General features: G+C 53.9%; 2 protein-coding genes across 5 annotated transcripts in view; both read right to left on the reverse strand.

Moving 5' to 3' along the window:
* PWWP2B (PWWP domain containing 2B) overlaps positions 1–3,104 on the reverse strand; it is a 25,392-nt gene extending 22,288 nt beyond the window's left edge. For all 4 annotated transcript variants that reach the window (XR_003611816.2, XM_028119996.2, XM_028119997.2 and 1 more), the window contains exon 1: positions 2,973–3,104. Coding sequence is in view for 3 of the 4 variants with exons in the window: in XM_028119996.2 (XP_027975797.2) it covers positions 2,973–3,097 (125 nt within the window). In the remaining variant the exon portion in view is untranslated. The remainder of the gene's footprint in view (positions 1–2,972) is intronic.
* A 6,578-nt stretch (positions 3,105–9,682) lies between these two features.
* LRRC27 (leucine rich repeat containing 27) lies at positions 9,683–51,533 on the reverse strand. Its single transcript, XM_088020107.1, is given in 10 exon segments — positions 9,683–9,826; positions 15,225–15,360; positions 24,217–24,329; positions 31,266–31,362; positions 33,954–34,100; positions 35,087–35,456; positions 38,348–38,482; positions 43,954–44,012; positions 48,294–48,424; positions 51,327–51,533. Coding segments are annotated over 10 exon segments (1,539 nt in total).
* Positions 51,534–60,948: the final 9,415 nt, after the last annotated feature.

Consider the following 60,948-nt stretch of genomic DNA (forward strand, 5'->3'; position numbering starts at 1 on the left):
CTGGATGACTCACAACTGGGGAAGTTTGAAAAACACCAGCTCAGAGATGAAGGCCGGGGGCCTCGGGGTTTGTCAGACCTGATGGGCAGCTGGTCCTCGCTCCTGCTGTCCATGAGATCTTCCTTCACCACTCCGGGCTTCTGCTGTCCTTGGGCCATGCCTCAGACAGGGCCACCCCACTTGGGGGTCCTCAACCAGAGGTGCACCCCCAAACCACCCACAAAACAATGCCCACACCCACCCTGCACCCCAGTCTGAGCCTGTGGGGTCAAGGCAGGCCTGGGCCATCGGTATCCTTACTACACCAGAAAGAATCACGGCCTTGTAGGGAGACGGGAAGGATCGTGGCGAGCGGGGTGCCTGGCACTCAGCCCAGGTACCCAGTGGGGAGTCGATGAACGCAGGAGGATGCATGAGGGTGGGCACCAAGCAGCTGAGGGTATTCCCTCAGATCACAAAGCAGCTTGGCAGCAGGTTCAAGACTCGGGGGGGGAGGAGCCTGGCACCCTGGCCTGGCAGTGCCACATACTTGCTGAGACCTTGGAGGCCTCGGGGAGCTCTTCTCCTCTGCAAACATTTGGGGAAGGGAACCCATCTCCCAGGGTGCCAAGGGAGGGGATACCGCCTCCCAAAGACCCAGTGAGTCACCCTGCTTGCTGGGCCCTGCTCCAGGAGAGAGAATGGGACCTGCGCGAAGGGCCCCTCCCCTGGGACGGCTCTGTCCCTGCAGGAGACGTGGGCAATGATTTACCCCCACACGGGGCTTCCCGTCCTCCAGGTCTGCGCACCAGCTCTGGAAGCCGCTGCTAAATGACAGTTCCCGGCACGTGCCTGGCGGCACACCATGGGCACACCAACAGCTGCAGCCGGGCTGCCCTAAACACAGTCTGCACAACCCCACTGTGCTGGGACCCGAAAGCTCCCAATCGGGGCTCCCAGCTGCTGGGCCCGGCTAGGCAGGGCCCACACCCAGAATGGGGACCCCACCGAGGGACCAGCCCCACCACTGTCACAGATGAAGGGAGGCAGGCACGGAGGAGAAACTGGCCTTGGGAAGGCTATGGACCCTGCAGCTCAAGACCAGACACCCACTGCCCAGAACACCCAGGCCAGATTATAAGCTGCCAGTGGACCCCACCTGATGAACGGGCTGTAAACAGGAGCGCTGAACTCTTAACACTGTGGGCCCAGAACAGAAGACAGGGTGAAGGCAGAGCGGTAGGCAAAGGGGGGGGGTGAGGGTGGGCCGGGGCAGGTTTGGGACCGAGCCGTGGCGGGTTGGAGGTGCTGGGAGTGCAGCAGGAGCCCGTGAGGAGCAGAGCTGCACCCACCGAGGCCCGGGTTCTGTGGGTGGCTCCGGTTACAGCTCAACGTGGCCCTGGCAGGGCTAACGCCCACGAGTCTACGGCTGCCAGTTCCCATGCTGGGGAGCCCAGCCTGACCGGCTCCCTTCCACGAGGGGAGTGCTGATCTCCAAGCCAGGTTAGCCCCAGCCTGGGCGGGGGGGGGGGGGGGGGGGCAGGGGGTGGAGGCAGACAGAAAGGGAGGCCAGGCTGCCTCCTCCACAGACATTCCCCCCACAAGTCAGAGGGGCCCACAGCCTCCCCTGTCCTGAGTTGGGGAGCCCAGAAAACGGAGGAGGGATCCTATGCTGCAATGCCCCTCACCAAGGAGGAAAGGCCGGGCCAGGCACAGCCCTGCACAGACCCAGGAGCAGGAGCAGGCCCCAGGGGGCCATCCCGCCAGAGGGAGGAAGTAGTGGCCTTCAGTGGCAGGATACCTTGGCCACCGCAGGGCACAGGCTTGGCAGCTTCCAGGTGGCTTTGCTGCAGCACCCCCCCAACCCCAGCCCCACCCCTTGGTCCCGCCAAGCACCCTCCGTGGTCTCCAGGGCGGAGTGGGGCGACAGTCACCCGGGAGGCCATATGTTAAATCACATGACTTGTGCATAAATGGTTTCTGGCCCATCTAATGGAGAGAGAATAGCAGCAGGTTAACTGTTGAAGAGTGATGGTCTTCCTACCACGTCCAGGCGACTGCCACAAAATCTGGGCCCCACGGAGGGAAAAAGTTGGGCCTCTGCAAGGGGAGCCATTTATTGCTTGCAGCCTCCAGATAAGGCCCAGCAGGAGCACTAAGACATCAGTGCCTGATTAATGCCTAATCATTTATCTGTGAGACAGCTCACGACCATGTGACACTGTATCCAGGAGACTCTTCCTGCTGCTGGGTCCCTGCAGCGGGCGCACAGGTGCGTCTCAGGGTGATGTGCCCCCAGGCCTGCCCAGGGACCCCCTTCCACCCGAGAAAGCAGGGCACCCGCCACCACCCCCCTGCCCAGCACCTCCACCTGTCTGTTTTCACTCCTACACTGCCAGGGTCTCCCCCACCCACCACCACCAAACACTGCTTTTGAATCCCATGGCTGGACACAACTGCTTGCCAGCAACCCAGAGCCCCGAGGGGCTCCTAGGAGCCTGGGGGGGCCCCAGGACATTAGGCAGGGCACCCCCACTCGTGAGTGACTGGCAGGGCAAGTCCAGCGCTCATCTGAACCCACTCCCCCGCCACCCCCCAACCGATGACAATTCTGAAAACAGCCGAATTCAACAGTGCGTCTGAACAAAGAAAAGTGCGTTAATTATGGCAGACGTGCGGAGTTCGGGGAGCCGGCGGCACGCGGCGGCGGCGCGGGGACACGGGCTGTGCGCCCAGCGCCCGGCTCCCCTCGGCGCCCACCGCCGCTCCCGCCCGGCAAGTCGCGACGACTTTGAGAGCCACTTTGGCCCCCCGAGTGGCGGCCGCACTCGCGCGCCCCGGAGCCCGGACTCAGGAAACCGAAAGCGGGCGCCGGCGCCGCGCCGCCCCCGCCCTGGAGCCGGTCCGCGCCCTGGGCCCGCCGGCGCGGTGGGGGTGGGGGCGTCCCGGGAGATTCGTGGCGCCCCGGGGCCCGCGCCCCCACCCCCGCTCACTTTTTCGTGCAGTCCAGCAGGATCCCGGCGAAGCTGCGCTCGCCGCAGCTCACGGTGACCAGCAGCGCGCCGTTGACGACCTGCTCCACCCGCACCGGCAGCCGGCAGCCGGCCCGCGGCTCCATGCTCCCGCGCCGCGTCCCGGCCCGCGCGCCCCCGCCCCCGCCCCGCCGCCGCCGCCGGGTCAGCCCGCGCGTGACGCCGCCCGCCGGCCGCCTGACGTCACAAAGCTCCGCTCGGGGCGGCCACCGCGAGCGGGCCGGGACGGCGGGAGGGGCGCGCGGGGCACCCCCGCCCGCGAACGCGGGCCAGAACAGGGCGCCTCGGAGCCGGCGCGGAAGCGCATTGCGGACCCCCGGGACGGGGCAGGGCTGCGCCCTCCCCTGGGCCCCGCGGCTGCGAGCGCCCGCCGAGAGGACCTGCGGGCCTGAGCTCAGGACCCCTGCTCCAGGGCCACCCCCCCACCCCCACCCTCACTCCCAGCCCTGCCCGGCCCCCTCCTCCTCGCGCCCCCGCGCCCCCCGCCTCCGGTCAGGCGCCCGGTGGCCCCCCGGCACTGTAGGGAGGAAGTCCCGGCGACGCGAGCAGGAAGCCGGTCGGGCCGGGCCGCGGAGACGCGGGCGCCTAGGGGACACCGGCGGGCGCCCCGCGGCGGCCCACTCTAACCCTCGCCGCGGAGGGGGCACTTGGCGACCCTCTTGTGCTCGGTGCATCACCGGGTGACCAGAGGGCGCACGTCTGGCTCAGGGCTGCCTGTGCGCCTGGGGGTGGCCCGCGACGGCGTTGGGGAGGGGGATCCGTCTGCAGGTCTCGGTCGCGCGCCCCCGGGTCGCTGGGGAAACTGCGGGCTGCGTGCGACCCCGCCGCGCCCAGAGGGGCAGGGGCCCCACGGGGCGTTCACAGCGGAAAGGACTGCCTTTCCCGAGCGAGAGCGGGGCTCCCCCATGCGCGCACCTGTCCGGCTGGGGGGCATGGGAGGTGCAGGCAGCGAGCAGACGTGGGCCCCACCTGGGACCCCTCCCCGGGCCCTGTGCTCCCGCGCGCCTCCAGCCCACCAAGACTCTCGACTATCCCGAGCCTTTGCGCATCCCGCACCTGGCTCGGGACCCCGTAACCGGCAGAGCCCCCAGGGCCGGCCTGTTGCGGTGACCTTGCCCCGGGCCCAGCACCGCCCAGCCCAGCTCGGCCGAGCTCGGCCGGCTGGTCCCCTGAGCCGGGCTTGCTGCGCCTGGCTGGGCACAGGAGATTGGCGGGTCATTGGGTTGTCCTGACGACTCGGACGCCGCCAGGCCCCGCCCCTCCATCTCCCCCCTCCCGCCTGGAGCCCAGCCTGCGCACGGCCCCGCCCAGCTCGGACCTGCGCTGTGGCCGCCACCCCTGGCGCCGCCGGGGGCTGTCGGGGCCCGCAGTGGCGCCGCTCCTACTCGCCCTCCGGCTGCGGCCGCGGCGTGGGGAGCAGGCAGAGGGGAGCCCGGGCGGAGTCAGGGGGCCCGCCAGGAGCAGGCAGTGCCTCCCAGCCCCCAGTTTGACAGGGCTGAGGATCAAGGCCCAGGGAGCCCTAGAGGAGGCCTGGGAGCCCAGGGAGCACCTGTTCTGTGTGTGCTTGGGGGTTCCAGCAGACACCAGCCGTCCTTTGGGAAGTGAGGGACTCCACTGGCAGGCCTCAGGCACCTCAACATGGCTGCCCATTCTGGGTCAGGAGGCTCCCTCCCTGTCACTGTGGGGCCCCCACAGGGAGCCTCTGCACCCATAGGACTTTGCAGGCTTCCCCACTCCAGAGCTAGGTAGGGCTGGCTTGGGGGCAGAAATGCCAGGCCATCCTTGGTGGCAGGTGCCAAGCATGCCCCATATGCCTTCTGGGCACTGGGGACACCACCGTGAACCAGGTTCCTGGGGTTTGAGTCGGCTCCAGGACTGCTGGGGACATCCAGGTGTGAGCATGTCCCTGTGTGCCCAGGGAGCTCTGTGCGGACAGGAGGCCTCTGGAAAAGGTGCCCTGGAGGGGATGCTTGAGTGAGCAGGCATTCCCCCGGGGGAGGAGGGCCTCACGGGGCAGCTTGGGCAGAGTTGCTGGGTGCTGGGGTGCACACAGAAGGGGACCTTCTGAAGAGCATGCCGTATGGTGGGGAGGTGGGGGCTTCTGGGGTCAGTCCCAGGCATTCGCAGGATCAGCAGTCTGGGGGGAAGCCGGGCAGGACAGGGAGTGTTTGCTGGGGCAGGGAGGGCCCACAGAGGCCGTGGAGGGTGTGCAGACCCACGCTGCACAGCTGAGTCGGGGAGAACAGGGGAGAAACCCCCCCACCCCCATCTTCTCTCAGCCTCTGCCCCTGCTGGGCTATGTGCTGGGCACTAAGTGGAGTTGGAAGCCATTTTCAGAAACCCACTCTGCACAAGGCAGAACAAAGGGATGTGCAGACAGGACTTTGATCTGGAATTTAAAGGGTGACTGTTTGGGGGTCCTGCTCCCCGCAGACCAGCCAACTCACCTGCTACCCACCACAGAGCCTCTGATGAAAATGCAGATATCCTTAGGAAGGTGGAATCAGCCCAGGGGCCCTGTGTGCTGACCCCATGTGCTGACTCCTTCCTGACCCAGTGCTCTCTCCTCTAAGTGTCCCCTTCAAAGGCCAACGCTACACATGCAGGTTCTAGACAGAACGGCCCCAGGCAGCGGGGGCTGAGAGCGGCTGCCTACTGCGAGCTGCCCACAGGCTGCCTAGCAGGGCTGTGGAAGGGCTACGGAGTGACCCCCAGCTAAAGGAAAACAGGGCTGGGGCTTCCTCCCTAGGTCTCTGGACTTGGTCCCTAAAGCCTTTGCTTTCTGCTGCGGGCACTGGGGCCTCCACCAGGTCTACCCAGTGCCCAGCCCTTGGCCTGGCCTGCCCAGGGCACCAGCAGAGTCACCAAGGGCTGGCAAGCCTGGACAGAAGGGCAGGGTGGTGGCATGAAGGGGGACAGGAGACTGTCTAGCACCCTCACTGGGCTGAGCTGAGTGACCATGAGCTGGTGGGAGGGGTGCTCCAGGCAGGGGGCTAACCTCTGTGTCTCCTTCCCCCGGGGTGCTGATCTTCAGGGGTCCTCCGGGATCTGCCCCTGCTCCCTGCTGGCATCATGCACACCACCAGCCCCGACCCTCCTCCTGCAGGCCCCAGGCCGGTGTCCCCCCTCCTAGCCCCTTCCCCCACAGGACAGCCCGCTGAGCGTTCCCCAGCACAGTCCCTCAGTCTCGCCAGCTATAGGGCTTGCTCACGCCTTTGTCATTCTGTCTTTTCTCAGTGCCACTCAGGGTTTGCATGAGCCCTGCCTCATGGGTTATGAGGATGATTGTCCCAACTCACGAGGAAGCTGGTCACCCGCCTGGCTGGGAGCAGAACCGGCCGGGACTCCGCTGGAGGGGCTAGGGAGCAGTAAAAAGGGTGGACTGGGGCCAGGTTGCTGGAATCCTGCCCTGTGACCTTGGGGAGGCCGCCTACCTCCCCCCTGCCTCAGCGTCCTCATCTGTAAAGTGGGAATAACCGCAGCACCACCACATGGCCTCAAAGTGGAGAGTACAAAGTCTAATACTTGGAGTACTTAGCATAGCACTGGCCTCCAGTAAGGCCTCTGGAAGACTTAGTTGTCACCAACACCATCACCACGGTCCCCTCCGTCACCACCATCACCTCAGCTGCCGGAACCCAGATGCAGATGTTGAAACACATGGGGGAACATTCTGGAGGCGCAGCATGAAGAGTGAGCTGAGTTCTGCGGGTGTCTCCTGGGGGTGTCCTGACGGCTGGGTCACCCCCGTTGCTGAGTCTTCTCGGCAATGACCAGCGCATGACCAGCAATGAGAGGCCCATAGAAATTCAACTTGCCTGAGGCCCCAGGCAGCCTCCTGGGTTTTCATTCTCCTGACACCTCATTAACCTCATTAGACATCTTCTGTGTTGTGGTTCTTGTCAAACCTCACACCAGAAAGCGGGGCTTCTGTTTGCTAAAACATCATGATATTTCACAGCTGAACTAGTTGTAAGTTACCCAACCTGGGGGTGATTTGGAGAAAAACCTCTCAGAGCTCACAGGGGATGTTCTCACAGCCCACCTCGCCGAGGGCTCTGTCATGCCTCCCGCTCTCAGCCCCCAGGCCTCCTGAGCCCCCCCCCCAGGACAGGCGCCCCCCTCGCCCACTTCTAGAGGGTCAGGTGAGCAGGCGGTATCACAGGGAGAGGCCTGTGTTGGTCCTTCGGAGCCAGGTCCAGGGAACAGCACTCCCGGGCACACACCAAGCCTTGCTGTGGTGACCGCAGAAAGCCTCAGGCAAGCCCAGGTGGTTCTGTCCTACCTGCCCACTCCCCTGCCTGGGAGTGCACATGGTCCTCCTGCCCCATATAGCAACACAGGGATGGGGCCCCACCGGGAGGGTAGGATGGGGCGTGGCACCATTTCTTCCCACCCAGGAATGCTGGGAGGTAGGGGCTCTGCTTCCCATGAGCCTCTGGCTCCTCAAGTACATGGTAGCTGTTTTCAGCCCCATAACATGCCTTTCTGTGCACTGGGAAATATGCAGCCCCAAGCCCGTGAGAACCTCCTGGCATCCTGCCCCATGGGGATGGTGCAAACGGCCAGCCTCTGTCCAGACACCCAAGAGGGCAGACACCAGGAGCCCCAGTGGCCGGCACACCCCACGACCTGCCCCAACCCAGTCCAGCAGCACTGCCAGCCCCCCGACATGGCCACGACCTCCATTCAACCCGGCGCGGGGGCCCCACCCTGCCCCCACCCTGCCCCCCTGCCCTGCAGGAGCCCAGGTCTGGTCCTGCTCCTCTCAACAGGCAAGGTGTCCCCCCGCCCGATGACCACCTGGGGTACCTGAACGCACCTCTGCCCATAAGGCCTGGGGCCACGTCCTGGCCACACTGCCACACTGCGGGTTGCTTCTGAGACATGGGTGGGGAGGCAGGAGTGTTCGTCCTGGGCTAGATGGTGGCCGGTGTGGGGGATTCCGAAGGGCACCAGCTCCTGGCGGCACGGGTGGCCAGTGGGAAGAGAAGGGGTCGCAGCCACGGGCCGGGCCTGACCCTCCTTTCAGGCCTGGGTCTCTGAGGAATCCAAGGTGCCTGGTCAAGGTGGGCGGAGACGCCCCAGACATCAGCCTGTGGGGTGGCCCTGTCCTGGCCCTGGGCGCAGGGCATCTGCCCTCCTGGGTGGGTGTGGGCCTCCGGAGAGCCCAGAACCAGGTCGTGGCTAACACGAGGCGCCACCTGCAGGAAAACTTGGGTCATGGCACCAAGGCCTGCAGGGTACTCGGTGCCGGGCCAGGGCTCTGCTCCCAGAGCAGGTCCTGGGTGGGGACACCTGGCCGTGGCCCCACAGCCCACACCATCCCACCTCCTAGCATAGTCTCTGCCCCCACCCCGGCTTCCTGGCTCCTCCTCCAGGTCCTCCTCCCTCCCCCTTCCCAGGGCTGCTGGGCAGAGAAGGAGGTCCTAGGACAGACAGTCCAGGCCACTGGGCACAGAGGGGCTCACTCAGAAACCAAGGAAGGAGGACATGACCACGCGGCAGAGGGGAGCATGAGGGGGTCAGTCAGGGGCCAGGGAGGGCACCCCCACCCCAGACACTCCAAATCTACAAGGTAACCAACCACAAGGCCCAATCAGGAGCAGGGCCAAGCTAGGATGGGCCTCTACAACTGACCCCCCAGCTAGCCTGAGCACCTGCAAAGTAGTAGGAGTCTGGGTTATTCATCCCCGGGCAAGCTTGCGGTAAGTAAGGGACACCACATCATGGCAGAATGTTATTCCAACAGCCGATTCTTAGGAGAAGAGATAAAGAAACCACTGGCTAAGCTAAGGGAGGGGAAGAATGGGGGTGGGGAGTGTCCCCGGGAAGGCGGCCGCTGCCCCACGCTCCCTCCCCTCCAGGCCAGTCTACCCGCCTCCCCTGCATCGGGCAGGGGCCAAGCTCTGGAGGTGGTGTGGGGTCCCCGGGTGAGAGATCAGGTGGTGCCCGTCCTCACAAGGGCAGCGGGAATAGCACGCCAGGGTCTGGTGGGGGGGGGGTCACCGGACCCCAATGTAGGCCTGGTCTAACTGCCTCCCTCCCACCCAGAGGCCAGGGAGCTGAGGTCAAATCAAGGACATTTTCAAGGTTAAGGCCTGGAATTTATTTAACACTCAGTCAGACGGTCCTGCAGAGAGTAAGTCGGGCAGGGTCTGACTGGCCTGGGTGAGGGTGGGCTGCGAAGGGCGGCCGGGGGCAGAGGTGTGTCAGCAGGAAGCGTGAGGCCAAGGGAGAAGAGCAGTGCCGGGTGCAGGGAGGGGACTCACAGACTTCTGACCCCTCCCAACTGAAACGCGTGAGTCAGTGGACACGAGGGTCCCATGGGTGACCAGGGCGGCAGGGGTGGGGGAGACAGGGGCTGACACCGAAACATGTTGTCAGCCGGATCTGCAGAGACGTGGGCACGGGGGTGAAAACCGCGTGGCTTGTTTACCGTATCCTCTCCTTTAGTCCAGCTTAAACCCTGTACAGCCTCTGAAGGAGCCACGCAGCCGAGGCCGTGAACAACCGCCCAGGGGTGGCGTCGGACCCGCCCCCTCCCCCCCAGACGCTTGGAAGGGGGCACCTGGCAGGCTCACAAGCTGCTAAACCAACTTCTCGGGTCTGAAGATTCTCGGTCAGCACAAGTGATACTCGCTCCTTAGCATCTGTCATCTCTCCTCCTACTACTTCACGTTAAACAGTGTATCCCAAGGCCGAGATGCAGGTGCGTGGAGTGGCAGGTGTCCAGCGAGAGCGGTCAACTGGCGGCTTCTCATCCAGGTCGGTCCCAGCCTCAGTTTCCTCTCTTCGCCCTGTAGCTTTCTAGCCTTCTGGGAGAAAGGGAGGGGGTAAAAGTTATCCAGGCCGGCAGGGCCCGCAGCAAAAGCATGCCTCCGGTGCAGACACACGGACCCATGCAGGGGCGGGCAGCACTCTGTCCCCCCCGGCCGGAGCCCGCCGTCCTCGAGGGGCCTACTCACCGCGGGATGCTCTGCAGTGGGGCCGGCTGAGCGCGCCCTCTGGCCCGTGGAGGACGGCGGCCTCTTAGGTCGGCCCAGGGACCACCCCTCTCGGAGCCCCACCAGGGCCCCGCCTGTGACCTCTGCCTACAGCTGTCTGAGAGAACGCCAGGTGATGGACGGATGAAGGCTCTCCTGCTCACGTCCCTGCCCACGGTCACACCTGAGACTCACACCCGCCCTGGGAGGGCAGGGCCACAATTGCCACCCTCCCACCACAGACACAGCACCAGGACCAGGGGTCCCTAATAGAGTTCCTCGCCAGTCTGCTGGGCCCGGGAAGTGGGACAGAGCGGCCAGCATCAAGGAGCAGGCTCTTTCCTGCCTCTGCCCCGAGAGAGGTTGGCCAGTGGGAACTTGGCAGTGCTGGGCCCACCCCATCCCCAAGAAGGGCCCGTCCTTTGTGCTCCCCCCTGTTCCTCAGTTCTACCTCCCTGGGGCATGACCTGGACCCCGCCTCCAGCCCAGGCACCTGAGTCCCCTCATACAGCCCCATCACAACAAGGGGCGAAATGAACGTCCAGCTTTATGTCGCTCGGACTCGGTAAATAGTACATCTGACCGTCGCACAACGTCCAGACCTGCCCGGTCTGAATTCCGCGTGAAACTGTTCACCCCCCAACTCTACTAACAGCCTGCTGTGGGCCAGAGCCGCAGTCGACTAGCACATGCTGTGTGTATTCTTCCAGTAAAGTCAGCACGAGAGGACACGGTCGCTTCGGAAATCACATTTACAGCGCCGTCCCAGGGACGATGCGCCCCGCGGAGGGCACACCTGTGTTGCTCATGGGTGGACTGTACTTGCTGCCAATCCAGCAAGTGTCCACCGGTGACATCTTTCCCGTAGAAACCTGTGTTCTTCGTGGGTTAAGAACTGCTCCTTCGAAAGTCTTCCTTTGTCTTCGACATACTTGTCACGGATTCCTCAATGTCCTCTCCGCTTGGTCAGACGCTCAGCCTCCTCTGTCTGCCCAGGAGACACCCTGCAGGCTCCTGGCTGCACTCCAGCCTGGCGGCCTGCACAGCGGGCTGTCTGGGGGCGCCCGGGCACTCTCTTGGGTCAGCGTCCCTTTTTCCAGAACATTTACTCCTCTTTCCTGCTCTGCTGTCTTGTTTTGGAGAAATGCGTTCTGTGGTCGCTTCCCAAGAAAAGCTGCGTGGAAAGTGCCTGAGACCCCACCCGTGAAGGCACCCCATCCCCCGTCCTCTGCAGGCACCTGGCACCTGGCCTGATGGTCAGAGCACAGCACTCCCCCCCGATGGCAGACCACTCTGCCCCTTGGTGAGGAGTCCACTCCGTTCCTCTCTCCTGCCCTTCCCGTGTGCCCTATTCCCTCCCAGCAATCTCAGGTTTCAGTTTCAAATTAGACTTTTCAGAAGACGAAGAGGCTTTATTCCTGTAGAGCTGTCTTCATCCCCCACCAGCTGGGACATTTGTCACAATCCAGGAGTGACACGGACCCACTGTCATCACCCAGGGTCCGTAGTGCCCACCAGGGCTCACTCTTGTGTTGTGCATTGTACCGGTTTAGACAGACGGACAGTGACAGGTGTCCATCACTGTGTGGTCACAGTGGTTCTGCTGCCTGAGCATCCTCCCTGCTCCGCCTGTCCTCCCTCCTGGCAACCGCTGATCCTCCCCCGTCTGTAGAGTTCTGCCTTTTCCAAACTGTCATACAGTTGTCACCTCAGACCGGCTCTCTCACTTAGTAATATGCATTTGAGGTTCCCTCGGGTCTTTTCATGGCGTGAGAGCTCATTCCTTTTTGGACCCAATGATATTCCATGGGATCCATAAACAGTTTGCTTATCCACTCACCTACTGAAGGACATCTCAATTGCTCCTGGGTTTGCTAACTATGAGTGAAGCTGCTATGAACATTCATGAGCAGGTTTTTGCGTGGACCTAAGTTTTCAACTCTTTCAGGTAAATGCCAAGGAGCACAATTGCTGAATCTCAAGGTAAGAGTACATTCAATTTTGTAATAAATCACCAAACTGTCTTCCGAAGTGCCTGCACTATTCTGCACCCGCCAGCAGTGAACGTGAGTTCTTGCTGCTCCATATCCTCACCAGCATCCGGTGTGGTCAGTGGCTAGGATTATAGCCACTCTAATACATGTGAGTAGTATCTCTGTTTTAATTTGCAATTCCCTCCTGACATGCAATATTGAGCATCTTTTCCTATGCTTAACATCTCTATATCTTTTTTGGTGAGGTGTCTGTTCAGATCCATGGTTCATGTTTTAACTGGGTTGTTTGTTTTCTTTGTATATTTTGGATAGCAGTCCTTTATCAGATGTGTGTTTTGCAGATATTTTCTCCAAGTCTCTAGCTTGTCTTATTCTTTTCACAGCATCTTTCACAGAGAAAAAATTTTAAATTTTAATGAAGTCAGGTTATCAATTTTTTCTGTCATACCTTTGGTGTTATATCTAAAACTCCCTGCCAACCCAAGGTCAGCTACACTTTCTCCTATTTTATTTCCTAGAAGTTTTGCAGTTTCACGTTTCACATTTAGGTCTGTGATGCATCTTGAGTTAACTTCTGTGAAGGTGTGAGGTCTGGCTCTAGATTCTTTATTTTGCAAGTGTTCCAGCACCATCTCTTGAAGAGACCACCTTTGCTCCGCTGTGTCGCCGTTGATCCTTCATCAAGCATCCATTGACTGTACTTACGTGGGTCCATTTCTCCGATCCGTTGACCCGTTTGTCTACTTTTTCACCAACACCACACCGTCTTGACTACCGTAGATTTACAGGGAGTCTCTAGGTCGGGTAACGCCAGTCCCCCAACCTTGTTCTTCGCCTTCAGTGTTTGTGGCGATTCTGGGCCTGTGTCTCCTCTCCATCTAAACGTTAGCATCGGGTTGTCGATACCCACAACATAACTTGCTGGGATTTTGATTGGGATTGTGTTGAATCTCTAGTCTTCCCATCCATGAACATGGGATTCCTCTCATCCATTTAGTTCTTCTTTGATTTCACTCATCAGAGTTTTGTTTTTCTCATATGGATCCTGTACATATTTTGTTAGATTTGTACCCAGCACCATTTTTTTGGTGCTAATGTAAATGATATGCTCTTAAATTCAAATCCCACTTATCTGCTGATATATTGGTAAGCAATTGGCTTTTATATATTAACCTTGGATCCTATAACCTTGCCATGACCACTTTTTAGTTGTAGGAGTTTTTTTGTCAATTCTTTTGGATTTTCTTTTTTTTAAAAAAAAGATTTTATTTATTTATTTCACAGAGAGAGACAGCGAGAGAGGGAACACAAGCAGGGGGAGTGGGAGAGGGAGAAGCAGGCCTCCCGCGTAGCAGGGAGCCCGATGCGGGGCTCGATCCCAGGGCCCCGGATCATGACCTGAGCCGAAGGCAGATGCTAACAACTGAGCCACCCAGGCGCCCCTCTTTTGGATTTTCTACATAGACAATTATGTCAACTGAAAACAAAGACAGTTTTAGCTCCAGCTTCTTAACCTGTATATCTTTTCCCTTTCTTGTCTTGTTGCAAAAGCTAGGACTTCCAGTATGATGCTGGAGAGGAATGTTCAGAAGGGTTGTCCCTGCCTTGTTCCTGATCTTCAGGAGAAAGGGTGGTTTCTAGTTTCTCACCATGAAGTATGATGTTCACTGTAGCTCTTGTACATGTTCTTTATCAAGTTGAGGAAGTTCCACTCTATTCTTAGTTTGCTAAAAGCTGTTATCACAAATAGGTGTTGGATTCTGTCAAATGTTTTTTCTGCATCCACTGACATGATCATGTTATTTTTCCTCTTTAGCATTATATAAATTGATCTTCAAATGCTGAATCACCCTTGCACACCTGGGATAGATTCCACTTGGTCATGGTGTATAATTCTTTTTATATATTAAGTTTGATTTGCTAATATTTTATTGAAGATTTTTGCATCGATTTTCAGGAGAGATATTGGTCTGTTGTTTTCCTCCCATGTAACACCTTTGTTCTGATTTAGAGTAATGTTGGCCTCATAGAATGAATTACGATTTTTTCCCTCTGCCTATGTTTTCTGGAAGAGATTATAGAGAGTGGGTATAATTTCTTCCTTAAATGTTTGATAGAATTCACCAGTGAACCCAGTGGAAAAGTATTATTGATTCAATTTCTTTAATTGATATCAATCTATTCCGATCATCTATTCCTTCTTGTATGAGCTTTGGCAGATGGTGTCTTTCAGGGAACTGGTCCATCTCATGTTAGGTTTGTGAGCGCAGAGTTATTCCTAACACCAAACAGACTTTTCACTCCCCTGCAATGTGAAGCTTGAGACACAGATGTTTAGAAGTCGTGGTAGGGTTTGGGGTGTTTAAGGAGGTGGTTACAGCTGTAGACAACAGATTTGGGAAGAATAAAGCTCACCTGAAGGCAGGTACAGTTCTCTGGGCTGGGAAGGAAAAGATCCTGAGAAGAGGGGAGAATCGGATGGGGGGGTCCCCACGACATGGCCCAGGCCCTCCACTTGCACTCCCACCCTCCCCGTCCTGCCCGAGGTCCACGGAGAGAGGTGACAATGAGCCCTCCGACGGGCAGTGCTGAGCTGCTGCATCGGGGTGAGACTTGCAGACCAGAGCCCAGGCGGCAGGGGAGAGCAAGCATGTTCTCCTGCACCGTGAGCAGCAAGGGCACAGAAACATCAGGGTCAGCCGACACAGACTCTCTGAGCTCGGTCATTCTAGGGAGGACCGCGGGTTCCCTCCACCAGCTGGGTGGGTAACTATGGGTCCTTCAGGGTGGAAAGCTGCCTTCCTTGACCCCGGCATCACTCTCATGACCCTGGTCATTTCTGCACAAGCAGCAGGTGCGTACCAGGACCTGCGAACGGACGGACGCATGTGAAAAGGCCAGCCTCCCTGCCACACAGACACCGGAGGGTCAGCCCGCGCCCGGCTGTGGCCAGGCCCTCTCACGGCCCCACCAGGCTCTGCTGGGCACAAAGCGTGGGTGAGGACCCCACAGACACGTCCCTATCTGTCCCCCCGATCAAATGGTGGTATAACACATCTGTGGGCTCACGTGCCACGAAAACACTTTCCTGTCCTCTAACCATGATCCTGGGCATGCCCTCACCGTGAGGCCCGGTAAACGCTCCCCATCATGGGAGAGAACATGCGCGTGGCAAGTTCCCTTTGATTTTCCCCAGAACACTTTATTTTTACACACAGCCGACAAATACTTACAATCTCCAAATCCTGCACAGCCTGCCTGATTTCCTCGAGTGGCTCCATCCCCTGAAACCCTTTTCTGTGTTTGTGTACTTTCTGAATGTGCTGTTTTAGGTTTTCTTCTAGATGCCCTGCTCGGAAGGCACTGAGGAAACAAAGGGTAAAGGAAAGGATTTTACACATTGAGTCGAGTCTCAGAAACTCCTCTTCCAACAGGGGAGAGAGAATTTTCCTTTTTCCTCCAGGCCACACTAGAGTCCCGTGGCTCAGGGGCTGTCACGACATGGTGACAACGCAGTGATGGTGGGGCCATGAGAGGCCACGAGAGGCCACCGGCTCTCCCTCCAGGCAGCAGCTCAGACAGGCCCAGATGGTTAGAAGATGTGAGAACACACTATGTTTTAAACTTCAAATCCAGGTAAGAAATGACACATTGAGGACAATGCACAGAAAGCCACATGATGGGGAAGGTCTTTTTTTTTTTCAGGAAGCCAGCCCTGTGGCCCCACTTTCTTTTTAATTTTTATATTGTTATGTTAATCACCATACATTACATCATTAGTTTTTGATGTAGTGTTCCATGATTCATTGTTTGTGCCTAACACCCAGTGCTCCACGCAGAACGTGCCCTCTTTAATACCCATCACCAGGCTAACCCATCCCCCCACCCCCTCCCCTCTAGAACCCTCAGTTTGTTTTTCAGAGTCCATCATCTCTCATGGTGCGTCTCCCCCTCCGACTTACTCCCCTTCATTTTTCCCCTCCTGCTATCTTTTTTTTTTAACATATATTGCATGATTTGTTTCAGAAGTACAGATCTGTGATTCAACAGTCTTGCACAATTCACAGCACTCACCATAGCACATACACTCCCCAATGTCTATCACCCAGCCACCCCATCCCTCCCACCCCCCACCACTCCAGCAACACTCAGTTTGTTTCCTGAGATTAAGAATTCCTCATATCAGTGAGGTCATATGATACATGTCTTTCTCTGATTGACTTATTTCACTCAGCATAACACCCTCCAGTTCCATCCACGTCATTGCAAAAGGCAAGATCGCATTCCTTTTGATGGCTGCATAATATTCCATTGTGTATATATACCACCTCTTCTCTATCCATTCATCTGTCGATGGACATCTTGGCTCTTTCCACAGTTTGGCTATTGTGGACATTGCTGCTATAAACATTGGGGTGCACGTACCCCTTCGGATGCCTACATTTGTATCTTTGGGGTAAATACCCAATACTGCAATTGCTGGATCGTATGGTAGCTCTATTTTCAACTGTTTGAGGAACCTCCATACTGTTTTCCAGAGTGGCTGCACCAGCTTGCATTCCCACCAACAGTGTAGGAGGGTTCCCCTTTATCCACATCCCCGCCAACATCTGTCGTTCCCTGACTTGTTAATTTTAGCCATTCTGATGGGTGTGAGGTGGTATCTCACTGAGGTTTTGATTTGGATTTCCCTGATGCCGAGCGATGTGGAGCACTTTTTCATGTGTCTGTTGGCCATTTGGATGTCTTCTTTGGAAAAATGTCTGTTCATGTCTTCTGCCCATTTCTTGATTGGATTATTTGTTCTTTGGGTGTTGAGTTTGATAAGTTCTTTATAGATTTTGGATACTAGCCCTTTATCTGATATGTCATTTGCAAATATTTTCTCCCATTCTGTCGGTTGTCTTCTGATTTTGTGGACTGTTTCTTTTCCTGTGCAAAAGCTTTTTATCTTGATGAAATCCCAATAGTTCATTGTTGCCCTTGCTTCCCTTGCCTTTGGCGATGTTTCTAGGAAGAATTGCTGTGGCTGAGGTCGAAGAGGTTGCTGCCTGTGTTCTCCTTTAGGATTTGGATGGACTCCTGTCTCACATTTAGGTCTTTCAACCATTTGGAGTCTATTTTTGTGTAAGGAAATGGTCCAGTTTCATTCTTCTGCATGGGGCTGTCCAATTTTCCTAACACCATTTGTTGAAGAGACTGTCTTTTTTCCATTGCACATTCTTTCCTGCTTTGTCAAAGATGAGTTGACCATAGAGTTGAGGGTCCATTTCTGGGCTCTTGATTCTGTTCCATTGATCTATGTGTCTGTCTTTGTGCCAGTACCATACTGTCTTGATGATGACAGCTTTGTAATAGAGCTGGAAGTCCAGAATTGTGATGCCGCCAGCTTTGGTTTTCTTTTTCAATATTCCTCTGGCTATTCGGGGTCTCTTCTGGTTCCATACAAATTTTAGGATTATTTGTTCCATTTCTTTGAAAAAAGTGGATGGTATTTTGATGGGGATTGCATTGAATGTGTAGATTGCTCTAGGTAGCATTGATATCTTCATAGTGTTTGTTCTTCCAATCCATGAGCATGGAACGTTTTTCCATTTCTTTGTGTCTTCCTCAATTTCTTTCATGAGGATTTTATAGTTTTCTGAGTACAGATCCCTTGCCTCTCTGGTTAAATTTATTCCTAGGTATCTTATGGTTTTGGGTGCAATTGTAAATGGGATCGACTCCTTGATTTGTCTCTCTTCTGTCTTGTGCTTGGTGTATAGGAATGGCACTGATTTCTGTGCATTGATTTTATATCCTGCTACTTGACTGAATTTCTGTATGAGTTCTAGCAGTTTTGGGGTGGAGTCTTTTGGGTTTTTCACAGACAGTATCATATCGTCTGCAAAGAGTGAGAGTTTGACTTCCTCCTTGCTGATTTGGATGCATTTGATTTCTTTTTGTTGTCTGATTGCTGTGGCTAGGACTTCTAATACTATGTTGAATAGCAGTGGTGACAGTGGACATCCCTACCGCATTCCTGACCTTAGGGGAAAAGCTCTCAGCTTTTGCCCATTGAGAATGATATTCGCTGTAGGTTTTTCATAGATGGCTTTTATGATATTGAGGTATGTACCCTCTATCCGTATACTCTGAAGAATTTTGATCAAGAAAGGATGCTGTACACTATCCTTCTGGGTATTTACCCCAAAGATACAAATGTAGGGATCCGAAGGGGTACGTGCACCCCAATGTTTATAGCAGCAATGTCCACAATAGTTAAACTGTGGAAAGAGCCAAGATGTCCATCGACAGATGAATGGATAAAGAAGAGGTGGTATATATACACAATGGAATATTATGCGGCCATCAAAAAGAATGAGATCTTGCCATTTGCAACGACGTGGATGGAACTGGAGGGTGTTATGCTGAGTGAAATAACTTAATCAGAGAAAGACATGTATCATATGACCTCACTGATATGAGGAATTCTTAATGTCAGGAAACAAACTGAGTGTTGCTGGAGAGTGGTGGGGGGTGGGAGGGATGGGGTGGCTGGGTGTTAGACATTGGGGAGGGTATGTGCTACGGTGAGCACTGTGAATTGTGCAAGACTGTTGAATCACAGATCTGTACTTCTGAAACAAATAATGCAATATGTGTTAAGAAAAAATAAAAAGAGGAAGATAGCAGGAGGGGAAGAATGAAGGGGAGTAAGTCGGAGGGGGAGACGAACCATGAGAGATGATGGACTCTGAAAAACAAACTGAGGGTTCTAGAGGGGAGGGGGTGGGGGGATGGGTTAGCCTGGTGATGGGTATTAAAGAGGGCACGTTCTGCGTGGAGCACTGGGTGTTATGCACAAAGAATGAATCATGGAACACTACATCAAGAACTAATGATGTAATGTATGGTGATTAACATAACAATAAAAACTTAAAAGAAAAAGAAAGGATGCTGTACTTTGTCAAATGCTTTTTTGCGTCTATTGAGAGGATCATATGATTCTTGTTCTTTCTTTTCTTAATGTATTGTATCACGTTGATTGATTTGCAGAAGTTGAACCAACCTTGCAGCCCAGGGATAAATCCCACTTGGTCATGGTGAATAATCCTTTTAATGTACTGTTGGATCCTATTGGCTAGTATTTTGGTGAGAATTTTTGCATCCATGTTCATCAAGGATATTGGTCTATAATTCTCCTTTTTGATGGGGTCTTTGTCTGGTTTTGGGATCAAGGTAATGGTGGCCTCATGAAATGAGTTTGGAAGTTTTCCTTCCATTTCTATTTTTTGGAACAGTTTCAGGAGAATAGGTATTAATTCTTCTTTAAATGTCTGATAGAATTCCCCTGGGAAGCCATCTGGCCCTGGGCTTTTGTTTGTTGGGAGATTTTTGATGACTGCTTCAATTTCCTTAGTGGTTATAGGTCTGTTCAGGTTTTCTATTTCTTCCTGGTTCAATTTTGATAGTTGATACATCTCTGGGAATGCACCCATTTCTTCCTGTTTATCTAATTTGCTGGCATAGAGTTGCTCATAATATGTTCTTATCATTGTTTGTATTTCTTTGGTGTTGGTTGTGATCTCTCCTCTTTCATTCATGATTTTGTTGATTTGGGTCATTTCTCTTTTCTTTTGGATAAGTCTGGCCAGGGGTTTATCAATCTTGTTAATTCTTTCAAAGAACCAGCTCCTAGTTTCGTTGATCTGTTCTACGGTTCTTTTGGTTTCTATTTCATTGATTTCTGCTCTGATCTTTATTATTTCTCTTCTCCTGCTGGGTTTAGGCTTTATTTGCTGTTTTTTCTCTGGCTCCTTTAGGTGTAGGGTTAGATTGTGTATTTGAGACCTTTCTTGTTTCTTGAGAAAGGCTTGTATTGCTATATACTTTCCTCTCAGGACTGCCTTTACTGTATCCCAAAGATTTTGAACAGTTGTGTTTTCATTTTCATTGGTTTCCATGAATTTTTTAAATTCTCCTTTAATTTCCTGGTTGACCCATTCGTTCTTTAGTAGGATGCTCTTTAGCCTCCATGTATTTGAGTTCTTTCTTACTTTCTTCTTGTGATTGAGTTCTAGGTTCAAAGCATTGTGGTCTGAAAATATGCAGGGAATAATCCCAAACTTTTGGTACCGGTTGAGACCTGATTTGTGACCTAGGATGTGATCAATTCTGGAGAATGTTCCATGGGCACTAGAGAAGAATGTGTATTCCGTTGCTTTGGGATGGAATGTTCTGAATATGTCTGTGAAGTCCATTTGGTCCAGTATGTCATTTAAAGTCTTTATTTCCTTGTTGATCTTTAGCTTAGATCATCTGTCCATTTCAGTCAGGGGGGTGTTATAAAGTCCCCCACTATTATTGTATTGTTGTCAGTGTGTTTCTTTGCTTTTGTTATTAATTGCCTTATATAATTGGCTGCTCCCATGTTAGGGGCATAGATATCTACAATTATTAGATCTTCTTGTTGGATAGACCCTTTAAGTAGGATATAGTGTCCTTCCTCATCTCTTATTACAGTCTTTGTTTTAAAATCTAATTTGTCTGATAGAAGGATTGCCACCCCAGCTTTCTTTTGGTGTCCATTAGCATGGTAAATGGTTTTCCACCCCCTCACTTTCAATCTGGGGGTGTCTTTGGGTCTAAAATGAGTCTCTTGTAGACAGCATATGGATGGGTCTTGTTTTTTAATCCAATCTGTTAGCCTGTGTCTTTTGATTGGGGCATTGAGCCCATTTACATTCAGGGTAACTATTGAAAAACATGAATTTAGTGCCATTGTATTGCCTCTAAGGTGACTGTGACTGTATATTGTCTGTGTTCCTTTCTGATCTATGCTGCTTTTAGGCTCTCTCTTTGCTTAGAGGACCCCTTTCAATATTTCTTGGAGGGCTGGTTTCGTGTTTGCAAATTCCTTTAGTTTTTGTTTGTCCTGGAAGCTTTTTATCTCTCCTTTTTTTTTTCAATGACAGCCTAGCTGGATATAGTATTCTTGGCTGCATATTTTTCTCGTTTAGTGCTCTGAAGATATCATGCCAGTCCTTTCTGGCCTGCCAGGTCTCTGTGGATAGGTCTGTTGCCAATCTAATGTTTCTACCATTGTAGGTTACATATCTCTTCTCCCGAGCTGCTTTCAGGATTTTCTCTTTGTCTCTGAGAGTCGTAAGTTTTACTATTAGATGTCGGGGTGTTGACCTATTTTTACTGATTTTGAGAGGGGTTCTCTGTGCCTCCTGGATTTTGATGCCTGTTTCCTTCCCCACATTAGGGAAGTTCTCTGCTATTATTTCCTCCAATATACCTTCTGCCCCTGTCTCTCTTTCTTCTTCTTCTGGGATCCCAATTATTCTAATGTTGTTTCATCTTATCGTATCGCTTATCTCTCGAATTCTGCCCTCGTGATCCAGTAGTTGTTTATCTCTCTTTTTCTCAGCCCCTTTATTTTCCATCATTTGGTCTTCTATATCGCTGATGCTCTCTTCTGCCTCATTTATCCTAGCAGTTAGTGCCCCCATTTTTGATTGCACCTCATTAATAGCCTTTTTGATTTCAGCTTGGTTAGATTTTAGTTCTTTTATTTCTCCAGAAAGGGTTTCTCTAATAACTTCCAAGCTTTTTTCAAGCCCAGCTAGTATCTTTAAAGTCATGATTCTGAACTCTAGGTCTGACATCATACTAATGTCTGTATTGAGTAGATCCCTGGCTGACGGTACTACCTCTTGTTCTTTTTGCTGAGGTGATTTTTTTCATCTTGTCATTTTGTCCAGAGGAGAATAGATGAATGAGAGAACAGAATGCTAACAGGTTAACAACGTCCCCAGCAAATATACTCTATACAAATCAGAAAAGACCTGAAACCAGGGGAAAAGAAGGGGAAAGAAAGAAATGAAAAAGAGAAAAAAAAGAAAAAGAGAAAAACAAACAAAAACAGAACAAAACAAAAAAAAACAGAATATGATCAAATATGATCAGGCTAGTGTATAGATCAATGCCACACACTAGATTTTGGGCGTATTTTGGTGTGTTAGAAGAAAGTGCCTCCTAAAATTTTAAAGGAAGAAAGACATATATGTACAAAATAAGGGTTGATACGATGAAGGGATGGAAGATGACTGTAAAGATAAAAATTATTAAGGATTTTATGAAGGAATTGATAAGATAAGAAGTTGTTTGAAAAAAGAAAGAAGATTTAAAAAAATAGAAAGGAAAAAAAAGGGAGAGAATGTGATCAGGCAGGAGACTAGAACAAAACCATACACTAGTGATTTAGGGTATATTTTGATCTGTTAGAAGAAACTGTATCTCAAAATTTTAAAGAGAGAACAACTTTTATATATATGCCAAAAATAAGGGTAACTACTATGAAGGGATAAAATATGACTCTAAAAATGAAAATTAAAAAATATTTTTTTAAAAAAGGATTGATAAGATGTTGGTTGAAAAAGGGAAGAAGAAAATTTAAAAAAAAACAGTTAAAAAAATTAACTTTGAAAAACTAAAGAATCATGGTAAAAAAGCGATGAATTCTATGTGCAGTATTCCCCTAGCGCTGGAGTTCTCCCGTTCTCCTTGATCGGTAAACTTGGTCTTGGCTTGCTGGCTGTTCGTGCTGATCTTCTGGGGGAGGGGCCTGTTGCCGTGGTTCCCAAATGTCTTTGCTGGAGGTGGAATTGCCCCGCCCTTGTTGGTCCGGGCTAAGCAAGCTGCTCAGGTTTGCTCTCAGGAGCTTTTTTTTTTTTTTTTTAATTTTATTTATTTAATTGACAGAGAGAGAGAGAGAGAGAGAGAGAGAGAGAGAGACAGCGAGAGAGGGAACACAAGCAGGGGGAGTGGGAGAGGAAGAAGCAGGCTTCCCGCCGAGCAGGGAGCCTGATGCGGGGCTCGATCCCAGGACCCCGGGATCATGACCTGAGCCAAAGGCAGTCGCTCAACCAACTGAGCCACCCAGGCGCCCCTCTCAGGAGCTTTTTTTCCCTGCAAGCTATCGGTACAGCCTTGGAGGACCAGGGTGAAAATGGTGGCCTCCCAATCTCTGCCCGGAGGAGCTGAGAACTCGGGGCCCCGCTCCTCAGTGCGCCCCCAGAGAAAAGCAGTCACTCCCCTGTCCCCGGTCCTGCTCCACACAGAATCCAAGTGTCCGCACCTCCAACCCTGGTTCTTGGTAAAGCCCTGTCTACAGGGTGGTTGGAGGCCAGGGGCTTCCTGACAGTGACGCTCATGAGCTGTGAGGAGACATTTGCTGCCCATGTTCATCTAAACCATTCCACATGCCTGGGGGTTCATCCAGTGTGCAGACCTATAAAACTGTCCCCAAGTGTTCTAGGCATGAAGGAGGAATGACTCCCCAGACGAGAACAGCCCTTTGCTGTTCACATGTCACACCATGACGACCTTCCTCCAGGCCTCTCAAACCACGCTTGGTCTCCAGAGCGCTGAAACACACAGTGGTGGGCAGGGCCAGCAGGTGCAGAGGCCAGGTGGCCAGGCCGGTCCTCCTGCGAGCCTGGGAGTCCCCCAGCCACGCCCACAGCTCCCTTCCACTCAGGCTTTCGGCGCCCAAGGCGGGGCTGGTGCAGATCAGAAGGGAGCCGCTAGGGAAGCAAGAGGGACCCAGGAGATGGTGCTGAAGCCCCAGGGCCTTCCAGCAGTGCCCCCTGACGCCCGTGGCTCTCCCAGCATGCCTGGGAGGGGCTGCTGGGTGCAGAAGAGCAGAATCACAGCATCAGTGTCTTGTGTGCAAAGACATCGGTTCTTTGGCAAAATGCACACACGCGCGCACACACACGCACGCGCACACGCACACACAAGCATGCGCGCACACAAGCACGCGCATGCAAACACGCACACGCACACACGCACGCTTGTGCACACACGCGCGCGCACACACACATGCATACACACACACACAGATTTAGTTCGGGTGGGTCCCATACAGACAGCGGCCTCGCAGCAGCTGGGGATCTGTGAGGGGCTCGACGGGCATTCCCAGGGGGCAGACGCTAGGTCAGCATTGGGTCTGAGCAAGCACACCCCTGAAGCGCGAACACAGGAAACAACAGAGATGCCAGGCCCCCAGCAGCTGCTCTTCCCTGCGTGGAAGGGCAGGGACCCGCCCTCCCCCTTCCTCTCCTCGGAGCCTGCCGCGGGGGTGGCCAGGCCCTCCTTTGCTGCGCATGAGCACTGGTGCGGGGAGTGTCTGCAGAGGGCTGTGGAACTTGGATCCCAGGTACCAATCTCTTGTCTTTACTTGCTTCTGACGACTTCTCTTTGCTTGGCCTCATTTTTCCAGACGGATTCACTGGCATTTTCTCATTATCTATCAAATCCGTGGCAAAGGGAATCTTTGAGGCCACCTGGGAAAACACAAGATGTTTCTAGGAATCCGAGGGGACACTGCCGTTCACACAAAGCGCGCGCCCGGGGGGCACTGGGCTCGTCCTTCCTCTGTGAGGAGGCGCATCAGTGGCTGTCCTGAGGAGGCCACGCTCCACCCACTCCCGCCTCAGGCTCGGCCGGCCACTGGCTGTGGGAGGGCAGGGGGGCAGGGCGCAGAGGTGCCGGGCACGGGGATGCCAGGTGGGCCTGGAAGGTGACCCCTGCCCGAAGTTCTGTTCCTCACAACAGACAGAAAACACACTACGATGGGCCCCAAGTCTCTCCAGTGGACGCCACTATATTTTCGATTGCTGAGTTTCAAGCTAATGCGTAAGCACTCCTCCACAACTGACAAGGGGGGGGGGAAGGAGGAGTCGGGTCCTTGCAGAGCCTGTGTCATAAAGTCACGGCTCTTAGATCAATGACATCACGAACCCGCACAAATAAATGTTGAAACCCAAGAGAAGTACTTCAAAGTTGACTTTTTTGTATACAGCACACTGTGATTCCAAGTGAAAACCTGCAGCATCCACGGGACCGCAGGTGGAGAGGGGTGAGAGATCTCGAACTTTCCCCCCACTTTCAGGGATGAAGTCTGAGAACCAGACTGATCTCTTCCCACCTCAGGGAGCTTTAGACCTGTGTGTGTGTGTGTGTGTGTGTGTGCGCACACACCCACCTGTGTGCTTACACCTGTGCCTACGTGCACCTGTGTCAGTACCTGTGTGTACATGTAACTGTGTGCTCCTGTCAGTACTTGTCTGTGCCTGTCCCTGCATATCTCTGTGCGCACCTGTGCCCGCGCACCTGTGCCCGCGTATGTGTGTCCATATACCCGAGTGCACCTGTGTGTGCGCACCTGTGCCCGTGTATCTGTGTGTGCGCGCATCTGTGCCCGCGTCTCTGTGCGCGCGCACCTGTGCCCGTGTATCTCTGTGTGCATGTACCTGAATGCGCCTGTCTGCACCTGTGTGTATTTGTGCTTCTGTCTGCACGTGCCCGTCTACCTCTGTGCGTGAGCACCTGTGCCCATCTATCTCTGTGTGCATGTACCTGAATGCGCCTATGTCTGCACCTGTATTTGTGCTTCTGTCTGCACGTGTCTGTGTATCTCTGCGCGCGCGCACCTGTGCCCGTCTATCTCTGTGTGCATGTACCTGAATGCGCCTTTGTCTGCACCTGTGTGTATTTGTGCTTCTGTCTGCATGTGTCTCTGAGGAGGCATGCCCCTTAGGGTGTCAGAAAGTTGGGCAGAGGGGAAGACAGGGCACGTGCAGGGATGGGGAGGGGAAGGTGAGGCAGGTGCTGAACACCTCCTACCAGGGGCTCCTCCAGCTGGAGTCTGGTGGGATCAATGTAGCGCTTACCTAGACTGTGCCTGCAACGGTCTCTGCTGCCATGGCACCTCTAAGTGGATTACCAGGGCCTGTCTGGTCATCACATGCCTGAGCCTTAGAAGACGCTTAATACCACAGGCGGGGGGAGGGGGGCAGGCAGAGGGGAGGGCGGGAGCTGGCCCACTTTTACATAATGAGGACTCTCCTAAACATTATTCCAACAGGAAGAGAAGAACACATGTAAATTTAGTAGGTGTTTTTTAAAGTCAGACATGCAACTTAATTTTTTTTTTTAGTATAAAGGTACATTACTTGGAAAGAAGTTCCCAGCTACATTTTACTATCTGTACAAAACACAGAGGAGGAAGACTTCCCAGACACCCAGTCCTCTGCTGAGAGCAAGGACCAGGGGCAGGGTGGGAAACAAGGTGAGTGGGTGGCGCCCTGTTGTGTCCCGCGTCCTGCTGGCCACAGCCCTTCTGCGCAGGGACAGAGCCTGATGCAGCCATTTGTTGGGGAGGACACGCGGGGCTGGCTTTCACTGGTACACAGTCACCTTGCAGAGGACAGTGCAATCCACAGACGTGTGTCTCTGTGTGCCGGTGTTTGTGATCGGACTGCTGCTATCAAAGCACAAATTACCAAAAGCTCAAAGAAATTCGCATTTTTAACTTAAAGAGCTACTTCCCCATGCTGTAGCAACCGCTGTCCCCACAGTCTGTCCCACGCGGCCCTGCTGAGTGGCTGGTTGATGGCGTCACCCCCACAGCTCCCAAGCAGGCTGAGCCTCCATCCTGCTGACCACTGTCAGCTTTCCCCTTCTGGGGACTGCCCCTTGCCCACTTTTCTATTGGATTCTTTAATTTAAAAAAGTCTATTTGTAGTCATTCATCACAGATAGTAACCTTATGTCTCAAAACATGTTACAAATAGGTTCCTGTATCTTTTGAATTTATGGTATTTTAGTCCATCTAGAAATTTCAGTTTTAGGAAGTTAAAATTTTTTATTTTTTGTTTCAGAGCTTCTGTATTTCCTATTTGATTTATGAAATTTTGTGTCATTCCAGGTTATACAAATACTCTGAAGTTTTCATGCTATAAAATACAACGGTGATTGTGTACAGTACCTCCATGTAGTTTACAAATTATACATCACAGGATACCCTTCTTCTTGCAGAGTATCAAGGAAGTCATATTTCCAACTAGAACTAATTCCAACCAGAACTAACCACATGCAAGAAGTTAGCTCCAGCGATCCCACGTCTGGGTGCACCCCCAAGGACTGAACGCAGGGACTGGAACAAACGTTTGCACCCCGTGTTCCCAGCAGCATGGTTCACAGCTGGAAGGGGCCTGAGCCTCCACATGGAGGAAGGGAGGAAGGGAGGAAGGGAGGAGGGTCTCAGCCCTGCGAGGAGCAGCCCCGAGGGCCTGATGCCGAGTGAGAGAAGCCAGACACGGAAGGACCAGCACCGCGTGCCCCACCTTCGTGAGGTCCCCGGGGCGGCACCGTCAGAGACGGAGACGAGACGGTGGGCGCCAGGGCGGGGGAGGGGATGGGGACCGAGCTTCCGTCTGGGAGGATGAGAGTCGCGGGGCTGGAGGGTGGGGCTGGCTGCACAACACGGGGAATGTGCTGGACGCCGCTGAGCTGGGTGCTTGGTGGGGGAGAGCTCACGTGCGTGGTGTGTATTTTACCAGAATCTTACAAACAGGAGCATACTGCAGCACACCAGCCGACAGCCTCCACAATTACAAGGGCGCCTTACTACAACTCTGAGAACAGGGCCAAGGCCCGCCACCCGCCGGGCCATGGTCTCAATGACCCCCTCTGCGTAATGGGAGGGGGTCCCGGCAGCCAGCAGAGGAGAGGTGCACCCAGGACCTTGGCGTGGACGGGCAAGGAGCTGTGCTGTGGGGCTGTGTGCACTGGGCACCTGACTCTCAATGGTGCACCCTCCATCGAGGGCCCCTTGCTGGGTCCGTCCCATTCAGCATCCAGGGCAGGCGGAAGGGGAATCGGGCTGATGGGCAGCAGGCAAGACCTGGCACAGGCGACCGTGAATCCTGTGTGTCTGGCCTGAGAAGCCAGAGGCTGGCTGAGGAGGGAGCCTGGCGGTGGATGATGGCACCAGGACATTCCTGGCCAGCAGGGGGTTGGGAGCCCAGGAACCTGTGCACATCTAGGAGCCAGGGAACCTTCCAGAGCTGCTGCGTGTGCTCCGAGGACTCACGGAAGAGTGGAGGCCCGGCAGGCAAGGGCAGAGCAGCTGCAAAGGCCCTGTGGCAGAGAAGAGGGTCTAGGCAGGACGACAAGTAGAATCCAGGAGGCCCTGGAGGGCAGGCGGGGGCAGGCTGGCAGCCATGAGCTGAGCGGCCTGACGGGGAGGGCTGGGACTGGAGAGACCTGGACGGCGGTGGGGGGGCGTCGAGAGGGGGAGGTCGGTCGAGACCATGAGGCCTGGCTGCCAGGGACAGAGCCAGTCTTGGGGACGCCTGACCCAAGGAGGACAAGAACAGCTTCTCGCTAGGCCTGACAATGAGGTGGTCAGGGGAGACCCCGGGACAGAGGGGCTGGTGGGGGCAAAGAGCACATGTCCCTCCAGGAGCTGGGGGCACCAGCGACACTCACTGCAGAATGCTGCCCAGCCTGAACCCTGGGCTCGGGTTTCGGGGGGAGGCTCGTGGAGGGAAGGGCCCTGGGCGGGGCTGGGAAGGGACAGCTGGGCCTGTGCAGAGTCCTGTCTCCAGGCAGGACCTGGGTCTGGGTGACAATGGGGCGCAGGCACGGGGCCAGGAGCGGAACCAGCGGTCTCAGGGCCAGGGGAGGGCAGGGGAAGAGCGAAGCCTGGTCTGGCAGCACATGGGAGCGCTGGGCAGGGACTGGCTGGTGGGCTGAAAGTATTTATTTCCTAATTGCTCTTTGCGGCAGTCCTGTATCGTGGCCGTGCTGAGTCCTGATCCTTGAAGGATATGTATTAAGTGCATGCAGGTGAAATGACAGGACGTGTGGGTTTGCTCTAACTCGCTCAGCTGTAGGGGGCACGGGGGGAGGGTCTGCAGAGCCCTGCGGGGGACACCCAGCCCTTGCACCACCCTCCTCCATCTCGCATGCTTGGAAATTCCCGCAAATGCTTTCAAGTGTGTTGTAGCCCCAGCAAGGTGAGAGCCTCCTGTGCGGGCGAGGACGCAGCGGGGAAGCGGCCCCGCGGGCAGGTGCCTGTCAGCACCAACACAAGCACACCCTGTGCAGGAGGTCAGTGGCTGGGGGCTTGCTCCTGGCTCAGCTCCCACAGCTCACGGAACCCTCACCTCCTCACCCACCTTGGGCTGGCTGCCCGCACGTGCGGCAATGCTCCACTCAGGAGCCCACAGCCAAACTCCATCCTGACACCAGGAGTGGAGGGTGGCGCAGGCCCCCCAGGCAGAGGGCTCGGTCCCTCAGGGCCAGGCTGCCCCCTACGCTGCTGGCTGACCGGCAACCAAGCAGGGCTCCCACCACCCCGTGGGGTCGATGACTCGCCAGAGTGGCTCACGGAACTCAGAGACACAGCTGCTCACACGCACTGACTCAACACAGAGGCTGTGACTCAGGAACAGCTTCCGGAAGAGCCGCACAGGACGAGGTGCTGGGCAGGCTGCAGAGCCACACACCCTCTCTGGTGACTAGCCACGTGGCGAGGCTACATAGGGCCCACCCTGCATCCCTAGTCCGCATAAACTCAGCTGTGCTCCCCGGGGCTCATTGTGAATAACAAGACACGCCACCACCCCAGGTCCCACGGGGTTTTACAGCCGTGTGGGGATAAGGGACAAACGTATTTCTCATTAGGCCATGGCATGCTCTCATAGACCAGCGTGCGTCTCGTTGGCTCTCTCAACCTGGGCTGTTTTAACTCGTAAGGATTTCTTCCAGACACTGGAGCCAGTAGGTAGCACGCCAACTCATCTCCCCGCGGCCAGAGGGGTAACCTGAAATTGGGATACAGTTTACTTAGAGCCACCCCATCTCCTGGCATTTAAATTGTTTCCAGTTTTTTGCTATAATAAAGCTCTGAAGGCATTCTTAAGAATGTCTACCTGTGCAAGTCTTGTTCCTAAAGTGGCGAAACACGGATTTTGAATGTTTACATGACAGAGGGGACACAGGACGCACACCATGAAGACACGGGGCACAGAACACGTGGCCCACGACACAGGGGGCAGAGGACAGCCCACCCCCAGCGAGGGGTCAAGGTAGGGCGGGGAGTACGGTCTCCTCCCAAGCCACCGTGGCTTTGCTGCTGCTCTAACAGTTTGCAGAGAACACAAGGGGTTTGGGTCCAGAACGTGTGTGAGAGAACCAACTGCTCTCCTGTCTCCTTCGTAAGAAGCTCAGGTGAGGGAATGAGCCAACGGATTCCATGGGAAAGGCACAGTCCCTGCCCCGCCTGGCACTCTGAGGACCTGGGGTCCCAACCACACTGGCTTCCAAAATGTGTGTGTCCTCCCATAATTCTGCACATGGATAAAAAGGCTCCACTGTCTTTTTTTTTTTTTTTTTAGGGTAACAAACCATTGCTTTGTTTAAATGGACAAAGGCAACATGGGCACCGTGAGGTGGCCAGATCATTCCATTCCTGACAGGAAGGTGCCAGTGGGTCCCCCTGCTGCAGACCAGAGCCCGCCTGGCGGACGGCAGGCACAAGTGTGCGGGAACGCCTCTGCAGGCCTCCCAGGGTCCCCCAGGAATGGCCCGGCCACCAAGGGGGAGCAGCATCGCAAACAGGGACCAAGGTGGATGGGCGCCATAACCCGGGTACGCCGCGCAGAAAGAAAGCACATCCCTTCCGTGGTTTCTCACCCCAGACGCGAAAGCTCAGCCCAGTCCTAGAAGCCACCCGACAACGTAACTGATCTGCACACTTGGAAGCGCACGGCGGGCGGACACACGACCAGGGGAGGCTGTCCTGGACGGCCCGGCGAATCCGGCCACCCTCCCGTGAACAGCAGGTCTGTGCTGGGGGGGAACGGGGGGGGTCGTGGACAAAGTGACTCCTCCGTGTGCCACAGCGGCCTCCTCACAGAGGGCAGCAGCACAGACGCAGGATGGCGGGACGGTGCTGGTGTGAGCAGGCGCCGTACCCTCCAGGACAGGCTCACAGGGGAGGGGAGCTGGCGTGCTCAGCAGGCAGGCCACCCTGGACGCCGGGGTTCAGACCCGTGGGGGGCTGGGGAGACACAGGGGAGACGCGTGGCACTCAGGGTGGAGTGTGCCCCACACGACCTGGGAGCTGGCATGCAGGAACAGAGGGGATGGCCACGCAGCCCGCCGCCCTGGCCCCCAGGCTGAGACCATGGCCCAGGAGACCCAGAGAGACACCGTGGCACGCCTCAGCCTCGGGGTGGGGGCGCTTGTTTCGCCCCGGCCCTGCTGGCCGGAGACCCGACTCCTCGCACGGGAAGGACGCAGGCCCATCAGAGGGCCCGCAGAAGGTGGCTGGGCTGCTTGCTGTCTGGCCTCGGGCTTCGTCGGCTCAGTGGGGACCGCAGTGCCCCCAGCACTGGACAGTACGCCTCCCACTGGCCCCCTCATACCAGACTCCGCCGCGGAGGCAGGGGCTTGCTTGGCGCCTCCTCCGCCATCCTCCTGGGCCGGGTTCGCTCCCTGCACTCCCGCAGCGCTCGTTCATCTCTGGGCGGGGGGACATGCAGCTCATTAGCGCCCCAAGCAGAGCCCCTTCCCAAGCCCCTTCCCGGCCCTCCCCACAGGCAGACGGGCACTGCTTGTCTGCTCCTGTCCCGCGGCTTCATGCCAGGGGACCAGCAGGGGCACCAGGACCCTGCCCCAGAGAAGATGGCCGGGCTCTGGCTGTCGGTTCGGGCGTCAGAGGCCTTCAGAGGTCCCCAGGAGACGTGAGGGCATCCTTGACAAGTCAATGTCCTCTTAGCTGCTTGAGTTTCACTTTTAACAGTGAGCCTCCTCTGTCCCCCAAATCCCCTCCGCCGGGGCACCGCCATGCTCCCGGCACGGCCTGCCCTGCACCACGGTGACCTCCCCGCCCCTGCACCACGGTGACCTCCCTGCCCCTGCACTATGACCTCCCCGCCCCTGCACCACGGTGACCTCCCCGCCCCTGCACCGTGACCTCCTTGCAACAGTATCCACTAGACTCACTGCCCGCAGCACAAGGTGAGGCTGCAACACCAGATGCTTGCGGAATTTCTGAACATAAAAACCCACCCCTGGCTCAGCTGTGGTTGCAGCTCTGGGGATGGGATGGGGTCCCAGCAAATCCTCACTGGCCCTGGGCTTCACCCTTGGCACACTCCGGAGTCCCCAGCCTTGCTCCCCTGCAAGACTGCTCCTGTGCCCTCCCCCGAGGCTGCTGCGCCCCTACCCCCAGCTGAGCCGGGCTCTCTGCTCCCCACCACTCAACACTCCAAATCCAGTGGTGACTCTGCACGACCTCACCCCTCGCTGCGCCTCCGGACACAGGGCTCCATCTGAGCGTGAAATGGGATGGAAAGGACCCACCCTTTGACAGGCACAGGGGTGACATTCTGAGCTGGCTTGACGGGGGTCCACAGGCTGTGCTGAGTCCAAGCCACAGGACAGGACTCTGCACACGGTCACCAAGGAGGCCAAGGAACGTCATCTCGGCAGAGAAACCGAGAAGAGAGCGTTCTCCTGGCCTTGACATTCAAGAGCTTCCTCCCACGGAGGGGTGCGGCATCCTGGCCGCCCCCGAGCCGGCCATGCTGTGTCGGGGAGGCAGACTTCCTGCCCCTACATCCCGCTGTGGCCAGAGCTTCCCCAAGCACCAGCGCCCTGCACACCCTCCGTGCACCGTCCCGATCGCGAGCTGGGCCGGGGGTGGGCACTGAGCAGGACTCACGCTGACACAGGGCAGAGATGCTTGTCTACGGGGTCCACACAGGCCGGTGCTGGGGCGGCCACTGTCAGGAAACGCCATCAAGAAAGGGGCCAAAGTGAGGGAGGAGGGGGACCCGCCTGCAGCAAGGAAAGGGCGCATCACAGTGAGAGGCGAGCCCAGGCGCGCCCCCCGGGCAGCGTCAAGCCCGGGCCTTTGCCCCAGAAGGGTTCCATCACTAGCTCGGACGCTGATGTGCCCTGCGAAGCAACAGGACCTCCCGCCCTGGAGCCTGCACTCCAGCCAAGGGCCTCTTTGGGGGTCCTCGGGGGGATGGCCTGAGCTCAGGCTGCCTGGCACCTGTGGCCAGTGACCAGCGTGACCCTGCCGGGATGGCCAGGACTCCAGGTGCAAGCCCAGAGCACACCCCCAAGTGTCAGCCACACGTGGGATGCATCCCTGCCATGCGGATGACAGCCCAGGGCTGGGAACATTGTGAGCCCTGACAGTTCTGAGGGCCTGAGCTCTCCCTCCTTTCACCGAAGGGACCGGACCCCACTGCACAGCATGTCTGGTTTGGGGACGGGGAGCAGGTGCACTGCTGACACATTGCGTTTGCCAGCAAGTCTGTCCCCATCAGGGTCCTGAGAGAAAATACACTCACACGGGATGATTTCAGGATGGAGGAGGGTTTATTCACATGGGCAGCGGCGGACAGCCCCCAGGGACAGAGCAGGAGCCCAGTGCTGGGGCAGGGGCTGCAGCCGCCCCAAGCCCCAGGAGGAGGGACCCAGGCTGACTCATAGGGAGGCATGGGGGGGATAAAGACTCTGCCCTCCCTCTCCCCCTCCTCTCCAACCTCCTGCTGGGGCCGCCCACTGGCCAGACCCAGTCAGAAGGAGAGGGGCACTGGGGTGCTGGGGATGCGGTCCATGCTGGACGGCCTCCCAGGGCCCAGAGCACAGTGGAGACGGGTAGTCGGCGGAGCTGGAGGACAGAGGCGGCCAGGAGGGCAGGCCCCAGCCAGGCTCCTGGGGGGCAGACCAAAGCCGCCGCATCCAGCAACACGGCCGAGGCGGGGCAAGAGTGAACCGTCTCTGTGCGTACATCTGTAGCCCGTACCTTTCCTTAGAAAAGACTTGTGAGCCAGGTGATTAGAAGGAGGGGAAGGGAGGGTTAAGGAAGAGTAAGAAATCAGAGAAAAAGAGGAAAGAAGGCAGGCGGGGTGGAGAGGACATGGAGCAATGACGGCCCAAGGCCTGTGCCCACACCTGCCTGAGACCAAGCCAGACAAAGAGCAAAAACCAACCCTTCCCCAGAAAAGTCACAGCCAGCAGGCCTGGCCCCAGATGCCCGTGCAAGCAGGGGCATCCGGTAAGGCCTTGACGCAGCCCTGCCGATGAGCACTCACCGTCTCCGCTGCTCCATCACCACCTGCTTCTCCCAGTGCTCCCAGATGGCCACAGCCCTGCTCTCCTGGGTCCTCCTGGTGGGGAGCCCCACGAGCTGCGATGGTACCAGGGCAGGCAGGATGCTCCTGATGGAGGGCATCTTCCTTCTACAATCACAGCCCCTGTGATGCACACTCACCCTCAGATGGCCCACGCAAGAACACAACATGCAACATGTACAAGCAAGGCCAATGGGGACAGACGGCACGACAGGAGTGCCCTCCCAGGGCCCCACAGCCCGGGGCTCCTGCTCCAAAGGCTGCAGGCTGGCTCCAAGTCCGAGACAACAGTGGCCTCACAGGGAGCTCGGGACAGGCCGGCGGGCACACAGCAGGACAAGCCCCCGTCCCTGTTCAGGAGGAGTCCCAACTGAGGGACGGCAGGGAGGGAGGGGTTTCTGCATGGCAGGCGTGGAACAGGCCGGGCGGAGAATGTCAATGCCATGTCACAGCCAGGCACCTGTCTTCTGTGCCTCCGCTACTTCCAAGGTTATCATCCACTAATCAGACTTTACAGAATTTCTAAGCCTTGGAACCGGTGAAAGAACAGTATGATAAACCCCTGAACACCTTTCCCACGGTAAATGCAAGGTTTCCATCTGCTTCTCAGTACGGCCCGGCCCCTGGCCTCTCAGACTCACTCTTCCAAACAGCCCCTCCACGAAGCTGGACCCCCACCGATACACTGGACACGTGTCCCTGCCATCCACAGAGCTGAGCTGTGTGGCACCGGGAACCAGAGTAACCACGAGGCTTCTGTGCACCCCCAGGGGCCAATTCCTGTCCCCCTGGAATGGCTTCACCCCCCTGTGAACGTACGATCTGTATTCACCAGTAAGTATTCTCTTTGCATTGATGTCCACAGACACATGCGTGCACACACACACGCACACAGAGAGGGCTTGTTTTTCTCTTGCGTAATCTCCCCCCGAGGGGTCCATGCTCTGGGCAACCACAATCCTAAGCCAGGCTTAGCGTGCACTGCCCCATTAAAGCTATAGGCAGGCACAGCCTCATGTCTGAGAAGATAATTGCAAAATAATATTACGACTTTGGAAAGATCAAGGAAATACAGCATGGCTTCTAAATCTCACCTGAGCACATGTCTTGGGCTGGAATGTTCTTTCTCCTTCATGTTTAACGCTGCCCTGAGATTTGGAGGCAATTCCATCGCTAAGAGCTAGTTTTCAAGCACTTCTGCGTGTTCATGCTCAATGATCTCCTGCCTCAGCTTCCAGAAGCACTTGATTTCTTCCTCAGCCGGCCAGTCTTCTGAGGAATCCGTGGACTTTCTCAGTTCACTCAGGTCTAGCTTCTCAACAGGCTGGAAAAAGATTGCCTTTTCTTTTAACAACCCCTTTTGATCCTGGGAGTTAATGGCATCTTCATAGGCAGTTTCTTCCTCAGATAAATACAAGGGCTGTGGCAGCTCACTTAGATTCATCATTGTAACTGGTGAAATCACTAGTAGGATAAACTGTTGTTATAGCAGACTGGATTCCACACCAGCTCTCCAGAATCAAACCCCTTGACCAGCTCCCCCTGCAGAGAAGGCCTGGGGGGAAACAGGTTCTCTCTGCAGAGAAGGCCTGGGGGGGCGGGCAGGCTCCCTCTGCAGAGAAGGCCTGTGGGGGGACAGGCTCCTTCTGCAGAGAAGACCTGGGGGGGAGGGCAGGCTCTCTCTGTAGAGAAGGCCTGGGGCAGGGGGACAGGCTTTCTATGCAGAGAGGCTTGGTGGGGGGACCAGGTTCTCTTTGCAGAGAAGGCCTGGTGGGGGGACAATCTCCCACTGCAGAGAAGGCCTGGGTGGGGGCAGGCTCCTTCTGCAGAGAAGGTTGGGCATGTGGATAGGCTCCCTCTGCAGAGAAGGCCTGGTGGCAGGATAGGCCTCTGTACAGAAAAGGCCTGGTCGGGGAACAGGCTCCCTACAGGCTCCCTCTGCGGAGAAGGCCTGGGGGGGTGGGGCGGGACAGGCTCTCTCTGCAGAGAAGGCCTGGGCATGGGGGGGGCGGGGGGGTGCTATAGGTCTCTCTGCAGAGACGGTCTGGTGGGGGGAGGGCAGGCTCTCTCTGTAGAGAGGGCCTGGGGAGGGGGGCGGACATAGGCTCTCTCTACAGAGAAGGCCTGGTGGGGGGCAGGCTCCCTCTACAGAGAAGGTTGGGGGTGTGGATAGGCTCCCTCTGCAGAGAAGGTCTGGTGGGGGGCAGGTTCCCTCTGCAGAGAACGCCTGGGTGGGGGCAGGCTCCCTCTGCAGAGAAGGCCTGGTGGGGGGCAGGTTCCCTCTGCAGAGAAGGCCTGTGGGGGGACAGGCTCCTTCTGCAGAGAAGACCTGGGGGGGAGGGCAGGCTCTCTCTGTAGAGAAGGCCTGGGGCAGGGGGACAGGCTTTCTATGCAGAGAGGCCTGGTGGGGGGACCAGGTTCTCTCTGCAGAGAAGGCCTGGTGGGGGGACAATCTCCCACTGCAGAGAAGGCCTGGGTGGGGGCAGGCTCCCACTGCAGAGAAGGCCTGGGGGGCGCAGTCTCCCTCTTCAGAGATAGCCTGGAGGGGGCAGGGACAGGCTCCCTCTGTCCCAAGGCCCTCACACTCCATATAAATCTATGCAAATAAACTTTTGTTTCCCCCCACCCTAGATCTTTTAATATCTTTATTTCTAATCAAGTTTTGGCCCATATGCCTCCTGTTTTTCTTTGGCAATACTTTTGATGACTTTAAACACTTGTATCTCTAGGTAAATTACCCGAAAGAAAATTGGCCAGGAATATTCTTGCCTTTAGGACTAGGCTCAAATGTCCCCTCATCAACAGACTAGCTCTGGACGAGTAACCCCCACCTCCTGCAGCACCACCCCCCACCCCCAGGACAGAATTAGGTCACAGGTCATGCTGACATAGACTCCTTCTTGGCTTTGGGTTTCTGAGTGATGGCACTGGATTCTGAACCATAATTAAGAGATGAAGCTAGTATACTCTTTGGGAAACATGGAGATTCATGATTCACAGTAACAGGTAGGCAGTAGACAGAACAGATGCGTGACTGACCGCTGGTGCGGTCACATGCCCTTGGCCTTCACCATTTCAGAGCCTGCTGGCCTCAATTCCTGCCCCCAGTTGCATGCGTGTGCCTGGGCATTTCCTCTGGCATGTGAAGGCAGCCTGCAGGGCTGGAGAGCTGTGTGCCCACCCCAGGGGAAAAGCCCTCGACTCAACCAAGCGCTGCTGCCACGTCACGCACGCCCTACCCCCTCGCTGTGCTGGGAGTAACTCTGGGGCCTGAGTTCAGCAGTGGCCCTTGACAAATGTCACCTTGTAAATCCTGGTCCTGAACCGGTCAATGCAGGTGGCACCTGCGAGGCGAAGCGTGACCGCTGGAGGCCCAGTGGTGCTTCACCTGCTTCACCAGCACCCAGCAGGACCAAGCGCTGGCGTCCAGGGCGTACCTGCCCCTCTTCTCCCCTGCGCTGGCTTCCTCCTTTCCCCATCCCCCCTGCTCAGCCCCAACGCTGCCGCCTGGGATCTCATTCCCCATCACTTACTGGGCCTTGACTCCTGAATCGGGAGCTGCTTCTGGGGGACACAAACTAAGACACTTGCGAGTACAATCAGTGTTTCAAAGTGGGCGTTCTGGGGCCGTTTATTTGGATTTGGGAGAAAGATGATTTAAGCACAGCAGCACATTCTAATCACTTTGGAGGCCCCTTACGTTTACTGAGGTAGACTTAATTATTTACACGCTTCGATTAGACCACGTATATAACTATCGTGGCTGTTTCCAATACAGGTATTTTATTAATTCTAGAAGTTATATTTTAAGTAGTAAAAATTTAGATATTCTGAAGTAAATTTTTGGAATACTTACTTTTTTGTGAGCATTCAATTACAATTCTCTTTTATCTCCACTTTGTCTAAGTGTGACTAGGTGCTCACTCAGGAGCATGTGGGAATGCCTGGCTGGATGGTCCGTGCGTTGAAAACATGGGATCAAGTGTTTAGTGAGCACCCACCAAAACAGGAAAAAGTAGTGGTCTGAAGGACCAGGTCATTCCTGAAACAGGTGCCTGATGGCGGCTTGGTGGTGAGAACGGTTTCATTTGATTTATCCCAGTGAATTTCTACCAAAATCCACACTAGACAGGCTCTATGCTGGGCACTGAGAATGCAAACCAATGGGCACAGAACCAGGAAAGGGTATGGAGCTCTGACGGGTGGACAAAGACACCTGGACACGGTGTGAGTCCAGCAGAGGACGTGCGAGGCCTTGTGACGTCACTGAGGAGGAGACAGCCTCCCCGGTCCTGGCTGTAAAAACCACTAACTTCAGTTCTAATGCAGTTTGTTGTAGTAATTGTCCCACAAACCTCAAGAAGTTAAATCTTGGGGGGCAGAGTGCTGGGCAGCTTAGATCTGCAGGGAGGCCAGGAGAGAGCCCAGTCCCTTCTGCACCACGAGCGGAGCGGGGAGCTCCAGAGGGCAGTGTCTCGGGTTCACATTCCCTGTGTGAGGTCACATTCCCTGCGCGAGAGAGGAAAAACCCAGAACTACACACACTGTTCCGTGGAATCAAATGAATCAAACAAAGAGAGAATACTGTTTGCGCATTAAAGAAAAAAAAAAGACCTTTTTGAGAATTTTGGGTAAATGATAGGACAGATGTCTGAGATTTGCTTTGAAAAAAGCCTGCAGGGAAGGCAGATTGCACAGATTAAGACCAGGCTAGTTACAAAAGTAAATAAATAATATAAAACGAATAGAAGCAGCAATAACAGCCCTCTGGCAAAAATCTGAGAATTTTTTAAAAAAATTTAAAAATAAAAGAATACAAAGTTGCTATATTATCTAACACGCTTCTTGACAATGACAAAAAAAAAAAAAAAAAAAACAAAACCCTAAAAGGCATGTAAAGAAAAGGAACCTGTGACCCATACTCAGGAAATAAGCAGTCACTAGAATCTATCCTTGAGTTGGCTCAGATATCAGAGCAAGCAGACAACAACTTCAAAGCACTCACAAATATGTTCAAAGGAATGCAGAAAACCATGTTTAAATAATTAAAGACAAACACGGTAAAATGACTCAACAAGTATAGAATGTCAACAAAAACAGAAATTATAAGAAGGAACCAAATAGCAGTTCTAGAGTTGAAGTTACAAAGTCCGGGATGAAAAATGCACCAGAGGGACCCAACAGCAGATACATACGAGACGGCAGAAGAGACAAGTGACGGTCTGCTGGCCGGAGCGAAGAACGATGAAATCAGGAGTCTGCGGAGGCCTGTGGAACAGCAGCACGTACGCTGACCCGCGGGAGTGCAGCGAGAGCCCCAGAGAACGAGGCGGCGAGCAGAGCGCTACGTGAGGACACCGTGCAAACATGCCCGGCTTGGCGGCAGACATCAGTGTAACTTCCCGGACGTTCACAACCAAGTAAGATAAGCCAAAGGCAATCACACTTAGAAACATCAAAACCACTGAAAGACAAAGAAAAGGATCTTGAAAACAGCACGAGAGAAACAAGGCGATGACATACAAGGGGACAGCGAGAGCAGCTTCCAGCCAAAACAGTGGAGGCCGGACGACAGGGAACATGTTCAGAGGGCCAAAAAGTCCTGTGGATCAAGTGCCCTGATCTACCCAAACTGTCCTGCAGAAACACAGATGAAATGAAGATATTCCCATCTGATGCAGGAAGAGTGGTTCACCTGAACTGGACTGCAGCAATTACTAAAATGAATTCGTAACTGAAAACCTTCCCCACCACACACGCAACCTCAGGACCAGCTGACAACCACTGCACTAAATGAATGAGTTTAATGGTAAAAGACAGAATCTGTGAATTCCAAGACAAGTTAACAGGAAGTAATGCAAACTGGAACAAAGAGAAAAGTGCATGGGAAAAGAATAGCTCATTTGAGGCACATGGGACAGAATCAAAATCCCAACATCATGTGACTGGAGGCCCAGGAGGAGAGGAGAACAAGAAAGAAGCCAGACCTACAGAAATAACATCGACAGCCAGGGATTTTCCAAATCTGACTAAAGACATCAATAAACAGATTCCAGAAGCTCATGAAGCCCCCAAAAAAATAAATACAAAGAAAGCTACACCCAGGCACATCACAGGTGAACTGCTGAAAATTAAACATGAAGAGAGGAATTTTCAGCAGCCAGACAAAAGAGATACATCCCTTTTAAAAGAAAAGCAGTGAGACTGACAGCTGACTTTTCAACAGAGGTTAGAAGCCAGAAGACAATAAAGACATTTTTTTTAAAAAGATTTTATTTATTTAATTGACAGAGAGAGACACAGCAAGAGAGGGAACACAAGCAGGGGGAGTGGGAGAGGGAGAGGCAGGTTTCCTGCTGAGCAGAGAGCCTGATGCGGGGCTCAATCCCAGGACCCTGGGATCATGACCTGAGCCGAAGGCAGACACCCAACGACTGAGCCACCCAGGTGCCGTAATAAAGACATTTTTAAATGAAATCTGAGTTCCTATACTCAGCCAAATATTCTTCAAAAATGATGGAACAGTAAATATGCTTTTTTAGAAAATCAAACTTGGGAATAATTCATTACCAAAAAACTAAATGACAACACAAAGAGAGATCTTCAAGCCAAGATGGTCATCCCAGATGGAAGCAGGGAACTTCAAAAAACGAAGGGTAAAGATGTAAGAAAATATAAATAAATACTGACAAAATAAATAAATGTATCTGCTGGATTTATAGCAAGACATAAAAGCAAAATCTATGAAAACAATAGCGCAGAGGTAGGGAGGAGGCAATGGGAAGAGCACTCACTTCTGCAGAGAGTCATCGGTCAAGGACATGCACAGGGTGTCTAGAGAACCACTAAGTAACGCTACACGTGGTACAGTGAGGGGATTCTGCTAGTTTGCAGAAACTGGGCAAGACAGAAATGAAGAGCAGGCAGAAACTAGAGGGGGAACAACAGCTTCAAGAAGAGAAAGACACAAAGCGCATAGTATCTGTATGGCTTTCTGCACCGCACAGGGCAGCTGTAACAGACAGAAACCACACGGTTGTAGTGACTTGCAGTGCCAGAGGACAGCCTACAGAGCTACCAGAGCAGCTAAAAAGTGAAGGGTGGACTCCAGAAAGAAGAGGGCTGCAGAGTGGAGCCTTCTGTCTCCGTGCACATGTTCTGTGTGCAAATCCGTGGCACAGTCCTGAACTTCCCACGCATTGGACAGGCTGTGAGCAGCATGGCCATAGCTACTGCCCACCGCCAGAGTTCCGAGTCTATCTCAGTCCTTTCAACTTAACTACCTATTTTTAAAAAACCAACACTCTAAAGAGGACTGTAACAGAATCCAGAATCTCTACAATGTATCTATCACAATGTCCTAGATATAATCCAAAAAATTATTAAAGGAAAAATATGTTTATATCAAATGGAAAAATAACTCTCAGTAGAAAAATAGGAACTATTAAAATATGAAAATTCTAAAACTGAAAACACAGTATCTGAAAAAAAACTACTAGGCAATGTTCACAGCCAATCGGAGATGATAGGAAAGACTCATAAACTTGAAGATGTTTATCTATCTTCTCTGAAGAGCAGAAAAATGACCTTTAAGATGTACAGAAGGTCAGTGATCTGTGGGACAATAACAAAAGTTCCAAGAAATAGGTAAAAAAAGAAAAGAGGAGCAGAAAAATATTTGAAGGCTTAATGACCAAAATATGTCCCAAATTTGGCAAGAGATGTGAATTTAAAAATTGAATAAATTCAACAAACTCCAAGGAGGATAAATACAAGGAAAGCCACAGCTAGGTACCTCCTAGTCAAACTGTTGAAAAGCAAAGGTACAGAGAAATCTTGAAAGTAACCAGAGCCAATCAACATAGTTCATAAAGAAGAACAAAGAATGAATGATCTCTGACACCTGGGGTCAGTGGAACTTCTTTAAAGTCCTAGATGAAAAAAATCCAACCCATATTTCTAGATCAGCAATATCCCTTAAGAATTAAGGCAAAATAGGGGCGCCTGGGTGGCTCAGTCGGTCGGGCAGCCGACTCCTGGTTTCAGCTCAGATCATGACCTTGGGCTCCCTGCTCAGTAGAGAGTCTGCTTGTCTCCCTCTCCTCTGCCCCCCCCCTCGTTTGTGCAAATGCACATGCATGCTTTCTCTCTGTCCCTTATTAAGTAAATAAATCTTTAAAAAAATAAAAACAAAAATTAAAAAGGCAGAGATTGTCTGACCAGATAAAAAGTGAACCCAAATAGATCCTACAATACTAGCAATATATTGTAAATACAGACAGGTTGGAAGTAAAAGAATGAAAAACATATACCATGCAAAGAGTAAGCAGAAGGCTGGAGTGGCCACACTAATACATAACGAATGGCCAATAAGCATGTGACAGAGTTCTATCACTGGCCATCAGAGAAACGCACATGAAAACCACAATGCAGTACCACTACACACACCAGAGTAACAAAAATAACAATATAAAAATCCCAAATTTCTATTCAACCAATAACACAAGATCAAAATACATAAAGCAAAAGCTGACAGATCTAAAATGAAAGGCAGACAAATGCACATAGTTCAAGACTTTAACACAGTCCTTCAGGCACTGACAAAATAAACAGACAAAAAAGGATGTAGATGATCTGAACGCGCTATGATTAAGGAACTTGACCTATTAACTCAATGCACAGAACATCACATCAAGTAACAACTTGGGTATACACAAGCTTCTCTAGTGCACCAGGTGATGTTTACCAGACAGAATGTATCCTGAGCCAGAGAGCACACCTGAACAAGCTTCAAATAACCAAAATTACACAGTACATGTGGCATTAAATTAGCATTCAACAGAAGGAAGAGAACTAGAAAATCTCCCATTGTGTGTAAGTGAAGCAAAACACAAAGAGCCCATGGGTCACAGTACATTTGAGAATATTTTGAGCTGAGTGACAATAAAGATGCTGCATGTTGAGGTTTGTGGGCACAGCCAAGGCAGCACTAGGGGGAAATCATAGTTGGGACTGCATAGTTTAGGAAAGAAAGGTTTAAAATCAGTGATCTAAGGGGGCGCCTGGGTGGCTCAGTCAGTTAAGCGTCTGCCTTCGGCTCAGGTCATGATCCCAGGGTCCTGGGATGGAGCCCCGCATCGGGCTCCCTGCTCAGCGGGGAGTCTGCTTCTCCCTCTCCCTCTGTCTCTACCCCTGCTTCTGCTCCCTCTCTCTCTCTCAAATAAATAAAGGCTTTTTTAAAAAAAATCAGTGATCTAAGCCTCCAACTCAATTGGTTAGAAAAAGAACAGCAAATCAAACCTAAAAAAACAAAGATAGTAAAGAGCAGAAATCTGTGAGACAAACAGATGCAGAACAGAGAACATCGTCTTCTGTTTCCTCCTCCTCATTATTTAGAGCAGGGAAAATGAATAAAAATGAAGGCACTACACTTATACACATCCCCATGGATAAACCCCAACAGCACGGTGCTGAGCCAAAACTGCATATCACCAGGAATTCATACTGGTTATGATTCAACTTATGAAAAGTTCAAAAGGAGGGCCCTTTAAACATGCACTGCTAGGGAGCCGTCAGCGGCCAAGCTCTCCAGGAAAGCAGGGGGAGGGTGAGCCCGGACCCTCAGGCTCCCAGGGAGGGAGGGACAAAGGAGAGATCATGACCAGAGCAGCACTGAGGCCTACTTTCCGGAAGCTGTGCACTGGCTCCAAAGCCCTTCATTTTTATTATTTCTTACCCTATGTTTATGTGCCACTCCTTCTATGTAGAATATCCATTACAACATTAACGGCTCTTGAGAGGTGTGCTATCTGAGAGCCCGGGAAGGAGGAAGCAGAAGGGATGATTTAAGTACAAGCCAGCTCGCCCCCTATGACTTGCCTTATGTTCCCATTTACAGGTTCCATGAACTTAAAAAGGCAGCATTTTAAAACCAGCTTTTATTTTATTGTTGAACACTTACCCAGCTCCACAGGTAACATTCTGATAGGATTTCTTTCTAAAAGCAAAGTTTTCAAATGCCTTTAAAATAAAACAAAAAATATATAATTTAAAAAGCAGAAAATGAAATGACCATCCCAAAATATACCATCAAATTTCTTCCTTTGCTGCCTCTTTAAGGGGACACCGTCAATGCAGGCACACACGCTTGCTGTCACACGTGTGGCCCACGGATGTCTGCAAACGTGGCCCCCGGGCTCAGCAGTGGGCCAGGACCGCTTTCTCAGCACAATGACACTCAAGGCCAGGTTATTCTCTGTTGGGGGGGCTGTCCTGCACCTGTGGGATGTCCAGCAGCATCCTGGTCTCTACCCACCAGTCCAATAGGACCCCCCTCCCCACGCCATGACAACCATGAAATGTCCCAGCATTGCCAAATCTCCACTGGGGGCAACACTGCCCCACAGGGGGACTGGTGCTCCGACTGCTGATCTCCAGCGTTTCCTGAGGCGTGCAGTGAGGGATCCAGCATTCTGACATGCCCTGTGAGCAAGTTTCCTTGGTCAAAATGCTTGGAAGCCTTCTGCTGCACTGCACACCCACCCTGCTGGGGGTGAATAATTCGTAGTGAAGGGTTCTGGGAAGTCTCAGACCATGGCAAGGAGGGATAAGGGGTGTTTCTCCATGTCTTTGACTCCAGATCCCTTCCCTACTAACACCTAGTAACATCTCCTATAAAATCTCCCACAAAAATATACCGCGGATAGGATACAAGGTGCCCACTAAAAAGTAACTAACTGAATGATATGGAAAAATGAATATATCGTGTTAAACTCTATCTTGCCCCCTTTACCCTATTCTGCTTCTTTTTTTTTTTTTTTTTAAAGATTTTGTTTATTTATTTGAGAGAGAATGAGAGAGAGAGAGCACGAGAGGGAAGAGGGTCAGAGGGAGAAGCAGACTCCCCGCCGAGCAGGGAGCCCGAGGCGGGACTCGATCCCGGGACTCCAGGATCATGACCTGAGCCGAAGGCCGTCGCTTAACCAACTGAGCCACCCAGGCGCCCTATTCTGCTTCTTTTGTTTTTCACATTTAATTCTTAAGACTGTATCATGCACTAAGGATCAATTTTTTTCTCCTTTACCTTTTAGGGACCACCAGCTGAAATCTGGTATAAAAAAACACAAATACCGTATTTCTAGCCCACAGGATGGGCGTCCGGGCAGAGGGCAGGGCCCCTCCCACCCTGGCCACTCTGTATCTGCATCACCCTGGGCCTCCCAGGACTTTGGGAGAATTGTTGAATCCACTGTGCTGTTTCATCTCCAGGGACAGGTCTGCCAGCCAGCACACCCCACCACAGCAGAGAGTGGGTCGGCGGGCCGGGCATGCAGGGATGCTGACCGTGTGGGGCTGGCTGCCTGCCACAGGGGGGAAGACCTCACAAGCCCCTGGGGAAAAGCCCCCAGCTGCCTTCTCCTCTATCGCTGACCTCAGCAGCCCCAGGAAACCAGCAGGGGGGCCGAGTGGCTGGAGTGGGGTCCAAGCCGTGCCCCCCAGCTTCAACCCTCCTTCCCCAAAGGAAGAGAGGAGCAGCTGAGCACACGTACAAGTCCCAGAAATGAATCAACACTGTGGGGGGAGGGAGGCCATCTCAAGCCTCATTTCACCTTCGAAGGTGAAAAAAACAAAATCCAACATCACAACGGACCAGGGTCCCCAGGATTTGAAAGGAAAAAGACAATTTCACAGACATACAATTGAGAGTTCTATTATTCCAGCTAAATTAAGTTTAATTTTTGGATTGGCAACCCCAAAGGAAAATGAGATTACTTGAGGATTAGCAATTTTCTTTCCATTTACTCCCTTGGATTTTCCTTTTTCTTTGAAATTTTAAAGGAACAGACTTTATAGATTAAACTTTTCTTGATGTACACAAAGGTGAATTATTTCAACGTTGTCACTTCAACTACTGCTTTTTGGTTCAGCCCCTTTTAGTTGTGTAATACAAAAAACAGGCCAGGGATGGGTGAGCGCTTGCTCTGCATAAGGTGGACAGAGGCTGCAGACTGGGCGGCGGGTGGGCAGGTGCCCTGGACTTCCCCCAACGGCAGGTCCTGTCGGTCAGGCCGTCCCCACCCACCGGCGTGCTGGCCTAGGGGTCCACTGTAGTGGGCGGAGACCACGGGAACCAACCATCCACCAGAAAGCATAGCAGGGCAATGATCTGTTTGAATATTCTCGTGCACACTTTGAATAATAAATTGATAAATGTTGACCCCATAAATCCTATCAGTAATCCACTGGTTATGTCAGCGACTTCCCACTGGACATACACATTCACGAGCTGAGTCACAGCTGCTGGCTTAAGGAGGCATATATACTGACGTACGCATGTTCTCACTCTCTCTGCTCACAAGCTCACCCGTCCAAGACAATGCGGGGGGAGAACATTAACACTGGCATTGCTTTAATTAGGCTTTTTGGAAAGTTTAAGGCTTTTAATAAGCCCATAATTACTTAACATTTCTGATTAATGTGTTTCAGCTCTTCAGCAAGCTGATCTAATTTTAATGATATAATGGGCCATAAATCACATGCAAAATTATATCTTAAACAATACTAAGCAGGGGGCTTTGACTGGCAAAATCAAAACTGGAGGACTTATTTTATAGGAAAGAGCAGTGCTTGGGGAGTGGGCTTTTGTTTATTTACCCTTTGAGTAGCAATCCGTCTCCTGGGCTGTATGAGCGCCACAACTTATGGACAGAAAGCACTAAATCATCCTCAACACAGAAGATGAGGACTTTGGGAAGAACAAAGCCTTCCCAGCCCACCTGAACCACAAGCTCAGAAGTCTCAAGAGGCCGTCAACCTGGATGGGACAAGGCGGGCGCAGGTCCAGGGAAGGCTCGGCCACCTGCCACACAGCCCTGTTTGGGGCCAAGGACACGGTTCTGTGCGTCCAGTGGTACAACTCACGGCAGGCGATGTGCTCTGCAGACCCCAACAACCCCAGGAGCTCCAGGAAGGCGGCTCCCGGCTCTGATTCCCCCCGCCAGAGACCCCAGCTTAGCATCAGAAATCAGCTGCTTCCTTGCAGAGCCTGAAAAGGCACAAATAATGCACAGAGATTTTCTCTCACTGTGACATGTGACAAAATACTCACTTCGTACAAATTACTCTGAACAACAGTGAGCTACGGGTCAGGCCAGTGAAGGGCCTTATACAGACCTCCAGTCTGTTGCTTCACGGCGGCCACACGGCTCTCTGCAGACACAGTTGCTCATGTGGGAACAAGAGGTTGCCCTTGGATAACTGTCTTCCTCCCACGCCCTACATCCAACCCGAAACCCACGGGCTCTCAAGTGCCCTGCAGCTCTGTGTTGTCAGCTTTGCCCAGGCCGCTGCCTCCTCACCAGCGGCCCACTACCCTCTCCTTACAGAGTGAACTCAAAGCCACGTCGAGTTCCACCCCTCTCCATTCAAACCCTCCGTGACTCCCAAGCTCTTTCAAAATGATGCCCAACACTGCAAGCCCGGCCTGCAAGGGTGGCCACCGGTCCCTCCTGGGTCCCGGCACACAGCCCCCCTCGCCATCCCCCACATCTGCCCCATGCACACCCCCATGGCCTGTGTGTGTTCTCCTCTGCCCAGGAGGCACTCACGTTAAAGGGGATCCTACAGTGTTTACCAGAAGGGTTTCAAAAGGTCGGGACACACTGACAGGGAGGGATGGGGAACTGGAGGCGCTGAGGTCAGGACAGGAGGTGGGGCTCTTCCGAGGAGGCCGGCTGACCCTGGGCTGCCGGCCAGGGCCACGTGAGGAGGAGGGAGGCACGGCATTTGTCCCAGACGTGGGGGTGCCAGGAAACCCCGGGATCAGAGAGGTGGGAATGTGGCCAATAACAGGCATTCCTTACTTTGGGGTTTCCAGCTTTTCCAAAATGGAAAGCATTCCTTGTTATTTATCAGAAACTAATAGGTACCTGCAGGGCCTCAGGAGCAGAGAGGCTGGTTGTAGGTCATCAGCCACATGCCCAACCCTTCCGGCAGCTTCGCATGATGAGAGTCAGAGCTGGAACCGGGTGTTGCGAAAACCTCACTGTTGGCCCCGCAAAGGCACTGTGGCTACTGGCATTCTTTGTGCTATTAAATATCCTACATTATAACTATAGTTATGTGCATTTGGTATATTCAGCCACCGCATCTATTAGCTGGCTTTAAAAATAGCATTAAATGCTTCTACACTGAAATCAAAATTCAATCAGGAGTTGGAGCTAAGCAGAAAAAGAACAGGCACTCACACATTTTAACACATGATGGTTTCTTAAAATCTGGAAATACAAACATACAACTTACTTGTGAGACCCAATCCCAGAAGGAAGAGCTCTAATTCTGTTATAGCGGAGGTCCAGCCAAGTGAGGTTTGGCAGTAACTGGAAGAAATCTTTAGGAATCTCACAGAGGGCATTTCTTTGAAGATGCAATCGCTTCCAGGGAAAAGAAACAAGAATGTCTTGTCAACTACACTTTAAAACATGATACATCCTAGAGCATTTCCAGAAGAACCACGGGCTTTTGCACTCATACATATCAAGTGAAAAGAAAGCCCATATCTTACTCTTAGATAGGTTAAACAGCAGACAGGAGTCACAGAGGAAGGTACCAGGGTCCCTTGCCCAGCTTTTGGGGCTGGAGCGTGACTCCCGGGCTGGCCCCGCGGCTCCCTCATGGCTGACGGCTCAGCCTCCACTGCTGCACACCACATTTTCTCTGCAAATACCCTTAACACCAGACCGACTCCCCAAGCGTTTCTGTCCCTCTCCTCCTTCCTGGGCCCCACACTCAGTGCCTCTCGGGCTCCGCTGGGCCTGCCCCTTCCCTAGCGCCCGTCACAGGCAGCCCGCGGTAACTCTGGTCAGTGGACAAACGGCAAGAGCCGAGTCTGGTCCCAGGGACTCGTCCCAAGCCTAGAGTTCAAGGAAACTAAAGGACAGGCGCAATAGCTGTCTGCCTCGGCCCGTGGCTGCTGACCCCGGTTACCGTCAGTAGCTCCACAGAAGCCATCCGCTGTCGTGAGGTGTATGAGGGAGGGAAGGTCCACGTCAGCACGCGTGGCACTGACTCCAGCCGTGTAAAAGGTACACGCGTGAGTCCACAGTCACAGCAGGACACGATTATGGGGAAATTTTTTTTAAGTAGGCTCCATGCCGAGCGTGGAGCCCAACGCGGGGCCTGAATCCACAACCCCAAGATCAAGACCTGAGCAGAAATCAAGAATCAGATGCTCAGGGGCACCTGGGTGGCTCAGTTGGTTAAGCGACTGCCTTCGGCTCAGGTCATGATCCCGGAGTCCTGGGATCGAGTCCCACATCGGGCTCCCTGCTCGGCAGGGAGTCTGCTTCTCCCTCTGACCCTCCCCCCTCTCATGTGCTCTCTCTCTCTCTCTCTCAAATAAATACATAAAATCTTTAAAAAAAAAAAAAAAGAGTCAGACGCTCAATTGACTGAGCCCCCAGGCGCCCCCGATGCTGGACCTGCTGCGATATTGTTTCTGCGCTACTCTGCGTGTCGCACAAGCATATTCAACATCTCTAACGACTGAGACGGCAGAGCATGGATGTTAAGAACACTGGCCCAGAAGCCAGACTTCCTGGGTTCAAATCTAGATTTGGAAACCTTATGAGCTGTGTGACTCTGAGCAGGCTCCCAAACCTCCCTGGGCTTCAGTGTCCCCACTGTAAATGGGGTCACGGGACCCACCTGCCACCGTAACTGAGGAGCACTGAGTGCAGCCCAGCGCTGCCAGCTGCTCCATCGGCCACAGCATCACGACTCCCAGCTCACCTCCAATACCATCCGCCGAGCCCCTTCTTGGGGTAGGGCAGGGGCTCTACCGGCGCATGGAAAGTGAAATCTCCAGCCAGCCGAGGTGCGGCCAGTCACGCTGCTGGCCGTGGGCATTTTCTGGGACAAGGTCGGGCAATTATGCACGCACAGCGCGTGCGCACCCCGACATGGAATGGCTCTTGGCCTTGGCTGCAGCGTGGGCTCCAAACTTCTCAGGCCTCCTCTCTCTCGGGGCAAGCTGGCTCTAGTGCTCAGCTCTGAAACCACAGATCCCAGATGCCAGAAAAGGCGGGAAGAGGCCACGCTGCTCTTTGCAAAGGGCTGTTCCCGTCAACGGCAAGGGGACTGCACCACAGAAGCCCACCCTTCCTCTTGGGTCCAGTGGGGCTGCGCGAAGACGGCCCTCCTGTGCTCCAGGAGTGCACCGGTCTCTGGACGTGCGACTGGTGACTCCAGAGATCGCTGCTTTATCTGCACACGTACCTGTAACCCACAGCGCCGAGCAGCCACCTCACTCCATGCTTGGTTGCCATGGTAATAACATTTATAGTCACATCTCTGTTTTCGGAGAGGCATGAAGAGTTATGATGCTTCTTTATTAAGCCTGAACAACAGTTTTAGAATTTTCTCCTTCTTCCTTTATGTGTGGAGGTCCCATAAATCTCAGGACGTGTTGGAGTCCTTGTTCACAGTTAGGAGCGTTTGCCCTCAGACAGGGCGGCCCTGATGACCCAGGAATTCACTCCAAGAGGTCGGCGCTCAGGGAAGAGAGAGCAGGGGCAGTGCCAGCCGTGACCGCCAGCACACAGCATGTGACACACAACAGCAGGGCACCTAACATCCCAGTATGCAGCTCTGTGCAAGCGCTCCAAAATGTCAGCCAACACCCCCACGGCGCAATGTGTCCATGTGTCCTGTGGATGTTGCGCTTCACACGCGTTACAGTTTCATTCTTGTAATAACCCACAAGAATAGTCTCTTTCTCACAAATGAGGCTTAAGGAAATTACGTGAGTCCGAGGCAGCAGGTGCCCAAGCCCTGCACTCTTGCCCTGCTCACGTCAACACTGTGCTCTGACAGAACCTTATTCTAGAAACCCTGGGGGAAGAGACAGTACCCTCTAGGTTAGCAGCTGGTGGGAGCTGGGTGAGGACCCGGCACAGGGGAAAGTCAGTGTGTGACGTCAGCAAGGCAGGGCTGAGAAACAGCATTTACCTGTTGTAATACTGTATGGGAGCTTTTAGGGGGAAGTTTTAAACAGGAGATCAAGGGTGCTTTCAGCAGCGGTTTCTACCATGGGCTTTCTGATGCTTAAGACTTTCCCAAGAAGAGAGGGTGGATACCACAGTCTGACCCCGTGAGGTATTTCCACTGGCTGGTCCCCATACCAGAATTTCTTTTTGTGGTGAGCAGCACATGAGACCCCGAGTTAACCCTCTTCTCTCTCATCCTAGAAACTCTCTCCTAAAGAGAGGGCTCCAAATAAAGCCACTTATGTCCACTCGGCAGAGGCACAAATGCCCCGAGAAATGCCCCACTTACTTTAAGGTTGGGAATTTTAAAGATCTCTCTTAAATGGTGAAGACCACTTTGACTCAAGTCTAAAATCGACGAGGAAGACAAGATGACCCCCTTAACACCCTCGTGAACCTCTTTGGAGGGGGAAGCAGGTGTGCTCCTAACTTGCCCAGCGTCGCTCTCCGGATCAGCCGTCCCGGGGGGAACCCTGCAGGACCTGCTCCCTTCCATCTGTCAGCCAGGAGGAAACAGTGCTCCGGGGACCTCTGCTCATCCTCCTTGGTCTGCAGCCACCTGGAGACAGGGAGGGGAGACACAGCAACATCTAGGTGACCTGACACGTCCTCCCAGGGGGCACGGGGTAGTTTGGTAGCAGATACGCAACCATTTCACTTGCTTACAAAACCATCATTTTTAATAAACAGTAGCATAAATCTGACATTTAAGTTTAAAGGAAGGAAGGAAGGAATTCAAGAAGGTTCTGACTGAGTGTTATACTCCTCACTTTGTACCATGGAGTTCCACGATTTAACTTTTAACTCCTGGAAAACACAATGATGCAAAATAAGAATGACTATTTTAGGGATAAAAACAAACCAGAACGTTTCAAAGTCTGTAAACCAATATATTCCTTCCATAAAATGCGAGTGTGGAGGGGCTCCCAAGTTTGCTTTCTGCTGTGGTTCTGAGCTCCTCGCACTGGGAGTTAAGCTCCCTGTGTCCCAGGATCCCACCGGTTTTGCCATTTGGCCCAGTGAGCAGCACTGTCAAGAGAGAATCTTGAATTTCAGGTGCTCAACAGTACTTCGAAAGTAGTTCAAGAACTGCTGCCGACCACAAGCTCTTCCAGCCACAGGTACACACGCGTCATTTCTAAACAATGGATCCAGCAATAATAATGCGCACTGGAACCCGTCCTCGCCTGGACCCACCCCGCGGCTGTCGGAGGTTTAGGCGCGGGCACAGGCACTTCCCTTTGGGGGATGATCCCTGCGAGGGCTGGGCTAGCTCGGGCACTGCCTGAAAGCAACTAATGAGGGAGGGCCAACCCACAGGTGCGACCCCAGGACACCCAGGGGCCTCTCCCGGGGGGTCCTTACCTGTGAACCACCGGCTGTGAAGGGAGGGAGGGGTGCAGTCAACCTCCTACACACCTCCCAACGCGGGGAGAACATCTCAAAACCGAGCGTGAACAATTGGACGTAAACTAGGGCGGAGCTGGCTCCTTGAGGGGGGAGGCTGCGACACTGTCCCCACCGCGCCTGCCTCGTTTTCCCGATCGGCGCCAGGCCGGGTTGCTCGGACCCCTCGGTCCCCAAGTTGCAGGACAGAGAAGCACCGCCTTTGCCAGGGCAGCCGGACAGGGCAGTGGGGGCCCGCGCGGGCACCACCTCCCTTCTGCGGCCTGCCCAGGCTCCGGGCCGCCGCCCGGCGCCCCCGCCTCAGCCGCGGCGCCCTCCCACCCCGGTGCCCCCCCCGCACCGGCAGCCCCCGGCCCCGCGAGCACGCTGGCACACGCCGGCACGCGCCGGCGCACCCGGACGCCGAGAGCGCCGCCCAACAGCGCAGGCTGCCAAGCCCACGCGGTCGCCATGGAGACGCCCCTACGGAGTCCCGGAGGCGCCAAGCCGCGCGGAGGGCGCGCGGCCGCGGAGAGAGTGGTGCGCCTGCGCATGCGGTCCCTGGCCCGGCCGCGACTCCCTGCCCGGCACGTGCCGGCGTCGCCTCTGGCCTCCTGTGCCCGCCGGCGGGTGACGCACGCAGGGACACGTGTGCCTCAGTCCGGGGAGACGTGTGCACGAGGGAGGCCCTTGCGGACCGCCGGAGCGAGCAGGGCCAGAGCGGGGCGCCCTCCGGGCTGAGCACCGGCCTCCAGGGCCCGAGAGCCCCCCCAGGGGCCTGAGCTCGCCGTCTGCCCCAGCGGGGGCCCTGGCTGCCGGGGATCGCTGCCGTCACACGGACGCCCACCCACCCCACCCTCCGCCCCTCTCCCAAGGCAGCGTCCTCCCGGCAGCCCGCCAGGTAGCCTTTGGGCTCCCCTCGGTCAGAGTTGCTTCCAGTCGCCAGAGGGGAAATGAGAGCCACACAGGGGCCAGGGCCAAGCAGGGCTCCCTCTGCGGCCGGGCCCTTGACCAAGCGCCCGGGGAGAGGAAGGTGGACGCCAGGCAAATGCGGAACCCCTGGGGATGACGTCCTCCAGGGAGCTGTGTGTGGAGGGAGGGTGGCTGGCTGGACGGCCTCTGAAGGCTGTCCCTCTAGGGCTGGTGCTGCAGCCGCTGCGGGTGTGCAGAGCCGCTGTGGGGAAGGGAAGCTGGAGGGGAGGTGGGGGAGGTGAAGACGAGCTGGAACCCACAAGAAAGGACTGGGCCGTGGACCTCCTGCGGAAGAAGTTGGCAGCGTTCATCACAGAACCACCCGCTCGGCTACCCGGAGCTGGAGAAGCCAACAGGCCTTGAGGGGTGGGGAGCAGCTACACCCCTGCCTCCCACCAGAGAGGCGAGCCAGCAGATGTGTGAGCTATGGCCACACCTGGGGCACCACCCTGACCTGGTGTGAAAACATTGCTGCAGCTACTCCCCCCCCCATACACCAAATCTCACCCAAAATGCCTCTAGTGGCCCAGTTGGGAAACCCTGTGGGAAAGGGAATTGGGGTGGGGGGAGGTGGCAGTTGAGGCTAGACAAGTTGACATACCACAAAGCCACCACAGTACCTGAACTTAAATTGGTGTCACTGTGAGAAATACTGCTCACTGGGCAGGCTGCCCAGAGTATCAGCCACAAGGGCCACTGAAGAGCTTTACACAGACTCCCAAGATAAGGTCCACCTTGTAAAAGATCACTCTCGGTTTCTGCTATGGAGATGGCACACTAGGTCCTTATGACCAACCCTTCCACAAACAAGGGAGTGAAGAATTCCTGAAAGGTGAACTTTTCCCCAGTGAGCACCTTTCTATTTGGGAGAGGCAGTAGAAAGTTCAGCTACCGAGCAAACAGTAGCTGGTCCCAACAGACCAAAGACCAAAGAGATAAATTGTTCTTCTGAGACCACTACAGAGAGGGAGGGTCTAGTAAACACCCAGACTTTGGGTTGGGGCCCCAAAATGCTGGGCTCTAGGAAGAGTGAACTGGAAAGACACCAAACCTTGTGGGGCCTGAAGCTCAGCTTCGGATCACGGCAGACCCTGATTGCATTAAGGTGACCTGGGGTGCTGGGTGTCTGGCTCCCTGCCAGAAGCAGATGTCAGTCTTTTCTAGAAGGGAAGAAAATACCATCTTAGATCTCAATTTATCTGCATGGTTTTAAAATGGGTAATGTGCATCACACACAAGGCAACATGAACACATGATCAAATCCCAAGAAGAGCAAGAGAGAACAGAAACTGACCTGTGGATGGTCCAGATAATGGAATCAGCAAGCATGCACTTTAAAATAACTAGGATTAACGTGTTCGAGGAAGCAGTGATACTAGAAATTATAGCAAGGAATCAAATTGGAATTCTGGATATGAAAAATACAATAACAAAAATGGATTGGTTACTAGCAAATTACTTAGAGCTGAAGAGAGTGTTGGTGAAGTGGAAAGTCGGTCGGAAGACAATGTCCATCAACACGCAGGGAGAGAAGTCATCACAGGGGACTCAGTGACCCAGTCTCACACACTGGGTGAGAACGGGGTGGTCTCTGGTGAACCCAGCACCTGCCTGCCCTTGGAATGTCTCCTGCGCAGAACAGAGGTTTTGGGAACCTCTGGGCTGAATACTTGTCTATATGGTTACAGGTTCGCCCCAAGGGGCTCTTGCATGAGGTTTGAAAGTAGAGGAGGACAGGCTAGTGATTTCTGGAGGCACACGCAATGATTAAGGGCAGGCGAGAAGTTCAGAGCAGCTTCCCAGGTGCTCCGCGGTGGCAGGACAGGCACAGTATGGGGGCTACAGACATGCCTGTTGGAAAGGGGAGAAACCAAGAGGCTTCTTGGTTGGGTGATTCTTCTGAAAAGTCTTCATTTTGATCTCACTCCTGGGTGATGGTTAACTGCTCTAGAATCCCATGCTGGCAGTTCATTTCTATCAGAATTGTAAAGACAGGACTCTCTGGATGCCGTTATTGCTAATGAGAAGTTTGGTGTCCCTCCAACTGCCGTTTTGGTGAAGGAGATCTATCTTTTCTTTCTGTGTCCTTGATGTCCTGAGATTTCCCTACAGTAAGTCTAAGTGTGGACTGCGTTTCAGTTATGCTGCTTGGCACTTGATGTGCACTTCCTGTCTGAGATCTTCGGTCTTCAATCCTGGACATTGCAGTCATTCTGTCCTCACATGGAATGTTCTCTGTGGTCTGCACCCTGACCTCGATTCCTGGATTCTGGGTCTTTGGGGAGGGACTAGATTGAAGCCACTCCATCTGTTCTTTCCGTGTCTCCAAAGGGCTCTTCTTGTTTTTTACCTGTGCTCCCCACAAGGAAATCTGCCTCCACTGGGGTCCACTTAGAGTCTGTGTCATCTACAGGGATGGGTTTTTTTTTATGATATCATTTCTCGTTTCTAATTTTCTCTGTTGTACTGGTTCTTATTTCATTTTTTTCAAGTTTTTGTTATATAATCTAAGTTTTTGTTGCTATTTTCTCTCTATCCAACATGAGAATCTTAAACATAGTTATTTTAAAGTCTGCTCTATTATTTTAGTTTTCAGGCTGCTGTATTGTTTCCCTTTCGTCTGGGATGAATTCATCAGCTGACTCTGGATCTTGTTCTCTTTCTTCTTAGAGGAACATGCTTTGGAATTGCAGCTTGCAGGCTCATCCTAAGCAAGGGGTTTGTGTCTCATTTTCTCTCTCTGCTCACCCCTCCCTGTGTCTCAGCTTGCAGGTCCCCGGGCTCAGCCTTCTGGGGCTCTTTGGCGGTGATGCGTGTTACTCCGGGTGCTCAGGACTGTCACACAGCCCTCCACTGAGAAGTGCCGATACAATCACGGAGCCAGCAATGCCCAGGTCCATCCTCCTTGTCATCCTTAGGTAATTGCTGCAGAAGGTTATTTTCTTTCTCAACTTCCTGCCATAGAAGTGGGAGACTTGTCCCAGCTCTGATTCCAGGTGATGCTCTGGGCTGTTGCCCCCCACTTCCTGTGGGCAGTGTTAGACCCTTCACTCCTCAGGGACCGCATTTGCAGCCACTTGCCCCTTTCTGGACCCGGAGTCCCGCAGGTCTGAGGTCTCCATCCTGCAGCCTGTTTTGCATCTCCCTTCCACTTTTGGCGTGTGGAACTATTGGAGTTTTTAATAGTTTTCTTTTGAAAATGATCTGTTGTGGCCATGGGTGGAGGGACTCGTGGGAGGGCCTCTGAGTGAACAACAGTGCCTTCTTTTCCAGAGGAAGTAAATGTTTTTCACACAAAGGACATAAGAGAGTTTTGCTCTGTTTTATTTTTTCCTGTTTAATTCCTTGGTATGAGACTGCTGTAAGTTATGTTTGGTAGACTCCCAACAACTAATATACTTCCTCATCAAAAGAAAAGCGAAAGAAATTTTTTTTAAAACCTGAAATCTAGGGCGCCTGGGTGGCTCAGTCGTTGGGCATCTGCCTTCGGCTCAGGTCATGATCCCAGGGTCCTGGGATCGAGTCCCACGTCGGGCTCCCTGCTCAGCGGGAAGCCTGCTTCTCCCTCTCCCACTCCCCCTGCTTGTGTTCCTGCTCTCACTGTCTCTCTCTGTCATTAAATAAATAAAATCTAAAAAAAAAAAAAAAACCTGAAATCTATATAGAAAGTTAAAAACAAAATAAGCATTTCTAGGGAAGCTTCACAGATGTCACAATGGTTGGAAATTATTCTTTGGAAGATGTTCAGTGTGCTCCCAAGCTGCTGCCTCCATCTCTGCTCTGCCTGCCGGGCCACTGTGCTGAAATGCACTGGTTGAAATACATCCTTCTTCCTCGGGAAGAAGTAAGGTTGCAAAGGGCAGATGACCTTGGTTTTCACGTGTGCTGCCCGCCCTCTGAGAATGCATGTGGTGCGGGCAGCCGGATTGCCTCAGGAAGGCAGGAGGACTGGGGGGCAGACGCTGGTTCTCCGGCATCTTGGGAGGGACGTGTGATGACTCCTTGGAGAGGGTTCCAAGTGAGCCTGGGTGGTAAGCTCAACCTTGAGATTTGGGTGCAAGCTGTGTAGCTCCATAGACCGCCTGTGCCAGCCCCACGGCCTGTAGGTGCCAGTCACCCTTCCTCAGGCTCCTGTGAGTTCAGGCTCTTGGGGATTGGGGGAAACGTAGCGGGGAGAGAGGGCTGGCTCAGCGTGGCCTCCCATCCTCTGCATTGACCCACCCTTAAAATCCAGGCATCTGCAAGGTCCTCAAAGATCCCACTCACCCAAAGCCCTCATAAGAGCAGTGGGACTTTCTGCATGGCTGGGGACAAGGGTTCAAATCCTGGGAGAGCAGAAGCTCTCCACCCCCAACCCATCGCGGGGTGGCGGGCAGTCCTGCCCTTCGGAGCGCCCCCCCAAGTGTCCCGGCCCCTCGCCATCTTCCCAGACCCGGCCCTCCCTTCTCCCCTGTTCCTTTCTGGGGATGAAGCTGCTTCCTCCAGAGACACTAGGCTTTGAGTCACTTTCTTGTCCCCTGGTGACATCCTTCACTTCCTGCGAGCCCCTCAGTGCAATGAAAATGTGGGTTCTGTGGGACCTTGCTCTTCTGTGGTTGGGGGGCCCCTCGGGGCGTCAGCATGGAGGCCAGGCCCCGGAGCGGCACGTGGGAGCCCAGTCAGGTTTCAGTGAGTGAGCAAATGAGGATGTGTTCCCGTCTTCCCCACGGGCACGTTGTTGCCCCTCCGCGCACGCAGCGCGTGGGCACATTTCAGAGGGTTCTGTCGAGCAGAGAGAGCGGCAGCGGGACAGATGACGCGGTCCTGACAGAGGGGACGCCACGCAGAGAGCGGGCATCACCAGTGCCCAGAAGGGAGGCAACACACAGGGATGCTTTGCTCTCGGCATCAGACTAAAGGCCGTTGTTTGCACAGACTGAGCTGAGACGTATTTCCGGGCCAGTGTCTGCTGGGCTTTCATCACCTGGGCATTCATGCCCTGTAGGGTGGGAACAGCTTGTCTTAACCCCGTTTCCTGCTGCTGCCGTGGCCAGAGCCTCAGTGGCCTGCAGCAACGCGCATTTACTCTCTTGCTGCTCTGGAGGGCGGAGGTGTGGATGCGTTTCCCTGGGTGATGTCGGGTGTCTGCAGGGCTCTGGGGAGGATCTGTTTCCCTGTCTTCCCAGCTTCTAGAGGTGCCTGCATCCCTTGGCTCTGCACCCCCAACAGTGTCCTCGCTCCATTGTCACGTCTCCTGTTCCTGCCCTGGACGGACCCCGTGACGATGTTGGCCGTAACTCAGGATGGCCTCGCCCTCTCAACATCTTTAGCTCAGCCACGTGTTCAACACCCCTTCTGTCCTGTACATACCGTGTTCACAGGTTTTAGGGGTTAGGATGTGGATGTCTTTGGGGGCCGTCATGCTGTCTCCACAGCGGGCACACCTCCTGGAAAGGAACGGCCTTCACTGAGAAGTGCAGCGATCAGCTGATGTGGTGGCCAACAGCCTGTGGCTGTGGGTATTGGCGGCACCAAGGATGAAGCCCCAGGCCAGCCACATGATCCACACAATCAGGAGAAGTCCGGGATGGAGAAAGCAAGCAGCCAGGGGCAGCTGCCACACCACTCACGACACCTGGCCCATCTCCAGACCTCAGCCTGGCTTTGGACCCAGAACGTGTGGATTCGTGGAGAAACCAGGCTCCGAGGAAGAGGGAGGCCCCTCCCCGCACAGGTGGTGACCCCTGGTGCTTCCCCAGGGCGCTGTGGCCATGTGCACTGGGCTGTTTCGGGGGCTGCTGGACACAGGCGGGGCTGTCCAACCCAAAGGCCTGAGGTGTCACCATGGCCACCTGTTTGAGCAGAGCGTGTAGAGATCAGGTAATAAATACGTCCTGGTCCAGGTGTGGCTTGTGGTGGGCACACTGGGTCCACGGACCACCGAGCAGGGCCATTCTCCAAGCTCCTGAGTAGGTCGCTGGAGTGGACATGTGCCAGTCAGCCTCGCTCGTCTCCTAACTACACCATCTTCTGTACCTCCCGCTGGGGTCTCGCTGACTGTGCGGCGAGAGCCAGTTCTTGGAGATGGCAAAAGACCGGCCTGGGAGTTGCCTTTCGAACGGTACTAAGCAATCCGAAGGCCTCCTCCAAGCCCCTCCTCCGTCCAGCATGGACCGTCCAGCAGACAGTTACCAGGCAGCGACCAGGCACCGGACAACCAGGGACCACCGCCACTCTAGCCCAGAGCCCACCACAACTATCCCATCCATTCACTCCTAGGCCTGTTCAGCGGCTCACCTGTTCCTTCCCTGGAAACCACACTGCACACTTGTGTCCCCCCTCTGCCTCCTGGCCGACCCGGGTGCTCCCGCACAGCCTGCGGGGTGTGCCCCACCCCCCGCTTCTCCGGAACCCTGTGTCCACAGATACCTGTCCCTTCACAGTGGTCATTTCCACGTCTGCATGTCTTACCAAGCCTGCTCAAAACAAGTCCCGGCTACATTTTGAAACAACTCCCTTAGCTTCTTGGCCTGTGGGTTAAGGGCCGTCCCAGCAAGAAGGTCCAGTGGGGGCCTCTGAGGCTGCCCCTCCACCAGCCAGGACCCCGTCCCAAGGGCATGGCAGAGACAGCACTGCCCTTAGACCTAAACGATGAGGGAAGGCGTCCCCACCCGCCCCTCCGGGAGACGCTCAGCCATAATGGTGGACATTTTTGGTGGTCAGAGCTTGGGCTGGGGGGCTGAGGGAGGAGGAGCCCCTCCCTCTAGTGAGTGGAGGCTAGGGACCCTGCCAAACACGCTTTGATGCATGGGACGACCCCCCACAAACAGAGAATTATCTGGCACCGCAGGGTCAAGAGTGGTGAGCTGGAGAAACTCTGGATCAGACGATACATTTCGGATAATCTCCCAGAAATTAAGGCAAAACCAAAAAGAGATGGAAAATCCAAGGGAACATGCATGAACACTATAGGATCAATCCAAGGTTTTCACAATTCAAATCAGAAAGGCAAGAGTGAAATCAGAAGGGAAGTGATAATCTATGAAGTAATTTTTAAATTTTTCCAGAGTTGAAGGACATGTTCCTTGAGCAGTAGGCTCCACGGGGGATCTAGCGCCAAGAAAGACAAGGGACCCTCAGCACGGCACAGGCTGTGATGTTTGAAAACACTGCTTTCAAAGAGAAAAGTCTACAAGACTCGAGAGAGTAAAACAGCCTGCAACAGTTCAGCTACAAAGGACCAGGAGTCTTTGCTCTTCTCAACGGCAGGCAGCCCTTCGGGACGGCGGTGAAAAGCCGATGCCGGGATCCCAGGTGTGCACCTGGAATAGGGGCCAGCCAACGTAGACACAGAGCGCCGTCCACCAAACCAGGGGGAGCCACCAAGATGACCCAGGGGACACGGGGAGTGTCCGAGATGACAACAAAGGGCAGCCCGGCCCGGTGGGAGAAGAAGTGTGGAGAGGGGGACGCCTCTGCCATGACCAGCTGGGGCTGAGAGATGCCTGTGGTGGCCCAGGTGGTCGAAATGGCACCTCGAGGCCGTCACAAGGGGTGGGAAGAATTCCCACAAG

The sequence above is a fragment of the Eumetopias jubatus genome, unplaced genomic scaffold (genome assembly GCF_037043125.1).
Source record: "Eumetopias jubatus isolate StellerSeaLion01/CBP00866 unplaced genomic scaffold, mEumJub1_p1.0 scaffold_17, whole genome shotgun sequence".
Lineage (NCBI taxonomy): Eukaryota > Metazoa > Chordata > Mammalia > Carnivora > Otariidae > Eumetopias > Eumetopias jubatus.